This window comes from Macrotis lagotis, chromosome X (assembly GCF_037893015.1).
Source record: "Macrotis lagotis isolate mMagLag1 chromosome X, bilby.v1.9.chrom.fasta, whole genome shotgun sequence".
Classification (NCBI taxonomy): Eukaryota; Metazoa; Chordata; class Mammalia; order Peramelemorphia; family Peramelidae; genus Macrotis; species Macrotis lagotis.
The window spans coordinates 328020040-328092128 of record NC_133666.1 but is presented as its reverse complement, the minus strand read 5'-3'; the positions used below and the strand labels follow the sequence as shown (position 1 = coordinate 328092128).

Below are 72089 nucleotides of genomic sequence, written 5' to 3'. Positions count from 1 at the left end.
CACTACACCACCTAGCTGCCCCCTAGCTTAAAAGCTTCTAATGCCATTCCCATACTCAATGATTTCTCAAAGGTTTCTAACAATGATTCTATACTATTATGAGGGATACTTATTCCCTGTGTTAAAATTCTCATTACATTTTTTTGATAAAAGGGGGGAACAAGTTGTTCTTGAAAAGCAAAGCTATCAAACAAGGATAAGAGTTAAAGAATTTGACCCTTCTTTTCCCTAGTTCTGCCACAGTTGGTGGCTCAGATATGAAGAACAATGAAGGTCCAGAGATATTTAAGGCGCAAATGAAATTTTTAAACAAAGAGACAAAAAAACTAGCATTAATAGAAGACTGCCTGTCATCAATGAGAGGAGGCGGTGGGGTTGTCTTGACCACAGAAATGAGTATATTCTTTGATTTCCCTAATGAGAAATGAGGGGCATTGAGCCAGGAAATTTAACTCTATCTATGCCCCAGCATAAAGGCACCTGGGAGTTAGGAGTGGGAAAAGAAATCTTGGCTCCAGATCAATTAAGCCTTAGCATCCTGGAACCTACAGCCAAACAAGTCAAACAATTTCATTGACTTGTAGCATTTTTTAAAAATTATTGCCCCCTATTCATTGGTGCACAGGCATCTGAGACCATAAGTAGAGTTCCTGAACTCTCCCAAGTTTTCCATTAAGTGGCAGACTTCTCTGTCACTGTCATTCTTTCTGGGATGCTCCATGTGTGCCATAGAATCCAGTTTTACAGTTTCAGCTGGGCAGCCCTTCACACCTCCTTCCTCCAACTCAAATTTTCAGGTTAAAACCCTCATGAGAAGGCAACTAGTCTCTGGCCCAGCAAATACTTTATGTCTATTAGATATCTTAAGCTCAAGTCCAGAAAGCCACACCCTGATCTTTGACACTAGAGGATCTTTTACACAAGATTTGGCAAGCAGGAGGAGTTGTCCTAGCATTTGATAAATCTGGGCAGACTCTGAATCACATGTTAGGAGACTTGTTCCTGGAATACAGCATACTTCCCCATCAGCAGCTTCCGGCTGCTTTGCTACCCCGCAACAGGAAATCACCAACCATTTCTGTCCCTCTTTCAACAACCTAAGTGGGTCTGTCACAGGTCAGTTGGCTCTGGCTCTTTTGTGAGCCCTTGTAAGGAATCAGCAGGCTCTTTATTGGACTGCTCATGCAAAATGAGACTGAAGCTGGCAGGCTTAAGTTTCTCTAGTTGAATGGTTCCTAATAGTTTCAAATATAAAGATCTCTTTCACATCAAAAACAATTCAGAGATAACCATATCATAATGCTTCAGCATGTATAGATTTTCAGATTTCCTTCCAATAAATTGGTTGTCTCTCCCTCCTTCTCTCTCTCTCTCTCTCTCTCTCTCTCTCTCTCTCTCTCTCTCTCTCTCTCCATTACACACACACACATACACACACACACACACACACACACACACACACACACACACACACACACACACATGATTACAAGATTATTTGCTTAAAAGTCAACAAAAGGCAAGAGACCTCCTAGCCACAAAGACAAAAAATTATGGAGAGCTCTGCTACATAAACCCTTAAAACCTAGGACCTAACATTGTTCTTTAGAATTTTCAGACTCTTAAACTAAAAATTCACTACCTGTTGGACTTTGCACATTTCATTTAACTTCTCTGGGTCTCAGTTTCCTTATCAGTAAAATGAAGGTGTTATAGACTAGATGACTTTTTTTAAACTTTTTTTTTTCTGGTCACCTAAGCTTATTTAGGATTTACTGAAAGTGTTGCTAAATCATAAAGTGAAATATTAAACCAAGTGTCTAAAACAGAATGGAGTTTATCAAATTCAGGCAATAGACCTGGGAGATATAAGTGGAACACAGACCTGAAAGAAACAAAATATTTGACTTTTCTTCTATTTTTCTTCAGAGGGATCTGGTTGTGAAGATACCTCCATCTTTTGTTGATAACATAACCTCCTTGTTAATCTAGTATGGAACAAGTCAACTAGATGATTATGGTCAGACTCAGAAACAAGTAAAGGGCAGCATATTGACTTACAAAACCACATTAACATTATCTATATTGTATAATTTTATAGGTCAGCCCAGGTCAGACTTTGATTACTCTAGACAAACTGACTTTCAAGGTCTCCTAAATTCTATGATCATCACAGAGCAGGTGAATAACTATATATCCAGTCATCCTTTTGCCTTCTCTTTTTTATGGTGCTTAATATAATATGAATCTAAATAATAATTATAATAGAAATTAGAGTATTTTCTTTTTCTATCAGCTTCAAATAATCCCTTTCAATCTCAATTTCTCCATCAGTAAAATGAGGATAACAATTGTACTTTCCTCACAAAGTTGGGAATATCAAATGAGATAACAAATATAACCTTAAGCTCTATGCTAACTCCTATTTCTATTTCACTGTTTACCATAATTTGTTGAGCATTTTCCTCTCAATGGGTATCTAGTTTGTTGACAATTCTTTGCTACTACAAAAAAGGCTGCTGCACATTTTGTGGTATATATGGATCCTTTTACTGTCACAGTAAAAGGACCACATATAATTTGAATAAAGGTCAGACAGAGAAGCTTTATGATTTATTACAAGCCATGGCAAAGACACATCAATTACTTGATAGCATTTTTATGTCAAACAAGTGACCTCTGAATAAAAACAATTTCCTACCAATATCTAAAGTGAAGTATGCCGAAAAAATGGAGACCATTTTGTCTGTGTTTGTAGCTGAACTTGGAAGAGGTACAGAAGTTTATCTGTTGTTGACTCCAGGAAACAGGGAAAATTACTTTTGTTCTAAGGCTAACATAGCAAGTAAACTGAGGAAGGGTAAAATAAAAATAACACAACAAGGTAGCTGCAACTGCTCATTTTACATTAAAATGGAATTAAATTGCATATGAACTCAATTATTCTGGGAGAAAGAAGATGATATAGGACTTCTCACTTTACCTCACAATACCTTTGAAATATGTGGATTATTTCTGGATAAAAGTTCATAGACATTTTAGTCATTTTCTTAGTATAATTCCAGACTTCTAGAATGGTGATCAGTTTACAATTCCAGCAACAGTTTATAAGTGTGCCTGTTTTCCATAGACCTCTAATTTTGACAATTCCACTCTTTTTTTTCATCCTTGCTAGAAGTGAGATTGAAAACTCAGGGTTTTTTTTTTATTTACATTCCTCTTATTATTAGTAACTTGAAAAGATATTTCATATGGATGCTAAGGGGGTGGCTAGATGGCGCAGTGGACAAGAGCACCAGCCCTGGAGTCAGGAGTACCTGAGTTCAAATCCAACCTCAAACACATCATAACTACCTAGCTGTGTGGCCTTAGGCAAGCCACTTAACCCCATTGCCTTGAAAAAGAACTAAAAAAAAAAGATTAAAATGTAATTGATAAATATTTAATACAGTCAGCAAGAAATACATTAAAAAACATATGGATGTTAAGAAGTTTTCAATTCTTTCATATCTTTGCATTCATCCTTTGGAGAATGGCATCACTTTGTTTTCTTTTGTTTTTTTGGCATAGTATTAAAGTTTATAATCACAACTGGGCCTTCAAGAAAATTAGAAACAACTTTAATTGAACTTCCAAGATGGAAGACTAGGCAACTTCTCCAAAATAGGAACCATACATGAGATTCACAATTTCAGTTGCTTCTAGGGTATAAGAAATTCAGAAACAAAAACATAATAACCTGATAAAATAAATGGAAAGCAGCTTGATCATTAACCACTAATGTGCTCAATTATCACTAATCACTACTGCATGTAGCTAACCCTAGGCCCTAGGTCTTTTAACATAACATAGCTCTACCATTCTCACCTCTCAGCTCCAAGGAAGAGTAAAAGGCAGAAACTTGCTCTGCATTCCAGGGATTTATGTCACAAGGAAACAGAGAAAATTATTTTGCTCTAAGGTTAACATAGCAGATAAACTGAGGAAGAACAAAAGGGAAAAGTGCAGCTAGGTGGATGTGACTGCTCATTTTACATTGAAATGGAATTAGATTATATATGAAGTCATTTATTCCAGGAGAAGGAATATGAAACTGAAGGGCAGAAATAAGTGTGTGGCCATTAAGCCTGAGGGAAAAGGCCCAGAATTCATTGGGGAAGAGTTCAGTTCCCCACCACCAGAGACTGAGGCCAGTGAAGTGATGAACTATAAGAGGAGACTGAGACATTTTTGGGTCCAGGCTCCAGAGAACTGGGAATCAAAGGGGAAAGTGTCAAAAAGTGAGCAATAGGAGAAAATAGCAAGGAAATGGCTACAATTAACAAGGATTTCAAGAGGTTGAAAACTCAATTAAATACCTTAAGTGTAAATAGATAAACCAACAGGAATGATGTGGATTGAAGAAGAGGATATGGCTTCCAAATCAGATAAATGACCATGGACATCAATGAATAAATGTAAAGAAAAAGAAAAGAATAATAAAAGCTATCACATGTTTATGACGATGGTTTCCAAAGTAGAGCCCAAGAGAGGCCCTAGAATGTCTCCAAAGGGAGCATGACTAATCTCCAAAGATTTATGAATTAGTTCTGAGACTGGATTTGAACTCAGGTCCTCCTGACTCCAGGGCTGGTGCTCTATCCAATGGCCACCTAGCTGCCCCTCAAAGTCTTTTCTTAATCATTACCTTTTTTTGACTTCTCTTAAGCATCTGACACTGTCAATCAAAAGTAGTCAATAAATATTTATTAAGTATCTACTATGTATCTGGCACTGTACTAAGAGCTGATGATGCAAATATGAAAAAAACAAAACAAAGAAAGGCATTTCCTGCCCTCAAAGAACTTACAAGGTAATGGAGCATGTATCTAATAAGGGGTCACAGTGGAAAAGACAATCAGAGAAATCTCAAAGTAGAACAGCCAGATGGGAAATGAGACGTCTGAGCTGAGCTCTTTTCTTAAATTGAGGTTTGATTTTCAAACAATTTTCATACAAGAATACAAAAGCTAGAGATATCTTTCAGAATGATAAGGCTGGGGGGCAGCTAAGTGTCACAGTGAATAGAGCACCAGCCCTGGAGTCAGGAGTACCTGAGTTTGATCAAATCTGACCTCAGACACTTAATAATTACCTAACTGTGTGACCTTGGGCAAGTCACTTAACCTCATTGCCTTGCAAAAACAAAAACAAAACAAAACAAAACAAAACAAAAAAGAATGATGAGGCTATCCCAGTAATGAGTTTCTGGGGCATGGAGGTAAAATCAGCCAGAAAGTAGAATAAAACTGAATAACCAGTGAGAATGATCACATTCTTTTCCTATTCTCTCTCTCTCTCTCTCTCTCTCTCTCTCTCTCTCTCTCTCTCTCTCTCTCTCTCTCTCTCTCTCTCCCCCATATGTGTGTATAGACATAAATAATGTAAATAATGATATCTCTCTATAGCTCTGTATAGATATAGAGAACATTTTCAATACAATTTCCTTTGCTAATAGTGCTTACTACCTTACCCAAGTGTATTTATTAAATATATTCTCTTTGTCTTCCTTTATAAATAAACCTTAGTAAATATGCTCAATGTCTAGAAAATTTGGAGCTGAAAGATAGGGAGGAAAAGAGGCGCTAGATTTCAGATACAGTCCTCAGATATGAGGACTGCAGCAGGTCAAGGTGGTAAAGGTCACTGGGGACTGGGTACAGCAGATCCTTAAGCCCTAGGAAGCAAGTAGTCTAAGAGAACAAGAAGACCTTGAGGCTCAATGCCCCAAGGGAGTTTTAGAAAGTAGTAAAAATTAAAGTGTCAACGGAAAGGCCCCCCTTCATCAGCTCAGAAGAAAAGGTAATGTCCCTGAGAAGTTAACAAAAAGTCAGCAAAAATCTAAGACTCAAGGCTATATCTTTCACAACAGGGAAGTGAGCAAACCAGCTTTCTCGCTGCCAATAATGATGGCTTCCTTGCCAGGAAGCCCATCACAGGCAATTTGTAAGAGTAAGATAATGAGCCTGAGATATCATGAGGTTGGCAGGTTATCTACTTGAGACCAAGAATTATGAAGCCCAAGGGAAGTGAGTGTTCCTATGATAAGGAGGGGGCATTAGTGAAAATTATAGTGTTGTGGAATAAATTGAGCATAGAGAGTTTGCAGAGGACAACTAGGTGACACAGTGGATAAAGTGTCAGACCTGGAATCAGGAAGGTTCATCTTCCTACATTCAAATCTTGCCTTAGACACTTACAAGCTGTCTGACCTTGACCAATTCACATAATCCTGTTTACCTCAGTTTCCTTATCTGTAAAATGAACTAGAGAAGGAAGTGGCAAAGCAGTCCAGTATCATTGCCAAGAAAACCCCAAATGGGGTCAAAAAGAGTGGAGCACAACTGAAACATGACTCAACAACAAAGTTTATAAATATGTATCTCATAAAACTAAAAACAGATATGGTATTTATAAGGAAGAGGTGTCTAAAGGTGGTGTTGGCTACTTACTAAGTGCTTTTATAACCGGCAGTTGTATAGTATTTGAAGGCTTGTAAAGTGCTTTACATAAACTATCTTATTTGATCTTACCAACAACCCTATGAGATGGGTCCTATTGGTAATAGTATCTTAGTTTTAACAGTTTAGGAAACTGAGGCTTAATTGACTTTCCTATAGTGACACAGCTAATATGCAAGAATCAAACTTAGTTTTTGAAACCAAGGGCTGCAGTCTTTTTCTTCTATGCACGGTATAGCTAAAGCATCAAGGTTTTCAACAGACAGTGCCATAATTGGAGCAGAAGAATCAGGACTTTGCAGACATTCAGAGGCATATTTCCTATCCTCAGGGATGCTCTGGTCAGTTCCAGGGCTTCCATCCCCAGGTTCCCATTGCCATGTAAACCCTACACCTGAATCTGGAGACTGCTTGGTGTTGAGGGGGTCTATTGAAGGAAACATGGATCTGACTATTTGAGGTTCAGGGTTCTTTATCTTCCACTGAGCTTATACCTTTCACAAAGGATACCTGGGATCATTAGTAATGTTGGAGTATGTTGTTTGGAGTAGGATCCCAATTGAGTTTTGGCTGGACTAGCTCTGCCTTAGTGTTTCTAGTTATGATGTCTTGGTATCTTCGATAGTCATTTTGGGGTTGCTGCCTTCCTGCCAGCCTTGTGCCTTGAGTTTTGTCCTTGAAGCCCCCCATCCCCAGCTCCCCCTACCTAAAATACACACAGAATGTTTAGGGATCTGGTTAACTTATCTGACCTGATTTAAATGCATCTATCATAGTTCAGATAAAGAAAATGATTTTCAGAGTCTAGTTCAGTTCTAATTTTCTCAATTAGAGAGAAGTTTAGTGAAATATTTAGGTTGCAACAACTCAGAAAGCCAAGTGAGGCCTATCTTATGTCTGTCCTTTGACTTTTTCAACTCAATTACTTGGGTATAAGTGAAGAGATAAGAGGCTCCAGCAATGTTATTGATAGAGCGGACCTGGAGTCCTGGGGAGACTTTGGACCAACTACCTTGATTACTGGGTTATTACCCCATGTGGCAATGAATTTGAAAATGAAAGTCCTGCAGATGTGAAAAAAAAAAGGAAAACAAGGTCTCCCAAGGTCAGGAAATCAAAATCCTGGATTTCTTTAAGATCAGTGCTACTTGGTTTCTGGAGAGATCAAACTGACCTCAAACCTCCACTCTGGGAGCAACAGAGAAACAGTAGTAAACACTCAACAATTTTGGAGAACTGATCTTCAATTGCCTTTCTCAGGGCAGTAAAAGCCCCAGATGATATAGCTTCTATGAATAGAGCTGGCATGGTCTGAGCAGCATCATCAAATAATGTCAATTACCTTTTCAGATAAAAACAGTCAATAAATATTAAGTGCTTACTATGGACTAAGGAAAATACAGTTCTTGTCCTCAAAGAACTCAAAATCTAATGGGAGAGACAATAAGCAAACAAATATGTACAAACTATATACATGATAAATAGGAAATAAGAGAGGGAAGACCCTGGAATGAAAAGGGGTTGGCAAAGGCACTTCCTGTAGAATAGTGCTATTAAATTCAAACAGAAATGAGGGGCCACTAAATTGTATATAAGGAGACCTGTGGGACACATGACTTAGAAAACCACATAACAATATCTAATCCTATTGAATTTTTATTTTGTTAAATATTTTCTAATTGCATTTTAATCTGATTCTGATGCATTGGGGATTATTGTATTTAACACACAGGTCATGATCTGGAGAAGTGTCCGGCCCAGGAAATTGAGGAGCAGTGAGAACAGGGAGAACCAGGAAAGTTAAGCAAGATTTAGACTTGATACATGTGAGAGGAAACATTCTAATAGTGTGAATTCTACAAAACTGAAGACTGATGTGGGAGATATATGGTTTTCCCCCTCACTAAAGATCTTGAATTAATTTCAGTAAATAAGAGCAAGAATAATAGGATCCAGTGGGGCAGCTAGGTGGAGTAGTGGATAAAGCACCGGCCCTGGAGTCAGAAGTACCTGTCCAGTCTCAGACACTTAATAATGACTTAGCTGTGTGGCCTTGGGCAAGTCACTTAACCCCATTTGCCTCGCAAAAAAAACCCCCTAAAAAACAAAAACAACAACAACAAAAAAAGAAATATAGGATCCAAATATTTTGCTTTTCTCACCTTTTTTGCTTTTTAATGAAGATGAATAGGTTATAAGCCTTTTCCACCAGCTAGAAGAAAAATTGGTAGTAAGGAGAGTGGTAAATACTGCCATAAACTCTGCCATCCTAACATAGGGAATAAAAACTTAATGTCTTTGGAAGATCATATATGACCATTTTCTTTCACCTGGGTATTAAAATAAGATATTGGGGCATATAGCCCCAGGCTAGTTGTCTTAGGATAAATTTCTGAAAGAGGACCTGTTGTCTATATCTTCCAATATTATTTCTCACCCAGAATGACTGACTTTCTTTTTGCATATTTTGTTTCAATTCCCTGCTGAGATCCATGATGACATATCACAAGAAGGGAAGTATCTATTGTTTCCTGAATAGGAAAAACTACTGGAGTATTTGGCCACTTGGGAGAATGTAGAGCATTGTAAAGTCATAAACATGACCTAAAGGCTTGGAATATATGTTCCTAGCCAGAGTAATCCATTCGCTTAGAAACTTGATTTGTGTCTTTAAAAAAAAATGTTGCAGAAAAAAAGGAGAATCAAAGGAGAGAACTCCGCAAGGGGTGGATGAAATGATAATGAACAATAGAAGACATGGATTTTTATTTGACCTTTTTTTTAAGAGGGATGATCTTTGGACTGGAAAGGACAGAAAAAAACAAAATCTTCCATACAAGGAAGATGAAGAGGCTAAAGCAGTTAATGGTGTAGGTGTATTCAAGGAAATGAGAATCAAGAAAACTCAGTAGTGAGAGATGATGATCATAGTGGCTTCTCAGGACAAAGTGAAACTGCCCTTTTTTTTGTGGTGTAGGTGGGGAATGATTTAGTGAATAACATATCAGCTAGCTTTGTTTAAAGGCTGACTTTAAACTCTCCAAGACTAAACAATAGACAATTTGTCACTTGGTTCCAATCAACTCCCATACTGGTCCTTCAGGTCCAATGGATGAGACAAAGCACAGTATGTATTACACAAGCCCAAAGGCTCTTTTAAAGGGGAAGTCATTCTGCAAGACAAAGTTAATAGTAGGGACAGCTAAACAGACAGATTTCTCTCCTTTTTGGGTACAAGGACTACAAAAAAAAAGGGTTTTTGTTGTAGTTTTGTTACTTTATAGTATTGGGAGGAAAAAAAAGATCAAAGAAGTGACAGGATCTTGGCATGGGATGGATAGGGCAATCATCCAATTCTGTTTTCTCTGCAAGGGATAATGACCTTTACATGGGAAAAAAAATGACTAATAGGGTTTGAAACTCAAGATAAGGAGTTAGTACAGGAACACTTAGATGCCCTTGAGGAGTTGAAGGTATGTGCCTCACATGAGCTATACCAGTGGGCCCTGGAAGGAACTGGCAGACATCACAGTCAGATATCAGATATCTGAAAGGTCATGGAAAATGGAAGGGGTACCACAAGATTGGAGAAGGGCAAATAATGTCCCAAAATAAAAAAAAAGGGCAAGATAACTGTCTACAAACTTTAGGACAGTGACCTTATTTGGGTTCCTCATTAAATCCTGGAAGAGATCCTAAAAGAGATAATTGGCAAACATCCAGAAAAGAAACGAAGATTACAAAGTGCTGGCATGGGATTATCCTCATTTACATTTTTGACAGAATTACTAAACAAGTGAGGAGAATTCTAGGAATATTGTTTACCTAGATTTTAGTGAAACTTTTCATAAAGGAGTTCATATTCTGGTGGAAGAAATGGGAGATATCTGGTTTAGATGAACATATAATGAGATGGTTTTAGAACTGGTTGTACGAAATGGAGTAGTTGTAGTTAATAGTTCAGTGTCAATATGGCAGACGGTCAATAGTGGAGCATGTAGGGGATTTGTGATTGGTTCCCTTTAACATTTGGGGGGGGGGGGGTTGCAAGGCAATGGGATTAAGCAACTTGCCTGAGGTTGCAAAGCTAAGTAAGTATTTAGTATCTGAGGCTGGATTCAAATTCAAGTCCTGACTCTATCCACTGTGTCACCTAGCAGTTCCCTCTTTTAACATCTTAAATAATAACTTAAATAACTAAAATATGAATGCTGTGTTCATCAAATTTGCAGATGATACAAAATTGAAAGTAATAACTAAAATACTGAATTCAAAAGGATCTTAATTTAGAGCACTGGAATGAATATAAGGCAAAATTCAATAGGGATAAAGTCTTGCACTTGTATGTAAAAAATCAACTTCATTAGATGAAGACATGAATGGACAGTTCTGAAAAGATCTAAGAGTTTTAATAGATTGAAAGCTCAATATGTCATCAACGTGACATGGCAGTCAAAAATGCTAATGTGATCTTGTGGGGCACTGCTTCTAGGAACAGGAAGGTGATAGTCCTGCTGCACTCCATCTTCATCAGACTTCAACTGAAGCACGATGTTCAGTTCTAGGTACTATGATTCAAGATGTGACAAATTGGAGAGTGAAGGCAACACAAGACAGTTGAAGACTTTGAATCCATGATTTATAATAGGTTGAACATCCTGGATATATATAACCTGAAGGAAAGAAAAAGGATGTGGGGCAAGATAATTGTCTTTAAGTACTTGGAGGACTTTTATGTAGAAAAAGGATTAGACTTTTTCTTTTAGGCCTCAGAGAACAGAACCAGAAGTAATGGGTATAATAATAATTAGGACTCACTGTAGGAAAAAAAACTAAAAATTCAAGGTGTCCAAAAGTGAAATGGGTTGCCTTCAAGCAGGGACTGAATAATGACTTGCTGGATATATTTTAATAGAGTCTTCTTTTCATATAGTTGTTGTGTACCCGATGGTTACTGAATCTCATCAAACTTTCAAATGCTGTGAATTGACTCTAAGAGAATGTTCCAGTAGTAAAAAAACAGTCTAAGTTTGGATGTGCAATTATAAGAGAGTAAGAATAGAAGAAAAAAATGGGGATATGCTGCAGATCCTTAATTGCTGAAAGATAAGAAGTTGTCCCAATATCTACCATTTTTACTTTTTCCTTTAAAGAACCTCAAGCATTAAATCTCTTTCTTGCTTATGAAGGGAAATTGAGGCTTTTTCTTTTGGTGGGTCACCACAATGTATAGTATCCTGGCCTTAAGTCCCAAACCTACCCTAAAGCTTCATCATTCCACTAAAGGTAGATCTTATTCAATGGTCTCATCTCAACTTCAAAGAAAGACTGAGCTCATTTGACCAGTTTGGCAACTACCCATCAGCATAGAAATGTGAGCAGAAGCCAAGACAACAGATGAACCCTCCCAAAGGAAAGCACCTTGGAGAGAAAAAAGATCAAAGATGTAAAGTCCAAGCTTCTCTATTTTCTTAATGAGTTCTAATCCCTTTAGACCAGGCATTTTTTTTTTGTCTCACAGTCACTTTTGAAAGGTGATGCATATGGACTTCTCAGAATAATATTTGAAAATTCATAAAATACATAGAATTACAAAGGAAACCTGTTATATTGAAATACCAACTAAATTTTAAAAGTTTTTTTTTTTTTTTTAGGATTTTGCAAGGCAAATGGGGTTAAGTGGCTTACCCAAGGACACACAGCTAGGTAATTATTAAGTGTCTGAGACCAGATTTGAACCCAGGTACTCCTGACTCCAGGGCTGGTGCTCTATCCACTGCGCCACCTAGCCACCCCAAAAGTTTTTTTTTTTTAATTGAAGTTCACAGACTTCAGGTTGCTATTAAACTTTTGCTTTGGGCATTTCTTTTGTTCCTAGTTTTTAGTTTCTACTAAAAGGTTTTACTCTAGACCAGAGGGGTGAAACTCAAATGGAAATGGTCCTGATAAGATTCACTATGGGCTGCCTATGGTCTTAGGTTTTAAAACATGTTATCTATATTTTATTGTTAAATATTTCTCAATTACATCTTAATCTGATTCAGGCTGCAGTTGGGAGTGTTGTGGGCAGTGGTTGGTAGAATGACATCTCTGTTGTAGACCATGTAAAGGAACAGGAACATAGTATCCTTAAGAGAACGTAGTATTCTCCTTTCTCTGAAGGGAGCATCCAAATATAATGAAGTGTTCAGTGCCCAGAACAATGAAAACCTTTTGGTTTCTTCATGATACATTTAAAACTTAAAATATCATTCAAGGGAAGTCAAGCTCTGAGCAAGTATAAACCAATAATATTTCAGGAGAACTGATGTGAAACATGTCTTCCTCATCGTGGTGGAGGTGGGAGCCTGTGAAGATAGAATATCATCTCCATTGTCAGTTGTGATCATTGGCAGCTAGGTGATGCATTGGACAGAGCACTGGCCTTGGAGTCAGGATGATCTGAGTTTGAATCCAGACTCAGATATTTGACCTTGGGCAAGTCACTTAACCCTGATTGCCTCCCAGCCAGGGTCATCTCCAGTTGTCTTGATTCGTATCTGACCACTGGACCTAGATGGCTCTGGAGAAGAAAGTGAAACTGGTGACTTAGCACAGCCTCCCCTCATTCAAATCAAATTCACATGTATATCTTGGCATCACCTCCCTGATGTCATGATCTTCTTCAACAACAAAGGGTAAGCATTAATTTTATTATTGTGACCACTTTGTGTGTGCACTGTTTTTGCTTATCAGGTTTTCTTTGTTAAAATAAAGGTTTCAACTGGTGAAGGGGGGGGTGGGGAGAGGGAAGCAATATGGAAAAATGTCTGTAATAAAAAAAGCATTAATAATAATACTTATTTTTACTTGTATGGGGGGCAGAGATTCAAAAGAAATGCTTGGGCTGAACCAGCTACTGAAATAAATAAAAAGTGATGTTTTATTGCATTTTCCTTGTCAAATACTTGGGGCAAACCCAAAATGTGCTAGTATTTAATTTAGCTGAAAATGTCAAACTTCTAAAAAAGTAAATAAAGAAAAATCTTAAATTATATTAAAACCAAACATTCTTTCCAAGGCACAATACTGGCATTTTCAGATTGACAACAATATGAATGTTTCCTGGAAACAAAATCTTGAGTCCAAAGTCTGCCTCTGAAAAAGTTCCATGCTTCCTCTCAGAAATTTCACCAGGCTTAGGGAACTATACTTGTGGCCTTTCTCAGGGCCAGGTAGCCTGTAACTACATCTGAAGGGAGCATCCGAATATAAGCAAATTCTTCAATCGTGCTGAATCTTAACTTGCTCTGAGGATCTGTATAGTTTGCCTGGAAGAGAAACATAAATGATGACTATAAATCAAAGAAATATCTATGCAAAAAAGTTAAAAGTGCAAATTATCTTTAAAATATAAATTATTTTAAAAGTTAAATGTATATACATGAATGTTTTATATTGCTACTGAGAAAGAACTAAAGTGTTCACTTAGGTAGAGATTCATTAATCCACCCAAGTCTAGTTAAATCATTTAGGGCTTTGAAAGAGACAAACTACCAACAGGCTTCCAGCAGTGTTTCTCATTAGCAGAATAAGAAGTCATTAAGACTAAGATCTTTATTCCTCAGTCATATACATCATGTCCCTCCTCTCATTCTGCTTTTGCTTCACTAACTACAAGACTGAGATAATATCCATTTCCTATCTAGTTCATAGGAAACGTCTCCTGAAGACTGCAATATAAAACTCATTTCAGGAAAAAAAATTACAGAAGGCTTTAAAATTTAGTTTGCTAACTTCCAATTCCCCATGCATGGAATAATTGCTCCAATGTAGACTACCTCTGCAAGACCATAGGATAAATGATTTAATTGACAAAGAAACTATTGAGCTGAAATCAATAAGGATCTAGAGAATTTCCCTTAAGCTGCATAAATTACATGGTTTCTCTATATCATTATGCCCTATCTGGAAAATGGGACAGCAAAAAAAACAAAACAAAACAGCCCCACCATATTTTTGCCAAATAAAAACTGCTCTATAAATGCTTCACATGATAAAAATATTGGTTTAAAATTTTGTTGAGTCCAGTTTCTCCTTTCACTATATTCTAATTATTCTTTAATGAAATGGGTATTAAGCAGAGTTTAATTGGAGAAATATTAACTACTCTCTATTGAAGGTAAAAACTTGGTCTGTTATAGCTTCACCAGTTAATTTAGTAGAATTTATTTTTCCCAAAATGTTAGGACCCAAGATGTAGACACAGACTTTCGTATCTGACAACTATAGTTTGTATGCACTCTTAACTCTTGGCTCCAGACACACTGCTGTTTTACTTGTGATAGTTTATCAGATTTGGACAGTTATATTATCATGCAATAATTAAGACAAAGACTGATGATACAAGAGTTGAATTAATAAGACAGTATTATTCACTAGAATATGGGACAACTCCACCTGCCAATTTCTCTCCATATGTCAAAGTACCTCTTCCATTGTTTTCTAAATTTTGCCTTTTTTTTGAACTAACAGACATTTCATCTATTTTATAATGCGTTTTCATATCTTTTGTATTATAATGATTATAATAATTGGTATATAGATATAATAATTGGCATATATATGTATGTATACCAGATCAAAAACTTCAAGAAGACAGGAATTTGTCATTATTTGTCATTCCCCTTTGAACTTCCCCCAAGTGCTTAGAAATAAGTATTCACTGAAATGTACATAGATCCTTCGCTTAAATGTTAATGAGAAAGATTTCATACCATTTCATTAAGATAAACTGAGAGTCAATATTTAGCCAAAAAGGACTCCCTTCTGAGTCTGCTCTACACTGGGTTGGAAAACTCTAATGTAAATTAAGTCCTGATCCAAACTTAACAAGTTGTCACTTTTAAATACGTAAGACATTTTTGTAAAATATTCTGCTTTCTGGGGGGGGGGGTAACTATAAGAATAACAACAATAATAAGTAATTTGTTCTAAAGTTCTAACAAACATTTTATGATCGAAATCGGTGTCACAGATATATTATCACTTATGTGTATATTTTGATCAGTTCCTATGGAAACAGGACTCTTAATATTTTGATGCGAGACAAAATTTAAAAAGCTTATGAATAATTTTTATCCATACAACAAATTGGATTATTTCATTTTCCTTGTTAATAGTAAAGGACTGAAAAGCCAAATTTCAAAAAGATCTGAAAAAAATTGAAATAATCTAGGCTAATCTCCTCCTTTTACAGATGAGGACACTAAGACCCATAAAGATTATATGACTTGTCTGAAGGCACAAACTAATTAGTGGCAGATACAGGATTAAAACCTGGGTTTCCTGCCAACCCAACCAGTGTTCTTCTCTCTACAATTTATATGTCATCTCCATTAGAGAACTTGAGTATCTAAAACAAATCTAAAAACAAATATTCAAAAGGTAATGGCTTTTTAAAAACTTCTAAAAGTAACAAGCATCATTTCAAAAATAACTGGTCCAATTCTTTTTTCTACATTTATCTTCAACTTCAATGACTGAAAATGCTGATTTAAATAAAAAGGATTTAATATCTCTTAAAACAAGCTAGATAATGTCCTGAATAAGCAATGCCAATGCAATAATGCACTTGCTTTCCTACTAAAAAAAAAAAGATCTAAAAAAGTCAATAAATATGTAGCCAAAATAGTTTTACAAAAGTTAGATAAAACCCAATAGACAACACTGTTGCTAAAATTAAACCTTAATTCTTTTCTGTTAACAGAGTAATCTGCAAAAGCAGAAAGTGAAAGGTACTCCAGGAGAGGAGAAATCTAAGGGCAGCAAGGATAAGTGATTTTCCTGAGGTTCCTGGTCCCCACAGCTACAATGTCTTCTCCTCTAAGTTAATCTTTTTCATCTGATCTCTATGCCTCTGGTATAGAGTTACTTATGTACCTATTCAGTTATATCCAATAGAATGCAAGCCCCTGGAGGACAGGCACTGTTGGTTTTTTAAATTTTTTTTTGTAATCCCAGGGATATGTACAACATCTGGCACAAGTCAAGTCCTTAATAAATGCTTACTGATTAAAAAACAATAAGATTTAATTAATGCTTTCAAACTTAGTAATTCAATTTGTGCAGCATTTGCATGGTTGTTGTGTCAAAATAAAATATATCAATAAAGCAAAAACCAACGGAAGTCATCTGACTAAATGTCAGGGCAGGGAAGTCTGATGATGTTCTGCTGTGGCTACACTCTCTACAAACAGTCACTCCTCTGGATAACAACCTCTAGCATTATCAGTCTTAGAGTGGAAAGGCACCTTAAAAGACAATCTGGTTCAGGTATTTGTTTTCATGTATATAATTCTTATTCCTATATTACAGCTGAAGCAATGGATATCACACAGAAAATGAATGAAGGGTTGGGCCAAAGGCTCAGATCTCCTAGGATAAAAGATTTAAAGCTAGATCATTTAACCCCCCCACATACACATTTTACAGGAGAGGAAACTGAGACTTGGATTAAGTGCCTTTTCCAAGTTCCCCAGCTACTGCCTGTCTAATATAGAAGACCTTGGTCTTCTGACTACAAGCCCTGTGCTTCATCTGCTCCACTGCCCTGCCCCAGTTCATCACACTGACTTGTCCAAGGGTGCCTAGTTGGTTGGTAAGTGAAGAGGGTGCTAATAACAGGTTTCCTATCTCTCAGGGCACTGCTCTTTCCAATCTATTGGGCTGCCTTTCACAAGTTAAGACAATCAGATAAACAGTTTGTCACCAAAAAAGCCTTACATGTGAATGAGTTGGTTTTTCATCCATCTTTAATGTTTAGGGGATCTGTTTATTCAATTATGTGACTACACCCTCCAAAGATGCAAAAAATAATGAGCTTGTGCCTGAGTAGGCTGTTTCAAGAATTGCTGTGGCTAAAAGAAAAAATTCATCACCTAATTAGTGGTCAGTGTTCTTGGTGACCAGTCTCTCTAAATTTAGTTTGACTGGTTCTCATCATGAAGACTGCACTCAAAGTCATGCCAATCTCTGCTTCTAGGGGGATAATCTTCAAAAGCTCAGCCTTGCCCCAATCCATGGAAAGACACCAGAGCAGAACATAACTACCAGAAAAACTTCTCAAAGGAAATGTCCTCCTGGCAAAGTCAACAATGTCATTTTTACACATGAAGGATGAATTGTCTAAGCTTTCTTAACAGGGAATTTTAACAATTGTAGATAAAGACATCAGTTAATACTTACAACAAGTCCTGAAATATCAGAATACTTCCTAGCTGGTTTAAAGGAAGGGGGAGCATCTATATTGAAGTCTAAAGGGAAAAAAAATATGTCAGCTTTTCAAATTATTAACAAGACTCATAAAATTTAGTTAAATTATTACATGATTATAGGACTCTCTAGGGACTAAGAAAAATGTGAAGGAAGCATACAAGCTAGGATAGCCATAAAGTTTCCTCAGTTATTATACACTGATTCACTAAGAGTTATATCCCAGACTAGTTCTGCTTTTTCACATAACACTTTCATGATATTTGTCCTTCTGAAGAAGATCATGACATCAGGGAGATGATGCCATGATGAGCACATGAATTGGATCTGAGTAAGAGGGTGCTATGCTAAGTCATCAGCTTCATTTTCTCCTCCAGAGCCATCTGAGCCCACTGGCCAGACAGAAATAAGAATGATTGGAGATGGCCCTGGATGCAAGGAACTCAGGGTTAAATAACTTGCTGAAGGTATACAGCTAGTACATGTACTCCTATATTCCTACAAAACTAGTATAATCAGGAGATGAGAAGGACCTTACTACTCTAATCTCTTCTCCCATTCTCTCCAGTTAACTACAACCTCAGTTAGATTTTTTTTAAATAAAGTTCTATCCATCTTTAAGTTCTTTTTAAGAATGATTGATAGCACAAATCAACATTCAATGACTTAGATGTTGTGATTTTTCATTCAGATATTTTTTTGTCTAACAGGCAGCTTCAATATATTTTGTGGAAGAAATACCCTAGTAAAGACAGCCAGAGATAAGAGTGAAGCATAATAAGTGTACTATCTATGCTGTATTTTCAAAAGTGGTACAAGAGTGTCTCATAATACAGCTTAAATCATGTCTCCAAGACAAATCCATTGCATACAATCTATGCCTGGTTAGTTATTCAACAGGGTGGGTCAATCTATACTTTAAAATATCCATTAAAGTAGTGCTATTTTTGGAACAAAATGGAAGAGCAAAACATATCTTTAAAATAAGTTCATGTAATAAAGAGCCACATTGTGTCAGCCTATACTAGCCTAGCCATAATGAAATGTTAAGACTGACCAAAAAACCAAACAAACACAAAGTCAGAAGAGACCTTCTATTTATCTATTTAACCCTCACTAAGAGAATGAATCTCCAACAAGTGATTCTTCCTCTTAGAGACTTCTAGTGAAAGAGATAAAGATCAGGTAGTGAGTAACCTCTGTAATCAGTTATTTGGGATCAAAAACAACTTATGTATAAATGTAGGTATATGTTTAGCTGACACAAATAAAAGTGTTTTATGTTTTACTAAACATTTTACATACATTAGAGTGCCACGTGAATATACACATTCTTTTATAGGCCACTACTATAAAATACTAAAGAGATACGCTTGCCAGTTGCACTGTTTTAAAACTGGAACATATTCGTCAGTGATGGTACAGACACACAAAAATAATTTAGGTTTGTTTTAAGACAGTTACTTATGAGTATATTATTTATAAACACATGTAAAATATCTAACCCACATACAGCTAGGATCGTTGAGTTGCCATGGCAATGCTCTTTCAGAAGTAAGAATTTGTTTTAGGTTCTTCCAGGTCCTGTTCTTCTTGCCTGCCATTGCTCCCCCAATGCCTGAGTGCTGGAATGACAAACAGGTGTTAGAAGGGTCACATTTTCAAAGTGCTATCTTTGTTGGTTTTTCTTCAAATTGAATAGACATTGGGAAGCATTCATCAGTTCATCAACCATCAGCTGTTACCCGAGTTAATTTAAGAAACAGTGCATCGTATGCTTTATCTTAGTTACAAGAACTAAACGTCTGGACTATCAAAACTGGTTTGGTGGAGATTCTGAGGAAATAAAAGTGCACTTTTCAGATGCAAACAAAAAGACAAGAAGACAATGCTTAGACCAATCCTGCTAAAATTCCACACCACAGGAATTTCCCCCATCACATTAAAATGATTTGCTACAGAGCTGGAGCTAAAAGAGAAAATAAACCCTCTAGGTGTAAATATCTCACTTGCAAATTATTATAAATACTGAAGATAAATATGAGCCTGCAAAATGTCACTGATGGGACTTTTGTGAATTAGACAAAAATTAGAAAAGGAGCAATTGAACACAACACTAGCAAAAAAAAGGCCATTTTGCATTTTCTAAGTTTTTGAAGGATGACAATCTGGTATCAACAATAAATCCAATGTGAATAATTGAATATGACTGTTATGGATACATTTATATCATTCAAGAATCACAGCAAGAAATTCTATTTAATGAACCATAATCTCAATCAATTGAAAAATGGCCGAACAAACTAAGGCATAGGAATAGAATTGTAATATTAGTCAGAGGACCTGGACTCAGATCCTACTTCTGATGCTTCCCACTTATGTGAGCTGGGCTACGGCCTGACCTCGGGTCCCTAGTATCAGCATCTGTAAAATGAGGCAGATGATCTTTGAAACTTCTTCCAGATTTGGAGCTATGATCTTACAACCTATAAGAGTTTGCAAATATGAAAAATTCAGAAACATATGGGAGGACTAGTATCAACTGATGCAGAATAAAAAGAGGAGAGGCAAAGGAACAACACATACAAAGACTGCAACAATGTAACTCAAATCTACACATAAAAGACAATTTAGTTCAGTTCACATACAATAGACAATATAGTATAGTATATGGACATTTCTAGAGTTTTTAAGTTTACAAAACATACAATATCATCTCAAGTTATCTTGCAGTAACCTGTTTAAAACAACAACAATGCTGCAAGGTAAGCCCTGTTAAAAACAAAAACGAACACAAACCATCAAAAAACGCTCCTTATTTTAAAGATAAGGAAACTGAGTTTGAGAGCTTAAATGATTTGACTGTGGTCACACAGCTAATAAATATCACAGGCAGAATATGAACCCAGGTCTTTCTGACTCCAAGTCCATCAATCTATCCATTCCTACACATTGCCTCCAACTATCAAAGTTAAAGCAAAGTTTTTTTTTCGTTTCTTTTAACAATCCATGAAAAGTGACACAAACCATTGAATATACATAATCACCCTATTAGGCAGTTTGGCTGAACCATTTCCAGAGGATTTGTTTTAGTGTTTAGTGGGATGTGTCTACAGGGTCATAACAAAATAGAAGCAATAAATATTTTTTAAAACTCATCCAAAAAAATTATTTTTCTAATTTACTCTTTCAAGGAAACCAAGGCAGTGATAATGAATGAAGAGGATCTTCATCTAAAATTCTCTACTAACTGGTGCAGTAGAATCTTATTCTTCCACATATTGAGGTAATGAGTAATGGTTATTTAAAATTCTGGTTAACTGAGCTTGTAGCTGATTTGTTCAAGTGGCCATGATTTAACAAGGACTTCTCACTTGAAAGGTCAGTGTGAGGAAAGGAAAGTCTTATGGCTCAGAGTATCTCTGGTTCACTCAGTCCCTAGTGTTGCTCTGAAGCTTCCTATTTCCACTGTTTCTTTTCCTTCTCTGCTCTTCCTGCACATTTCTTGTCTTGCTCCTCTGCTGCAGTGACACCCCCACCCTCCCCTGCCACCTTCCCCTCCCTGTTGTGGGGAGGAGCACATCTCTTGGTTGCCTGAGTGATGAGTCCTCCTGGGGAGGGTGTCTGAGATGCCACTTTCTTCAGCTTTTCCTTTATCAGTCAGCTGGATAATGGGGCCTTGACTGTACTATATAATTGCAGACAAAGATACGCTTAAACAGTATGAAACATTTTTTTCCTTTTTAACACTGACTGTCCAAACTATGAAATAAATGAAACCCTCACTAGCATGGGTAATATTCTTCTTAATTAAGGAATGATTAAGAGGCACAGCTTTCTCACACTTAGATTTTTCAACCACACATATTTCCTTTCTTCAACTCAGGCCTCACAAGGTTTTGTAAAAGATCATCCATTTTCTCTAGATGCCACTATCCTAAATCTGCTTTTCCAGGAACAGAAATGAGAAGCTTCTGTTTGACTTTTAAAATTCACTACTTAGCCACACAGAGTGAACCACTTTTCTTAGGAGAAATGCATAATCAACCTAAAATGGCTATTCCTGGACCTTTAAGGTCCTCTAACTAAAACCAGTTATGTGTTCCTGACAAAAAGTCAACACAAATAGCAGCAGCAATGGGCAATTTCTAAGGAAAAAGTTGAGATGACAAAATTAATTCTCAGTCATTGTTTCAGGCTAAACCAATGAAACTGAAGCAAAATTTAGCTAAGTCAAGGCACATAAGCTAAGACCAAACAGGCTTGAGCCAGAAGGGAAGGAGATGGGTCAGTCAGCATCCAGATTTCCTGCCAAGACTGTGTGTGTGGCAGAGGAGGAAGTAAAATTTGATTCTACAGGTGGGGTCAGGGTGCGGGCTAAAAGTTTGGCCTAAAGAAATAGGTGGAAAGTAAGGGGGAACTGGGAAAGAAATTGGAAGAGCCTCTTGGGGTCTAGTAGGGGTAAGTGGGTCATGAACAACAGTTGAACCATCTGTAATTGGTGATCCTAAAAAAGAGGCTGTTCATCCATTCCCTGACTCCAAAGTTCTTGTCACTGTTAAACAGACACAAGCTGATAGGGTCTATGCTACTTCCAGAACAAGGTGCATGTTATGAGGAGCTGAAGCACTGACAAAAGGTTAGGTCCTCAGGGGAAGTCTTCCCGTGCCTGTCACAATGCTCTGCACATTAGAAGCTTTAAAGTTTGTTGATGCTGTTGATGCTATTGTTGTTATTGTCTTCCTAATTTGATTGAGTTTTATCAAAATTCTCCCTTAATGGGAAGGTCTCTGACTTCCACCAGGTTGCAGCACCTGACCTGATCAATGCAATGTATAGATAGGTAAAGTTGTTTCTCCATTAGTGGGAGGTGAGCTTGTACTGAGCCTATTTAATAGTCTCTTGCCTGGTCCCTGTTTTGACCATAAGCACAGATGCCTGACTGCCTAGTCTCAGTCAATGCAACAGAGCCAAACCTCCTGCCACCTATGAGAAACAAACATCATGGTCACCAGCCCCGCAACTAACCAACTCAATGAATGCAGAGCTTCACCTTCAAGGAAATCATGTACATGATTTCCAGCTACACGTAAAATCCTTTTTCAAGGAACATCACTGTAACCTCCAATGCTATAAAAATGAACCTGCTCCAAATGCCCTAGCCCACGCAGCTTTACTGATGAGGATATATAGAATTCTATTAAATGAAAAACCCTGAATAATACATTCTCAAATTTCTGTCTATATATTTTACAAAAATGTTCCACTTTTACCCCATATCACCCAGTTTATGACATGTGGGTGGACAGGCATACTCGATGAGTCCAATAGCACCCATATATCATGGACAAACATGACACTTGAACAATGAGCTGAGCCTAGATTTGAAAAGGAGTAGAAAAGCGAGGTGCAATGAATCAGGGAACCTGCACAACCCTTTCAATGATCCCAAGTTGCTCCCTGCCTACAAAAGCCTATATTTTTAAACACTGACAATCTGCTCATGATGCTGTAAAGCACAGAAACAATCTGATCACAAATATTCATCAAGCACTAGGAGGCATTGTGCCTGAGATGAGAGACAGAAAAACAAAAATGACAGTTTCTACCTTCACAGTGCTTACATCCTACTGGGATATCATAGCCTCAGAAGAAATGATGTTACTGGTGACTTCTTCAGTTACCAAGGCATAAAAAGCAAAGCCAAGTTTCAAACCCTGGTCTTTTGACTTCAACTTCATTTTTCTATCTTTGTGATCCAAATGGTATTTAGGAACTGTTTTTAGAAGGGCATAAATACTACCTAGATGAGCAGTGTAGACAAAGGGGTAAGATAAGGCTTCCAGAAGGAAGATGCAGAAAACCAATAGGACCTAGACAAAATGCAGGCCAGGGACCACCAACAGACTGAGGATGGAACATGGCAGGATGCCATTCTGAAGCAGAGGCAAAGACCTCCACAATGGTGAGGCAAAATAACAATGATGCAGGGTTTACATAGAGTATGTTCCCATAATAAAGTGTTAAGTCTGGACTCTAGAGTGAGAAAGAAGAGGAGAGATTGTTCCAGCCTACTGGAGAGCCCAACAGAAACCAGGCATTTCTTTCTCTCCCACAGCTTTTCATCAGGATAACTCTTTAAACCTGACACTTCTGGTTTTTCTACCCTGAACTATCAAAGATCCTCCACCTAAGATAATGAGACACTGCCTCAACAGCAAAATGGCCTGCCTGGGATCCTGCCCTGCCACCTCATTCTACTCTGCCCTAACTAGGGATCTGGCCTCAGAACAAGAATTTTGATGTCTCAATGACTCCAAAAGCTCAACATATTTTCCAATACCTTTAAATTGTTATTAAGAATATGTTATGGGGGCAGCTAGGTGGCTCAGTGGATAAAGCACCAGTCCTAGAGTCACAAGTACCTGGGTTCAAATTCGATCTCAGACACTTAATAATTACCTAGCTGTGTGGCCTTGGGCAAGCCATTTAACCCCATTTGCCTTGCAAAAACCTAAAAAAAAAAAAAGAATACATTATATACGGGGCAGCTAGGTAGTACAGTGGATGGAGCACCAGCCCCGGAGTCAGGAGTACCTGAGTTCAAATATGACCTCAGATACTTAATAATTACCTAGCTGTGTGGCCCTGGGCAAGCCACTTAACACCATTTGCCTTGCAAAAATCTAAATTTTATATATATCATCCTCAAGTGTAGTAACAAAAGAAGGGACAAATACAAGAATAAATACAAACTACTTTGCTCAGGCACTAGCAAAAACTCTTGCTCTGCCCATTCAAATTACTCTCATTATTTGCAAATTTGTACACTAAGCATTTTCTTTTCTTTTCTTTGGAAAGGCAATGGGAATTAAGTAACTTGCCCAAGGTCACAATGTTAAGTAAGTGTAAAGTTTGGGAGGCCAAATTTGAACTCCTAACTCCAAATCTGGTGCTCTATTCACTGCCATCTAGCTGCCCCTAAACATTTTCCTAATGTAAAAGAATAAACTATGATTTATTCTTTTTAACAAGTCTTTCCATACAAGTTAGCAGAATATTTCTTTGGTATAAAACTTAAATATAGAGTATACTGAGTCTAAAGCATCATCAAGGTCATTTTATCTGCATTTTATGGTCTCTTATACAGTTCAAATTCCACAAAATGTCTGGTTATTCTTCCTGTGATATCTGTGGAAAATATTCTATATTTTAATAGAAATAAATAAAGACCCTCCTATAGGCCAGTGCCTTCTCCTAGATTACCTCCTAGATTACCTCCTAGATTTTTGGCATTTACTTTCAGGTATAAAATATTATCTCCACATTTAGAACATAAGCTCCTTAAAGGCAGGGAATTTTTTCCTCCTATATCTATTGTCTGGCAATAAATGCTTGATTAATCATTCAACATATGATTAATAGGCCAAGGATTATCATAAGATTAAAAACCAAAACAGCAACATTGAGCATGCCATTAAAAGTGATATGCCTTCCTAAGCCTCTCTTTTGAAAAGATGCACAAATGTGCCACATTGCATATATTTTTCAGACTTTTTCTACATTGAATTGATCAGTTTCGTTGTTTTTCTCTACTTCGTCTTTTTTTCCCTTTAAAATTTTATTAGTTATATAGGATGGCTCCTGTGGTTTGGAGATGAGGTAAATGGAGAGAATTGAGCAAACAAAAAAATGTTTAAAGTGACTTAAAAAAAATTATAATTTCAGATTCAACCCTAAATGAAATCACTTCAAATTATCCTCTAGTGAATATTAATTTTTGGCACAGGAAGGGGGTTTTATGACAATTTTCCCCAAGATACTCACAATCTTCTTGCCAAATTAACATTTAATTTCCACTGTAATAACTTTGGATCATTGTGTAAAATAGAAAATACTTTCTTCTTTTGCAAGGCAATGGGGTTAAGTGGCTTGCCCAAAACCACACACCTAGCTACATTATTAAGTGTCTGAGGCCAGATTTGAACTCAGGTACTCCCGACTCTAGGGCTGGTGCTCTATCCACTGTGCCACCTAGCTACCCCGAAAATACTTTTTTCTTTTATCTACTACTAAAATACATAATGCATGCTTATTATATATTAGTATTTATTATTATAAATCAGCATTCTACTTAAATAGTCATTTCAATGAATCTCTAAGGTATAAAAATTTAACAATTAAACACTTACCACAAAGTTGGGATCCTTAAATGGCAAAGGCTTAGGGGTGGCTTCCACAGGTCCTGTGCTAAAGTCAGGGGTCATAACCTTACTTTCACTTGCAGTCTCCATGCTGACACCCTAGAAACAGAACATTAACAAATGCATTTTGAATAAGTGTCTTTTAAGTGAGACCTCCAAACTTAACCCACTAAAATGGAAGAAAGGGAGGGCCAAAAATCCCTGGTGGTGTTGGGCAGAACAGTCCTAAGGTAAAAAAGAATCACAGGTCTGGAGCTAGAAGGGATCTCAGAAACTCCATCAACCCCCTCATTTTATAGATGAGTAAAAGGACATTAAGTGAACTTCCTCAGGCCATATTGGTAGCAAAATGAATGGCAAGACTTGAATACAGCTCCTCTGACACCTGTTCAATTGTCTCCATAGTGAAAGGTGTTTGCCAGTGAGCACTGGGGAAAAACAAAATGCTTGATGATTCCAAATGCTTACTAAGTGTAAAAAGAAAAAAGATGAATCTCTTTCAAAGCTGTCAGCATGTGAATTCGGGCTAGGGGCAGAGAGGTGAAGAGGAGGATGGGAAATGCAAATTAGATCTTGCTGAGGCAGGAGGGAAAGAGGCAGTTGAGGAAATAACCTAGAGCAGCAGCTGGTTGCTGTGGCAACTGAGTGGTGTCACCCAGCATATAATGAACAGCTAGTAAACAAGCTGCCCTTGGTGATTAGGCATTTTTAATCTGCACCTATGCTTAGGATGCAGGCAAAAATACTCCTGAGAAGGCATCCTGCTGACATTTTTGGTAATAAAGGCTGGATGACTGATGGTTCTGCTTTCTAATTTAATGCCTCTTCTCTGCAGATGACCCTGCTCTCTTGGATATTACCAGATACTCAATGAATAGCCAAAGTTTTTTTTTTTACATTTCTTTTAACTATGGCACAAAAAATGCATACTTGACATATCTCATTCAAATATTAATTTAATGAAAACACTCTGTCTTTTCCTTGGGAGTATGGGTGGGGTGAGGGTGGAGATATAGAAATGAAGGTAGCTCAGGAACTCACCTCATACCCTTCCACAATGGCTATTGTCCAAGACTAAAGTCTCTGCCAAACCCACTACCCTGGAAAAAATTATATACTCAATAGTGAAGTGCAGGGCTAATTAAGCTGGTAATTGCATGGTGAATACTACAATTATTCTTCATCTCTCCACAACCAGTCAGGCCACTGGTCTACACTAACCCTTGCCTTGACCATCAGGTATGACCAGGAAATAATGACCCAAGCATAGCAGAGATCTTGACATATAGTAAGTCTTTAATAAATACTTGCTGATTGAATAATTACCCACTCCACTCCCTTCTATTGCTTGCTCGGAGATTAAAAATCAAATCCACATTATAAATACTAAGGCAGATGTGTCCCTTCCAGGTCACCACTTTTTTTCATGTCTCTCTTCCACTTTATATCTCCATCATGGCCTCTGAAACCTATAGTATTTAGAAACTGCCCATAATATTAGATGTGTGCTTTGCACCACCACAACCCCCTGAAAATGAGTTTGTATCCATGTGGTATTTAATTTCATATGAACATGTTGTCTCACCACAATCCCCCCCCCATAAAAAATAAACCAGTTGAAAGTAGTGCTTTCATTTTTGTCTTTATATCTCCAGTTCCTGATACATAGTAGATACATAATACATGATTGTTAACTTTAAGACTTTTTTCTTCTAGGCAGGAAAGGTTTCTAATATGGAACCAGTAACTTATGTTTGGACCTGTCTAACAAAGTGATAGGAGATTTTTCATCAGGTTGGCCTCAGAATAATGATTTTTTTAATCCACAAAAGTTATATGAGACCTACTAATAGATAGAAAAAGGACTTTGGGTTGAATAAATAAACCAAAAAATCATTTAAGCTACATGCTAAGTACTAAGCTAAGCTTAGAGATATAAAGAGAGGAAAAAACTAAACCTTGATCTCAAGCTCAAAATCTAATTAGGACAGATAACATAAATAAAAGCACTTAGCATGAGGATGGATGGAAAAGTCCAGAAACCTGAAGGCTACAATGGCAGGGTAAAGGGCAAGGCCTTGGGGGTCTAGATTTGTGCCAGGGATAGGGATCTGGAAGGCATAGCAGCAGCAGCACAGATGGTGAGATAGAGGACTTTGGGAAGCTGTAGGGGGTCTGATAAGAGCTTGTGGTGGTCCTCTCTCTATTATAATCGATGACTCCCAGCTCAATCAACCAGTATGAAGTCCCACAGTCACTCAACCAGATGGGGAAGGCTATCTGAGAGTCTTCAGGATGATAATGTTTGTCCTTTATTCTTGAAGAAGACTATGATATCAGGGAGGAGATGTCATGACAACCATGTGAACTAGATTTGGGGAGAGGGGAAGACTGTGCTAAGTCACCAACCTCACTTTCTCACTTTCTCCTCCGGAACCATTGGGCAGATATGAATCAGAATGACTGGAGATAGCCTGGATGTGAGGCAACTAGGGTTAAATGACTTGCACAAGGTCACCCAAGGTCTCACACAGTAGGTTAAGTACCTGAGGCTGGATTCAAACTCCTGTCCTCCTGACTCTAAGGCCAGTGCTCTATTCACTGCAGCACCTGGCTGCCCTGAGTCTTCAGGGGAGGGAAGAGGGAAGAGTAGCCTTGGGAAGAGCTGCCTTCCTCACTTTGCTCCCCTGACAGTGCTTCCTACCCAGCTAGCCTAGATGGGGCTACCAAAGTGGAAAGGATACACAGACCATTGAAATCATATGTCCTTAACATATTAATAAAAATTCTATCATTTAGATATTTTTCCTCTTAGAATTAATGATATAAGTTTTAACAAACTATTCACCTTAAAACAAATTTGTTGTTTGAATATATTATTTTAATCTGAAAGGGGACACTTATTCAAAAGCTGTTTTTATAATATGATCAGAAACTCAAATAAGAGAACTGCAGTTGTGTACCTTACTAAAACCCACAAAATGCTTGGCAAACATTAAATCACTGAATAAATGTTAGTGTTCTTAAGGACCAGACTATTTCTAGTTCCTAAATGACAAATGATTCCAGAGTTGATCCCTGAATGACCTGCCTATGTATTGTGAAGTTTCCATAACTGGAATTGTCAGCTTCATTTAGACAAAGAATTAAATGTTCTCCTGATCATAATCAGTATAACAAACTTCATCTAATCCATGTATGAAATGTTATCAAATCATCCTAATCACAATGTTCTTGTGAGTAAGGGAGAAGATTGGGGGCTATAGTCTAGACCACCTGATGACTGACTACATCTGAGGTTGGTTCCTATGAAGCTGTCCAACAACTGCAACCAGAGGGAAGGGCAGAGCCTTATGCTCTCAACACCATGCAAGAGCCATGTACTACCAAGGCTTGTCCATGGTGAAGGGATGGGAGCCACATTCTTTCATGCCTGTAATATACTTCTTGACTTGTGATTCTTTGAGAATCTATATTCCTTCTTGATACCTCACCCATAATTTTCACATGGTTCTTGTTGCTGTTGGTGTTATTATTATTACTTAGTCTGTTGATTGATGAATCCATACAAGGACAAGTATAGAAAGAATATATATAGAATATATAGAAATATACTGGAATGAAAAGTGAAAAACATCAGTAAGAGGCAAAGAAAGGGAAGCAACTAGAGTCATGTAGGTGAGACTGGGTTTCCAGAGCAAATGCTTCACCTCCCTTTAAAGGCAGTTGTTAATAAAAATCATCAGGACAAATAGTTGCTGAATAAAAATATTACTGTAACTGGACTAAACAAAGAATAACATGATTCGCAACTTATGCCTCATCGTTCAGTTGTGAATTGGCATATGCCCCTACAGGACCCACCCTTTCAGGTCCTTGTGTTCCTACAATGAAGAAAGGGACTCTTTTGCCTTTGGGCAATCAGTAGGGACCTAGGTCAGTCAGCTTATGAGGGCTACTGAAGATAGAACTGAATGCTAGGCTAGGCCAGCTTGGTTTCTGACTCAGAAGTTCCAAGCCTCTTTAGGTGACAGGCAGCATGGTACAGAGGATTGAGGGTAAGACTAGTAATTAGAAAGAATCGTCACTTCAGACAATGCCTACTTGGGTGAACCTGTGTTAGCCTTGTGTTAACCTCTCTCAGCCTCAGTTTCCTCATTTGTAAAAGGGGGATAATAATAGATCCTATCAGGGTTTTGGGGAAGTTCAAATGAATATATTTAAAGTGCTTTTTAAATTTTAAAGCACTCAATAAATGTGAGATGTTATCGTGTACAATACTGCTGAGGGTAGATGGAGTGTACCTCACTGGTTCCTTATATCTTCCATGTCTATTGTCTTTTAATATATATCTCTGTCGCCACTTCTCTATGCCTCCCTTGCCAAATGCAAGGTCTAAGAATGGTAAACAAAGTACTTTATTCATAAAAACTTTCCTATGAACCAGAATGATCTCTGAGGTGCCACCATCTAACAGCTTCTTCCAGAAGGAAGGTTAGCCTATGCTTCTCAGAGTGCCCCACACCAACCAGTAATAGAGCTCATGAGAAAACATTCAACCCCTGATTAAAAGAAAGGTTCAATACATAAAAACAGAAGAAAGGAAAAGAAATGCAATAAGACTGGGCACACCTAGGTGCCAGTACTTCTCTACCTGTCTTGAGTTAGTTGACTTTTGGCAACGTGGGGCTCAGTGAAACAACCCTGAACTAAGAGGCATGCTCATTCTGAAAAATTACTCTGCAATCTCTCACAAGTCACTTAACCTCTCAAAACTTACCTTCCTCATCAGTGAAGTGAGGATTGTACCTTGTGTTATTACTTCACAAGGGTGAGAATCAAAAATATAATGTATGTACTTGGAAGCTATAAAGCCAAATTCAAATGTAACATATTATTTCAACATTTATAATTTTTGTTATTATTGCTATTACTAATACAATCATGGTAGGCTTGGAAATTATGAGAAAAGGAGAGTCTCCTCCTTGTAGCTCATGAATACAATTCCTGAAATTGCCTTGTAGGCCAGCACCACTATACTGCTTGGTGCTGGTGGTACCACTCCTCTGCTGTAAGCCAGGGAGGTGACTGTGCATTCTCTCCAAGTCACTCCCTCCAGGAAAGTACGCCAAAGAGTGGGGTGGTTGGATGGGCGGTCACTGTCTATGAGCCTTGGAGGAAAATAGCTCTGTCTGTGAGTCAGGGGCCTCATCAAGGATTCCAAGAAAATTTTGGCAAATTCAGAAGTCAACAGCCCTACTGTCATTGGCAAGGAGGAATCATTTGGAAAATGGAAAAATGACTATAGAAAGATAAGTAAAACATTGTGTGATACACTAAAAGGAAAGTTCCCTGACCAGGATAAAAACCTAAAAACCACCTTCCATGGGTCCAACATGGTGCTGGACTCTGAAATGGATTCTGTCTCCCAGGAAGTTAGAATCTTGTTAGTGAGATAAGACTAAGAAATATAAAAGCAGTAAATGATAAGTCAATTGTCATAATTAAATCATAAAATGGGTCCAAAAGTGTAACAGCAGTTGAAAGTGAAAATTGACCTCCTCTCAATATATAGAATATGAGTTTTTTCATTCAATAAACATTTACGAAGTTCCTATTAGGTACCAGGCAGGCACTGTGCTAGGCACTGGGAATACAAGGAAGCAAAAGTCTCTTGCCCTCAAGGAACTTACAATCAATCGAATGCTCACAAGGAAAAAGGTGGTTTTTGCTTCTTTCTTTGTAGCCCAGGTATCTGCCACAGACCCTATCACAGACCCTCCCACATCCTAAATTCTTAACAAATGCTTGTTAGCTGAAATCTCCCATGAGGAAAAGGAAAGGTAGGGGGTTAAATGACTTGTCTAAGGTGACCTGAGTACCATATGGCTATAGCTGAGATTCAAATCCAGGGTTATTTCCACTACAGCAAATACAAAAGTTTAGATTCAGGCCACCTTTCCCAAAACTAAGAATAAAAAAGGTCTAATGAGGAGAAAGCCCAGAAGCAAGCCTCTGACCTGACCTAAATACTCTTGAGCATTTATATACCCTCAGATGAGCTCAAAGGATGGAGAGAGTCCATCAGACACAGGAAGGGCACTTATGCTATCTTGGGGGAGCTAAAGAAACAGGACAAGGCCAAATTGGTGGGGCTTCTGCATAAGAAGGAGCATAAGCCCTTATGCAACTAGTAGAGCAACAGTTTTTCAAAGGAACAACTTTCCTGGCTGCTATGTTACACAAAAGACTTACAAAAACTGCAAGATTCCCTTCTGCTCTTGATTCTACTCTGTGAATTGCCTTGGATTACTGTCCTAGTCTCACGACCTGGTTTCATCATGATTGAGTGACATGGATCAACTGACTCTATGATTGCTTCAGCCCTCAGGGCTCAAACTACAGAACCTAAGACTGATTATTATTTCCAGATGATCATTCTAGACAGAAAAAAAAAGAAATTAAATATTGAAGAAAGGCTAACTAGATAGCATGAGACTAAATTGCAGAGTCTTGGATATCAAACAAGAATCTGGACTCTGTGCTGCAGGCAAAAGGGAGCTAGAGATTTCTGAGCAGAGGAAAGACAAAAGCTGGCTTTCTAAAATTAGTCTGACAATTACATTTAGAATCTACTGAAGGGAGGGAACACTGTCAGGGAGATCAGTTAACAGGTTATTGCAAAACCCTAGATGTGAAGTAACAAGGGCCTGGACTAAGAGAATGGCGGTGGGAATGAATAAAAAAGGGATAATTGTGAGAACCATTTAGAAGGAACAATTGTCAGCACTTATTGGTTAAATAGATCCAAAGCAAGGGCACTTATGAGATCTATAGATAGATCTTGGGGGAACCATGAAACTGGATGGAAAAAATACATTTCTGCTTTTATTAACTTAACTGAAATTTAGTAATAATTTAAAAACTTTATTAGAACTGCCACAAAGGTCCATGACATACAAAAGAAGGCTAAGAAGTCCTGATCTAGAGAATTAATGGGAAGAATGAGTAAAAGATGGTTACAGTAATGAACCTATTGTCTGTAAGAATGGTGGTACAGAGCAGCTAGGTGGCATAGTTGATAAAGCACCAGCCCTGGAATCAGGAGTACCTGGGTTCAAATCCAGTCTCAGACACTTAATAATCACCTAGCTGTGTGGCCTTGGACAAACCACTTAACCCCATTTGCCTTGCAAAAAAACTTTAAAAAAAAAAGGTAGTACACTGATGGAAATAGTGAATTTTGGAGAGGTCATTTCTAGGAGTGGTCAGAACATGCTAAAATGTTGAATTTAAAGTGATGGAAGAGGTCATATAAGCAATTAGAGATGTAAGACAAAGCTGAAAAAATAGTTACCTGTGTTTCAGAATGATTAGGACAGAGGTGATAGTTATGTGGTAAAACTGGCTTAGTTCATTATAGGAGGGAATACAGAGAAAATCACAGGGTGTGATTTTGGGGAAAATTTACAGCAAGGAGAGAGAGAAGGAAAGGAATTGTTAACAAAGATAAAAAAAACAGTAGTTTCAGGGGAAAGAGAAGCAAAAAATGTGTCACAAAAAAGTAAAAGAAGAGAATTTGAAAAAAAAAGGCACACCACAGAGTCAAAAACTGCTAGGAAGTCAAGGAAAATGAAGCCTTAGAAAAGACCATTAGATTTAGCAAAAAAAAAAACTCTATCAGTACAGGAATTCTTAACTTGGAATCTGTGAATGTGTTTTTAAAAATATGTTGATGACTAGATTTCTTTTTTGGGGGGGTGTAGGTTTTTGCCTCTTTCAGACTTTGAGTTATTATTTATATTTTATTTTCCCCAATACATGTAAGAACAATCTTAACAGGTTTTTTTCAAGTTTTAAGTTCCAAATTCTATTCCTCCCTCTCTCTCTTCCCTCCCTCTTTCCTGAGCCAGTAAGCAATCTGATATAGATTATACATGTGCAATCATGTAAAATATATTTTCATATTAGTCATTTTATGGAAGAAAACTCAAACTAAAAAAAAAGTGAAAAATATTATGCTTTGGGCTGTATTCAGACACCATCAGTTATTTTCTCTGAAGCTGGATAGCATTTTTATCCTGAGTCTTTTGGGACTGTCTTGGATCACTGTGTTGCTGAGAATAGCTAAATCATTCTTAGTTGTTCATTGTACAATGTTGAATCAAACAATATTCTCCTGGTTCTGCTCACTTCATTCTGCATCAGTTCATATAAGTCTTTCCAGGTTTTTCTGAAATCATCCTGCTCCTTATTTCTTTTATCACAATAGTATTCCATTATAAACCTTTACTACAATTTGTTCAGCCATTCCCCAACTGAAGGGCTTTCTTCTAATTGACAATTCTTAGTCACTACAAAAAAAAAGTTATTATAAATATTTTTGTACAAATAGATCCTTTTCCCTTTTTTATGATCTCTTTGGAATACAGACCTAGTGGTATTGCTGGGTATGCATAGTATACCTTTGAGAATAGTTCCAAATTGCTCTCCAGGATGGATCAGATCACAATTCTACCAAAAGTGCATTAGTGTCTCAGTTTTCCTATATCCCCTCCAACATTTATCATTTTCCTTTTCTGTCATATTAGCTATTCTGACAGATATGAGGTGGTACCTTAGAGTTGCTTTAATCTGCTCTAATCAATATTGATTGAGGACATTTTTTTCATATTACTATAAATAGCTTTGATTTATTTGCCTGAAAACTGTTCATATCTGGGGCGGCTAGGTGACATAGTGGATAAAGCACCGGCCTTGGAGTCAGGAGTACCTGAGTTCAAATCCGGTCTCAGACACTTAATAATTACCTAGCTGTGTGGCCTTGGGCAAGCCACTTAACCCCATTTGCCTTGCAAAAAAAACTGTTCATATCCTTTGATCATTTATCAATTGGGGAATGACTTGTAATCATATAAATTTGACTCAGTTCTCTATATATTTGAGAAATGAGGCCTTTATCAGAAACACAATGTAAAAAAATTTCCCCCTAGCTTTCTGTTTTCCTTTCTAATTTTGGTTGCATTGATTTGTTTGGGTAAAACTTCTTTAATGTAATATAATCAAAATTATGCATTTTATATTTCATAATACTCTCTATATATCTTGTTTGATTCTAAATTCTTCCCTTATCCATAGAACTGACAGGATATGATCCAATGCCTCCCCAATTTGTTTATAGTATCACCTTTTATGTATAAATCATGTACCTATTTTGACCTTATCTTGATATACAAGTGAGATGTTGGTCTATACATAGTTTCTACCATACCATTTTCCAGTTTCTTCCATCTGTTTTTGTCAAATAATGAGTTTCTATCCCAAAAGCTTGGATCTTTAGGTTTATTAAACACTAAATTACTATGGTCATTTACTACAACGTATTCTGTACCTAATCTATTCCACCAATCTGCCACTCTGTTTTGATGACTTTATTTTAATAGTTTCTTTTCTAATTATACATATTTTATATTATATATTTAAATGATTCATAGGTTTCATCAGACTGACTATGATGGGGACACAAAAAAATTTTAGAACCTCTACATTAATGAAATCTTTAAGAGCAGTTTCAAAAGGAGAATCAAAAATTAATAGGAAAACAGAGACAATAGATAGAGAATAAATAAATGTCCAGGAAGTCTATCTGGCAGTAAGAGCAGAAAGAAACAGAAGAGTTATATCAAGAGAAGATTTCTCAACATGAAGGAAGCTTGAGTATATCTGTAAGCAGAGATGAAGAGACAAAGTGAAGATGCTAGTAAAGTAGCATGGTAGCATGGGATAAATACAGAAGCAAGAAATTGATAAGGTATAAGTAGAGGTGTTGAGTCCCCTTCTGGACTCCTTCAATCTTCCCCAAGCAAGCGAGGGAGGGAAGCATAGGCTCCAATGGCTCCATTTATTGAATCAAATACCAGTGCTTAAATATCTTCCCAGTACCTAATCCACTCCCACTCCTGTGGCACTTAGTAAAATAAGACTCTGGTGCTCAAGGACACCAGGTAAAGATAGTTTATAGTGCTCCCACACACAACAATCCCTAACAGAGGGGTTAACAATTTAGGAGAGAAGAGAGAATTATTTCTGAGATGAGAAAGAAAAATAAAATTGTTACAGAGACAGAAATATGTCGAAGTGAAGAAGAGATGAGGGAGCTCACACCAGACAAACTCTTATTAGTAGTAGTCAGAAAATAAGTGGCAAAGTGTAGTTAAAGACCACCTCTTACCTTGATGAAGTTCCCTAATTTTCTGAATTGATGCATATTAATGATACAGTTAAAAATGTAAGAAAAAAGCTTTTGAAAGGATTCTAAAGGAAACCACATAGGCAACCCAAAATCAGGATGAAGATTCAATTCTCCACTTGTAAATCAATAGAGGAAGAACCATAGGAGGAGAAAATAATCAGTTCATAAGTGTGAAGCAGAGAACAAAGGAAACTGCTTGGGAATTGGAATTGGGAAGGGAGTTTTAGATTGGGACAGTCACTTCTATCAGCTGATAACAAAAAGAGACAAAGATTGGGTGGCTGAAGCAAAACTGTACCTAAATCTGGGGATTATTTTTATAAATGAGCCTACATATTGAATAACAAGTGAGGGGGAAAAAAGCCTGACACCATTTAAGATCCAACAACCTTTAAAACTAAAAATAGGCATAATTAATACTGGCCATTTGATAAAAAACAAAAACAACTAACTTGAATCCCAAAAAGACTTAGACAGAAGATCAGGCGATCTGGGTTGTGGTCCTGGTTCTATCACTAACTTACTATGTGACCCTAAATGCATTAAGATATGCAAAGCATATAAATCATTTGATCTTCACTATGATGATATTTGTCCTTCATTCCCTAACATCAGGAAGGTGATGCCATAATAAGCAAGTGAATTAGATTTGAGCAAGGGGACCTGTGTTAAGTCACCAGCCTCACTTTCTCCCCCAGTCATTTGAGTTCAATAGGCAGATATGAATCAGGTTGACTGGAGATGGCTCTAGGTGTGAAACAATCAGAGTTAAGTGACTTACCCAATGTGAGACCGAATTACACTCAGATCCTCCAGATTCCAGGGTCAGTGTTCTATCCACTGAGTCACCTACATCTTCACAACAGTATATTGAAATAAGTGCTAGATGCAGATGAAGAAACTGAGGCTGAGAGAAGTGAAATGATTTGTTTAAGGTCAGATTTCTAGACAAGTTACTTAGTCTTTTCTTGGCTTCAGTTTTTCACTTGATGAGATGACCAGATCTGAATGGATGATTTCTCAAGTCCCATCCAGCTCAAGGATTTTAGAGTTCTATGTATATTTTCAGGGAGATGTAGGAACTAAAAAAGTTCCAAACCCCCCAAAAAACAGATCCTAAATAAAATTAAACATGGCTCAAGTAGAATAAGAGACATGGATGAACTGTTCTCTATTCAAGTAGAGTGCTGGCAAGAGTCAAAAGAGGTGTTTGGGGGGAAGCAAAGAGTTTTTTTCCATGGATATATGGAAAGTTCAGAAACTAGGGTCAGTCATATTTCATATAATCAGAGATTGGAGAAATCCAAAGAGGACCAAATTTTTTACTAAAACTTTTATTAAAACAAGAGCAGAAAAAGGCCAATAGTCTACACTCCTTGCCTCTCTACTGCTTACAAACATGTTCATACCCTGCCTTTCTTTAAAAAAAAAATTCACTGCATCCATGCATCCCTGCTAGCCATCATTCTACATCTCTTCTTGAGAAGTCTATCTGCCATTGATGACCCCACTTCCTTCATTTTTGCTCTTAACTATCTTTGATCTAGCTTCTAATTTCATCCATTACCTGGAACTGCTCTCTCCAAAATTATAATGATCACTTAATCATCAAAATCTAACGGTCTTTTCTCAAGCCTCAACTTTCTTGCCCTCTCTGCAACCTCTGACACTGCCACTCTGAATACTCTCCTCTCTCTAGGTTTCTTTTCTGGTTCTCCTCCTACCTATCAGACTCCTTCTCAATCTCTTTTGCTGGATCTTCATTCAAGTCAAACCCCATTACTGTGGGTGTCTCCCAAGGCTCTGATTTGAGCTTTCTTTTCTCCCTCCATTCTCCACTTAATGGTCTCATCAGCTTCCATGGTTTCAGTTATTATCAATAAGCAGATGATCTCAGATTTGATCTGCCTTAACCTCTCTTCTGACCTCCAGCCTCACATTTCCAAATATCCATTCAACATCTTGAACTGGATACTTCATAACTGTATTAAACTCCATATTCAAAATTGAACTCATCTTTCCTCTAAACTCTCCCACTTTCCAACTTTCCAAATCTCTAGACATCCAGGCTCACAACCTTAGTGTCCTTAGTGTCATCATCCTTGACCTCTCTCTCTCTCTCTCTCTCTCTCTCTCTCTCTCTCTCTCTCTCTCTCTCTCTCTCTCTCTCCTCCCCTTCCCCCATCCAAGTTGCCAAGTCTCGACATTTCTACTTTCACAGTTTCTTTGGAACACATTCCCTTGTCCCTTCTTATCCTGGCACTACTCAGGTCTAGATCCTTATTCATGCCTGAACTACTACAATAGCTTTATTGGTTGGTCTTCCTAGCTCAAGTCTCTTCTTACTCTAACAGCCTATCCTCCACTCAGCTATCAAACTGAAAATTGCTGAAGGACAAGTTTGACCAAATCAATCCCATCTCTCCCATCCTACCACCACCAGGCCCCTTTCAATCAACTCTAGTGGCTCTCCATTGTCTCCAGGATCAAAACAGAAACTCTACAGTTTACCCTTTAATGCATTCCATAACCTGGTCCTTTCCTACCCTTCCAAATCTTCATTCTTCTGACTTTGAATTCTGATCCAGAGTCACACTAAAGGGTAATGTTCTTTACACTAGAAGCTCCATCTCCTGATTCTAGGCATTTCCATCCCTAGAACTCTCTTGCTCCTCACCTCTATCTCCTGGATTTCTTCAAATCTGTTAAAATGCTATTTTCTACAGGAAATCTTTCCCAATCCTCTTAATGCCAGTGTCTCCCTTGCTGATTATCTCCAATTTATTCTCCCTGTATCTTGTTTGTACACTTCCCTCCCATTAGACTGTAGTCTTGAAAAGAGGAATAGTCTTACTTTTTCCTTGTATTCTAACCACTTAGCATAGTGCCTGAAACATAAAGTAAGTCCTTAATAAATTATGGGTGAGAAACTGACTTTTTTTGTCTCTGGAAATATGCCCAGAGGGCTGTTTTTACTTGTTTCTTTGTATCTTCTTAGTCTGACACATAGTAGGCACTTAATAAATACTAGTTGAACTGAACTTAAATCCTTAAAGAACTCCCAGGGTATGCTCACAATAAAGTACAGAAATCACCTTGGAGACCATCATCCTGGGTGGAGAACAACTTCAGTGTTTTCTCTACTACAATAATGTACTTATTTGTTTTTGGTTTTCCCCTTTCTCTCATTTGCTAGTGCTCACCCCACCCCAGTTCGGGTTGTACCAAATCTTTTTTTTTTTTTTTAGGTTTTTGCAAGGCAAATGGGGTTAAGTGGCTTGCCCAAGGCCACACAGCTAGGTAATTATTAAGTGTCTGAGACTGGATTTGAACCCAGGTACTCCTGACTCCAAGCCTGGTGCTTTATCCACTACGCCACCTAGCCGCCCCTGTACCAAATCTTAAATGAACTACTAACATAACCTTGTAACCTGGTTATCTGCCTCCAGTTTCTCCACTTGCCATTCCATCTTTCATTTAATTTCAAAATGTTCCAAGCCTAACAGCATTAGCACATGATATAACCATAGATTTAGATATGGTAGTAACTTCAAAGGTCATCTATTCTAACTATATCATTTAAAGATGAGGAAGGCACAGAGAGGCATACCAGTGGTGAAAGGATCAAGACATGAACATTCCCAGCTCTTACCATGAAGCTGGGCTACCTCCCATTTGCTTTCTCAAAAGGCGACCCATAAGAAGTCTCTCCAAGGGGAAAAAAATGAGCACAAGACATTTTTAAGTCTGTATAATTAACCTTTTTTTCCATTATTTTCTTCAGTCCAGAAAGCCGACCAAACAATAAATCAAACCCTGATTTGTAGCATTTGCCAGTTTCCAAGGAATAAATGCTCACCCTGAAAATTTAAGTTCTCTCTCCAGAGCATACTGACAGACCACTTCTTTCCATCTTACTTCATTCTACTCCCCTTCACCTTTCCTACTTTAAAGGAAAACCCAATTCCTAGTAATTCCCTGATCTCGTCTCATTTCTGAGGATTCTTAGAGCTCCACCATTTGAATACCTCTTTCTTTAAAGCCCAACTCAGGTGCCTGCTCTTCCAATAAACCTTTCTTGATCCACCTAGTTAAACTCAATCTTCCCCTCCTCAAATTTCCCTAAGGAATACTTTATCACCTTCACTGCTGTACCATACTTGCTTGTATAAATGTCATATACCATCTCTTAGAGTTGAGAAAAGAAACATTTCTAAATTTTGCTATCCAAGACATGGCACTTCAATATTTCCAATCCAATAAGCATTTATTAAATACTTCCTATATACAAAGCACCATACTTGATGCTAGACTTACAAAGATAAAACAAAAATCAATCCCTGCCCTCAGGGAGCTTACCTTAAGGGACCCCTAGATCCTTTGAGGATCCACAAACCAGTTTAATAACCTTATATTAAGAATATATGTAAATGGGCAGCTGGGTGGTACAGTGGATAGAACATAGGCCCTGGAGTTAGGAGGACCTGAGCTCAAATTTGGCCCCAGGCACTTAATACTTACTTAGCTATGTGACCTTGGGCAAATCACTTAATCCCATTTGCCTTGCCAAAAAAAAAAAAGAGAGAGAGAGAGAATATGTAAGGTAGGATAGTAACAATTTAGGAATTTGGGAAATTATTCCCATAGAAGGCAGACAAGAGGCGAAAAGGAAGAGTATCCAAGCATGACAACCTCTGGAAAAGCATCAAACTGGGAGTGAAAATTTGGGGAAAAGTTTTAGCTGGAGAGTAGAATGGGTATAGGGAACTAAGATCAAATAAGTTTGGATAGGTATGTTGGAACCAGATTCTGAAGAACTTCTACTTTATCCCAGAACAATAGGGGAACTGCTAAGAACTAAATAATAGAGGAATGATAAGTTCAGACATGCTTGAGGAGGATGACTGTGGCAGTGGTCTACAGAATAGACTACAGAATGACCAGGAGTCAGGAATCCCATTAAGGTTTGGTGCAATAGTTTTAAGTGAGAGAAGATAAAGGTGTACGTTCACATACTACATAACAATAATGTTTATTGAAAATATTAATTAAGGGGTGGCTAGGTGGAGCAGTGGATAGAGCACCTGAGTTGGAGTCAGGAGTACCTGAGTTCAAATCTGGCCTCATACACTTAATAATTACCTAGAAGTGTGGCCTTGGGCAAGCCACTTAACCCCATTTGCCTTGCAAAAAAAAAAAAAACCCTATAATAAAAAAAGAAAATATTAATTAAAATTTAAATATTTCATGTTTTACATGATTTCACATGTATAATCAATGTATTTCTTGCCTTCTCAAATGGTAGAGAAGGGCCAAGAGGGAAGGAGAGAATTTGAAACCCCAAATTTTTAAAGATGAATGTTAAAAATATAATTGGGAAATATTTAACTAAGTAAATAAAAATGTTGTTTGAAAAGTTAAAAAGATGTGTTTGCATACTGTGGAGACAAGTGACAAAGCATTTTTAAGTGACAGCCAAACTTTAGGACCATTGCAAAATCAGGAAAAAAAAGAAGTGTCAGATGGCAGTAGCTTTTTCAGATAAATCTTCCCTGCTAAAAGAGACTGGTTATAGCAGCAAACCAGACCTGCCTCCAAGAAGAGCCTCTGCCCTGGGGTGAGGAGGAGGGTCAAAGTGAGGGCCTGAGGTAAGTGGCAAAACTATAGTGTAGAGTAAGTTGGTAAGTCACCAAGAGGGGAAAGATTGCTGTTTCTCTCTCCCTCCCTCATTCTCAATCTCACATAAAGCTATTGAGAATTCCGTTCTCATACTCACAGAACTAATATTTACCTTGCCCATCCCCTGGTCCCCACACCACACCCAGCATCCCAAAGCCCCAACTGCTAAAGGTCAAACTGGTGACTGTTCTTTAGAACAGTTGTTCTTTCACTCACCTTCTTTCCCATCTACCACCAAAAAAAATTAAAAAGAAAAAGCAATATTTTTGCTTTACTTTCCCAACACCACCATCCTCACTGAAAACCAGCAGAGAGGTGAAAGCCTCAAACCTTGTTGTTTTTTCTCCCCCACCCCCCTTTCACCGCACGCCTCAGTGTTTCCCTTCCCTCTTGCTGAGGCCCCAAAGGGGATGACCACATTTATTAATTACTCAGCAAAAGGAACTCCCCTTTGGCCACTGGACTCTCAAATGTTCAAGACTTAGATGCAATAAAAAGGATTTATGGCTTTCATTTCTTATTTTTACACAATCGCTAAAGCTACTGAGATGCCCAAGAGGCAATGACTTGCAACCGGACACAGAAGGGGGGAAAGATTGCCTAACATTACATTTCTCTTGGATAAAGATATTTTGGCTCAGGCTAGGTCTCATGGTGGGAGAGGAAGGAGAAATGGACAGGAATGTATCATGTAGAAACATAAAGACAAAAATATGTCTCCCTTTAACTGGGATGAAAGCAAACCCTGAGAGGGACCTCAATGGTAGTTATCTCTGGTGACAAAACTGGGACCTGAGAAAGGTCAGGGAAGCAGTAGCCAAGAGAACAACATGGAGCATATTAATAGTTTTTCATAAATCCGCATATTCTAACCTCCCCTAAAGTCCTAATCCAATGCCTTATAACATCAAAGTGACTTTTGGTTTTCAAAGGCCATGTCAGTCAAGCTCCAACTCTCAGAGGACCTACCAAGCTGGAGGCTTCAAGAAGAAATCCATTGTGGGCCTGTCCCCTGAACCTGTCAATAGCTGGCAACCGCTGTCCGAAGACCAGCTTCAATAAGTTAAAGGAGGCACATCATCAGATGACTGGCTACCAGCAGGTGATTTCTTTTTGGTCCCAGAAATTCATGCAGAATATCAGAGTGCAATTATGATCTCTTTCCAAAAATGGAATCCTCAAATTTCTGAAACTATAGATCCTAAAATTATTTAAGTACATATTTTTTTAAATGTATTTTATTTTTTATATATATGGAATAAAACAAGTATTTCTATAACATGGTATAATAAAAAGATGATTGCATATGAAAAATGCAAATATATTATGTATAAAGTACTATTCCTTTTTTTCTTAATTTTTATTTATTTAAGGCAATGAAGTTAAGAGTGACTTGCCCAAGGTCACACAGCTAGGTAATTATTAAGCATTTGAAACTGAATTTGAACTCAGGTCCTCCTGATTCCAGGGCCACTATTCTATCCACTGTGCCCTAGCTGCCCCCTATTCCTTTTAAATATATAACAAGTTATCATATTTCTTTTTTCTTTTTTCCTTTCTTCCATAAAAGAAAATACTTATGTCAGTACAAGAAGCAACATGTTACAAGCACAATTTCTGAAACTGAACAACCTGACTTTGGATCCCACCGGATGCTGATTGTCTTGGGCTGTTCATATAAATTTATCAGTTTTCTGATCTATAACATGAGGCAGTTAAATGATATGGTCTATGACATCTCTTCTAGTTCACATATATCAGCTTGATTTTATGATTAGTTAAATTGCATGTCTTATAATGGAGACCCTAAATTTTCAATGACCCAAAAAATACAGAGGATGTAATTTTTAAATGCAAGGAAAAGCACTTTCCCAAACCTGACCTAGAGTAAACAAGTTACCATGTACTAGGTTCTACTGGAAGGAGCTGAAGTCAAATAGAAAGTCATGATTCCTGAAGAATATTTGAATCTCTCACTGTTTATAAAGGAAAAGAAGCTACTAGAGGAAAATGAGATGTTGGATGCAGCGAGGGGCCTGTCATAGAATTGAGGACCTCCATCCGGGAGTAGGAAGCTATAATCCTGATTAGTCACATATTAGAGACTGGAGCAAGGAGTTCAGTGGCATAGGAAGCTACAAGATGAGGAAATTCCTTTTACTAAGGCAAATAGGTATCTTCTCTGAAGTCTTAAGAGACATACTGGGACACTGAGGCAATCCCTTGTCCCAGAAACAGTGAAAGGATCTACAAGAGGCAGGTCTTCCCAAGTCCAATGCCAGTTCCTTATCCACCATGCCATCTCCAATTAAAGAGCACCCTGGACTAGAAGTTAAGATATCTTTAAGTCCTAACTATGCCATTGGTGAACAGTCAGAAAAGAGTCACTTTCTTGTCCACATTTCAGTTTCCCCATTCACAAAATGCTCTCTAATGTTTCTTCTTAGCTCCAGCATGTTCTTCTATCAGGTCCATCTTTAGCAAAATCCTTACTTGTAATGAACCTTGTTGGATGTGGCAGAAAACTCATTTTTTTTTCCTTACAAAGAAAGTAAATTCAAAGCCAGGTACTAACTATCCCATTGTATTTTATATGAAAACAACTTTATTTTAAAAATCCTTCTAAGGAAATGTGAATTCCATCTCCCCTTGCTACTTGTCTGCTTGGACAAGTCACCTAGAAGTCTCCCTAAGCACAAGTCTCTCCAGGTCTCAGTTTTCACTTCTGATAGATGGCAACTGAGGTGCCTTTTAACTCCATCCCTATGAATTCTATGGCACAGGAAAAGATCTAGCTCGAGTACTAATTCTGCTGACAACTAACTGCCTATGTGACTTTGGACATGTCAGTTAATCTTGCTGGGTCTTGTTTCTTCATCTATGAAATGAAGGGACTGACTCAGATCTCTTTCAGTCCTACCATTCTGGAGTCTAAATAAAGTTGTTACAGTCTTCCAGCTGCCTCCTATTACTATAATGTCTCGCTGCGTCATCTGTCCTCCTAATTATCCTTTTAAAGAAAAGCATCTGCTGCCTTTCTTTTTACTCCGTTGTTTTGTTGATTACTTATAACCCATCACAAATTAGTTTAATAAGATAATTATTAGTCTATAAAAATTAATACAACCTAGGTGCTAAAAGCAGTGAAAAGTCAAAGCCACAGAAGAGATGGGAAGTTGTGAGTGATGTTAGAATATTCAAGCAAATGATCTTTGAGCTTGTTAATTTTGATCTGGCTTCTGTATTAAGTGATACACAGACTAGTGCCAATTATTTATGGATGAGACCTGAAAAAATAGGTAGGCATACACCAGAATAAAGCTGGCTCACAACCCCTGGCCTAGGAGCCTCTGGATTCCCTACAAAGGGATGCTGCTTAATCTGACTCAGGCAGAGCTTTACCTGGATGCCCTTGGAGCTCTGGCTACAGGCCTTGACACCTGGCATGTTCTCCCTCCTTACTTCTGCCTCCTGGCTTCAAGATTCAGCTCAAAGCCCACTTTCTTCGGATCATACTGCTCCCCCACTGTTCATGCTCTCCCTCTGAGATTCCCTTTCATTTGCACTGCATATATCTTGTATATACATAGATCTCAGTGGATATAGCACTGGTCTTGGAGTCAGGAGGATGGAAATTCAAATCTGGTCTCAGATACTTGACCCAAACTAGCTGTGTGACCTCAGGCAATTCACCTAAACCTGATTGCCCCTCATCCAGGGTCATCTCCAGGAGACCTGATTCAGATCTAGACACTAAGCCCAGATGGCTCTGGAAGAGAAAGTGATACTGGTAACTTAGCACAGCATCCTCCTCATTCAAATCCAGTTCATGTGCTTGTCATGGCATCACCTCCCTGGTGTCATAGTCTTCTTTGAGAATGAAGGACAAGGGGCAGCTAGGTGGTGAAGTGGATAGAACATTGACCCTGGAGTCAGGAGGACCTAAGTTCAACTCTGGCCTCAGACATTTACAGACACTTAAGAACTGCCTAGCTGTGTGACCCTAGGTAAGTCATTTAACCTCATTACCTTAAATAAATTTAAAAAAAATTTTTTAAGAGAATGAAGGATAAATATCACATAGATCCTATAGGCCTAGACGTTTACACACCATCCTTCCCATCAGAATGCGAACCCTTAAAAGCAGGGACTATTTTTGTCTTTCCTTATATCCCTAGAGTCCAGGACAAAGTAAACATTACATAAATGTTTGTGGAGACACTGATCCCACCTAGCCTGGAGTTCTTCATAGGCTTCAACTATAGACAGCTCCCTGGTATAGCTAGCTTTCAATATTGGAAAAAACTGACTGTATAGTGGTTGCCAGGACAAGACATCAAAAGGGCTTGCTGTGACAACTGCTCAGGTTATCAGGGGTAATCAAAAAAGATGCTTGACTTTTTCGAGGAGCTAAGTCCTTCCATATTGGGTTCCTCGACTCCTCTTTTGTTTCTTTCCTTCTTTCTCAGTGGAAGTCTTCCCAAGCACTAAGGCACTGGACAGGTGGCAAACATACTACACAGACTCAATTTAATATGGGATAACCCACCCTGCCCCTGCCCCTCCCCCGCCTCCACTTCCATGACATCCAAGATACTGGGCCAGAAAAGGCAAAGTGGAGGAACAGGGTGGAGGAAAAAAGCAGTAGTTTGTAATCACAGACCTGAGATGCTTATCTCTGCTAACAATCCCTCCTCCTATGAATCAGAGGCAGGTACACCTGAAGCTGCTTATGTGATCCAGCTGCTTGCTGCTTTTTTGGTGGGGCAGGTTATGATTGCACAAAAATACTGTTGTGCTCCACAGCTGGAAAACTTGTAAGATCATGTGAGATGGGGCCCTCTTTATCTGCAATGATACTGCATATACTGTTCAGTGTGTAAATTAGTATCTCTCCCTTATTTACCTATTCAGGACTGGCTCCAAGAAGCAAAGGAGCCACTTGGAGAGAGTTCTGTTGATCTAGGTCTATCTGTGAACAGTAGGATGAAACTAAGAGGCAGGCCTGGACCAGCAGAACTATAAGCAATATCCTGGACTGAAGAAACTTGACTGCAAGAGGTCAGATGCCTCGCATTTGAGGATATAGTTATGAGGCATTGCTTATCTCTAGCCCTGACATACCTAGCATACCCTCATACATGACCCAGCTCATTCTACCAGCTGGACCCTGACTTGCTGGAATCCAGTCTTGGCTTCTCAGTGTAATGACCTCTCTTCTTCAGCCTGGCTCAACCTGTGAGAAAGAACACAGCTTTTTCCTTATTGTACTCCTAAAAAAAAAAAACCCAAAAAATAGCACACAACCCTTCACTTAGGTGTTTTTTAGGGCTTTTATTACCCAGAACTAAAATTAAAACTTTATTTACTCCCTTTTCTCATCACTCTGTGGATTCTCCCTCCTCCTCCTGAAAAACCACCTTCCTACCCTGGAAAAACCTCATTCCCTAAAAAAAACCCCTCCCCATTCTCCTAAATGTCTACCCAAACCAATATTTTGGAAAGGAACCCAGACATGTTTCATCTCCCTCATGGTTCAACCTACTCTCCACACTTTCCCTCCAAAAAGCCACCTTGCACATAGTAATTGCTCAATAAATGCTTTATCTGTGTACCTAAAACTAAACATAGACAATTGAACTAATAAAGAGAAAAATATAAACATTTACAGAGGTCTCAGGAATTAATTCTTGTTCATGGTGCAAAATATGCAAACAAGGAGACTTTAAATTAAATCTTAGTTCTATCTCCTCCAGCTTGAGCCTCCTGGCATTCTTCTCCCATCCCCCAACCCCTCTTACCTGACTAAGGTCTTTTTTCTGCTCTTTTCCTTGGAGTCAGTCAGCCTGAGACTGTCTGAACTTGACAGTGTCTGACTTTATACTTCTAGCCAAAAGATGTGCTTTGGAAAAGCTATTAGGTATCTTACAGTCTTCCCAAAAATCTGTTTTCCCTAACTCCTAGTCCTTGGTGGAAAAGCTTGAGCCTCTACTGCCACCTCCCTCACTTTCCTATGACCTTCTCATACAATCTAGGGGTAGGTCTCCCTCCCAGACTCTCAGAAGATCTCCTAAGGCCTTTGCAAATGTTGCCCTAACAAAGATGTTGCCCAATGAAGTTCCCTCCTTTTAAGAAGTCTTGTAGTCCCATCTTCTGGGTTTCTCCCCTCCTTTAAGCTTGGCATTCTGACTGGCTTTTCCCCCCTGGTTTCCTATGACCCTTTACCTCATGCAAGGCTTTTCCTGGCTTCAAGTTCAATGACAGAGCAGAGCTGACACAAACACCTTATGGTAAATGAACACTAGACATCTGTGCCTGGTTGAAACCACCAGACTAGTCTCAGAGCATTCAACCATACCTGAAGACTCCTCTCTCCTACTGTGATGATTTACTAGATTCCAGGTTCACAGTTACAGAAATTTCTTAAAGCTACAGTAAATAATAACAGAATTCCCAAAATGAATATCAGTCAGACATGGCACCACAGCCTTATGCTGGTGGATTTAAAATTCATCTGAATAAAATGCTGAGTTAAGAAAACAGAATTACCCAAAGGGCAATAAAAATATGCATACCCTTTGATCCAGCAATACCACTACTGGGTCTATACCCTGAAGAGATGATGAAAAAGGGTAAAAACATCACTTGTACAAGTGTACATAAGCAGCCCTGTTTGTGGTGGCAAAGAATTGGAAATCAAGTAGATGTTCTTCAATTGGGGAATGGCTTAGCAAACTGTGGTATATGTATGTCATGGAACACTATTGTTCTATTAGAAACCAGGAGGGATGGGAATTCAGGGAAGCCTGGAAGGATTTGCATGAACTGATGCTGAGTGAGAGAAGCAGAACCAGAAGAACACTGTACACCCTAACAGCAACATGGGGGTGATGATCAACCTTAATGGAATTGCTCATTTTATCAGTGCAACAATCAAGGACAATTTTAGGGTATCTGCAATGGAAAATACCATCTGTATCCAAAGAAAGAATTGTAGAGTTTAAACAAAGATCAACAAAGACTATTACCTTTAATTTAAATTTTTTTAAAAGGTACCTTATGTAATTTTGCTATCTCATATATTTTTTTTTCTTAAGAATATGTTCTCTCTCTCTCTCTCAGACTATTCAATTTTGATCAATGTATAGCATGAAAACAATGTAAAGACTATCAGACTACCTTGGTGGGTGGGGGGGGAGAGAATCGAGATTGAGGGGAAAAAATGTTGTCATTTATGTTGTCCGTGAGCTGTTAGAGCAGAAAAAAAATTATCATACAGTGTAACCTTCTGGGGATGAAGCTTTCTTTTTTAAAAAAAAGTTTTACTCCTTGGAAAAATGGTTCTATTTTCTTCTGGTTCCCAAGGCTCTCTAAATGCAAAGCCCAACTCTCATTTAATTAAAACTAAGAATTTGGGGTGGGGGTGGGGGGCCTGGAGGGGAGAGGAGAAATTGTCTTAATGAAATAAAGTTAAACTTTCAAAAAGATTCTAGGGGGCAGCTAGGTGAAGTAGATAGAGCACTGGCCCTGGAGTCAGAGTTCAAATGTGACCTCAGATACTCAAAAATTACCTAGCTGTTTGACCTTGGGCAACTCACTTAACTCCATTGCCAAGCAAAAAAAAAACAACAACTCTACTTTGTAACCACCCAATTATAAACAAGATAACCAAAATAATGATGATATTAAAGTATATTAATATACAATCTGCTTTTAAGGGGGGGGATAAAAGAAATTATTTAAGAAGGAAAAATAAATTAAAGACAATCATGATATTGCCAACATATCTGAATAAAATAAAACCCCTTAAAAATGAAACTTCTCTCTAATCAAATATAAGACAGTAGAATATACTCAATACATTCTTATCTCCCTACTTACATTCTCCCCCTCCTAGTCCCACCTGTCTGAGTCTCACTTCTACCTGTCATATTACCAGATGTCAGCATAGTCTCCTAGTTCCTAAGGCTTCCAATCTAGGAGTCAACCTGGACTCCTCACTATTGGGGGGATTTCCCCAAATTCAAGTTGTGGCCAAGGTCTGTCAATTTTATCTTTGCAACATCTCACCAATATGCCCTCTTCCCTCCTCTGACACTGCACCATTCTGGATACCATTCTGAATACAACAGCCTACTGGTGGGTCTGCCTGTCTCAGGTCATCCCTCCTCTCCCACACCCCCACCCCAATCCATCCTCCATTTAGCCATCAAATGGATGTTCCTAAAGTGCTTGGTCTAACCATGTCATCCCACTACTCCATTAAGTGCAGTGGCTCCAAATCATAACCAGGAGCAGATAAAACTGTTCTGTTTGACATTTAAAGCCTGTCATAACCCAGCCTTCTCTTACTGCCCACCACATACTCTTCAGTCCAGTGAGTCTGGACTCCTTGATTGTTCACAAATAAGGCATTCCATCACTCAATTCTGAGCATTTTCTCTGGCTGTCCTCTTCCATCTCATCACATTTACTGACGTTCAGGTCTTTCTAAGCCCCTCTTAATCCTAGTACCCTTCCACCTGGGACAATTAGTTATATAAACTTGTACAAGTCACTTAACTTTTCTGGGGCTTGGTTTCCTTATCTGTAAAATGAGGGAGATTAGACTAGATTGCCTTGAGATTCTTCCAACTCTAGATCTATGATCCTAAAATCTAATATAATCTAACTATATTTCCTTCTATTGTATCCTTCTCTGATGATTACAGGTATGATATTCAAATCTCCCCATCCTTAAAAAAACCCTTACTTGACCCGTAACCCAAAAATTTAGGTAAACTAATATATTCACCTCTGCCCTCTCCATACTTTCCTTTTTTCCCAACTTACTTTTCTCTGTCCCCCTCTTTTTTCTTTTACTTTCACACACACACACACACACACACACACACACACACACACACACTTCTATTTTTTCCATTGCACTATCTTTATACGCCATAATCATGAAGTGACACACTTTGCAAATTACATATCGTAGTCACTGAATTAAAGTATCATGTTCCCATTTCTGAATTTTAAAAGTTGGTGAGTTTCTATTTTTCTCTTTAAAAAAAAAAAACACCTGAAATAAATTGTCTTTTATTTGGATGCACGCTGTTTTGTTGTCCTTGAAAAAAAAAGGAAAAAGAAAAGTGGTCATTACTGGGGAAAAGGGAAGGAATGAGAAACAATGGCCTAGAAAGGTGACAAGGCATCATAGGGCTTATTTGTTTCTAGAGCAGAGGAGACCAGCACAAAGGCTTGCTAGGAAAATTAACACTAAATCACAAATTAAAAATAAATCATTCTGTTCTAAAGGGTTTAGATGAGAATAAAAAGTTCTCCCTCCTGGGAAAAGGTAGCCTCATGAAAGCACAATTTGTTCTCCAAGGGCCCCTGAAAAATGTCCCCAACAACTACCAAAATCATCAAGGTCTTTAAATGCTAAACTGAGAAACTTGTATTTTGTTATGGGGTAATACAGAGCCCCTGAAACTTCTTGAGCAGGGAAATGACATATCTGCAATGTAAAGATAAATTAGAGAGATCTGAGAGCAGGGAGACCTATTAGGAAGCTGCTGCAGTAGGTCTAGGTCAGTAGTGTCAACTCAAATTGAAATGGGAGCTATTAAATAAGGATCCCTATGGGTCACATAATGACTTAGTTTTAAGTTTTAATATTGTCTATATTTACTAAATTTTTATTTATTTTGTTAAATATTCCCCAATTTATTTTTGTATTTTAATCTGGTTAGGATCGAAGTTATTGGTTGAGTGTTTGACATTTCTGGTTTGGGTGAAAAGTCATAAAGAACTGAACAAGGATGGTAGCCACCTGAGTGCCCATTTCTAATCAAGACTGAAATAAACCATTTAGATTTTTACACCTCAGAGACTTGGCACAGATCCTTCAGATCTCATATAGGAAGACTGGAGAAGCTCATTTTAATGTCAGTGTTGGAATAGTGCCACCTGGTTTTTGGGTGACAGATGTGATTCCTAAGACCAGAAGGAAGGTGAGAGATGTTAAAAAGGTAGAAATGGCAAGTGGCAAGTGATTGGTTATATGGAGTGAGAGTGAAAAGTCAAGAATGACACAAAGGCTGCAAATCTAGGTGACTGAAATAATCAAAGCACTCAAGAGATAGCAATGGTAAGAAGGGATAGCTACACATTATTTCTTCTCATGTTCTCTACACTTTGTTCAAATTAGTCTCTGGGCTGTTTTCCTTCAGTAAATTCCAAGCTATCTAATGTCTGCAATGCCCCCCCCCCGAAAAAAAGACCTAGTTCTCTTTAAGGATATTTAATAAGATTTACTCTGTGCCAGGCATGCTGCTAAGCACATTGCAAACAGCTCTTAGATGTATTATCTCCATTTTACATTTGTGGAAACTGAAGCAGACAGGTTAAAAGACTTATCTATACAATTAGTCTGACACTGAAGTCAAATTTGAACTCTGGTCTTCCTGATACCACCACACTATCCATGGTGCTGTTCAGTCTGGTCCAACTCTTCCTGGGCCATAGATCATATGGTCCACAAGGTTTTCATGGCAACTGGAATGGTTTGCCATTTCCTTCTCCAGTGAACTCCAATCCAGCTAGTAAGTGACTGAGGCTGGATCTGAACTCATGTCTTCATGACTCCAGGCCCAAGGTTGTATTCACTGAGCTATCTAACTACCCTTAAAAGGCCTTCAAAAGGACTTTTTGGATCTCTCAAATTGTTAGTATCCACCCTGCAAAGTCATTTTGGATTTATTTTAAATATATTCTATGTCCAAGGATAGCTAGATGGCACAGTGGATAAAGAAAGCACTGGCCTTGGAGTCAGAAGGATAGGAGGTTCTAATGTGGCCTCAGACACTTGATTCTTACTAATTGTATGACCTTGGGCAAGTCACTTAACCTTGACTGCCTTTCATTCAGGGCCATCTCCAGGCATCCTGATTCACATCTAGACACTGGACCCAGATGGCTCTGGAGAAGAGGTGAGGTTAATGACTTAGCACAGCACCCCCCACTCAAATCAAATTCATGTTCTTATCATGGCATCATCTGCCTGATGTTGCTGTCTTCTTTGAAAATGAAGGACATAGGGGCGGCCAGGTGGCACAGTAGATAGAGTATTGGCCTTGGAGTCAGGAGTACCTGAGTTCAAATCTGGCCTCAGATACTTACTAATTACCTAGCCATGTGGCCTTGGGCAAGCCACTTAATCCCATTGCCTTAGAAAATCTAAAAAAAAAAAAAAAATGAAGGACAAACATTATTATTATTCTATGTACAAAAGTGAATGGTTACTCCCTAACCACCAGAAGAATATAAGCTCCTTGAGGGCATGTATTGATTATCTAGACCACTTTTATATTTGCAATCATAGCTGAAAATCTGGCAAATAAATGTTTAAAAAGTGTTTTCTGATTAACTGTTCTATAATAGTTTTTAACTCAAATCCTCCATCTGCTTACATTTATAGCTCTCTGCTCTGACTTTGGATTAGCTGGTCCCTTGATCCTCAAACCCCAAGATACTTTCTATTCTATCCCAGAATAGTCTCTGAGAAAACAACTACAAGAAAAAGGTAGGGTGTGGGGGTAGAGGCAGAGAGCATAAGAGAGAGAAGTTGGCAGCCCAAACAAGAATGCAAGAGAGGAAAAACTGAACGCCTTTCTTACCATACTGGCTTCCCCTTAAGGAGTCACACATATTCAAAAATAATCCACATTTATTCATAGACAGTCATTGTTGCTTTGCCTAAACTATAAAGTGTTAGTCACTTCAAAACATTCTGACTGTTAGACAACCATGTCTGCAGTAAGAAACAGTTTTACAGAAGATGCCAGGGCCTTCCTGACTTCCAGAAGTAAATAAATAAAAAGGCAGGATATTTGGGGGAGTTATAAATGAGGCCAGGGTACAAGGGGGCTCATTTTCTGAAGCAGCTTTTTTTTTTCTCTTTCCCTCACTGAGGCTTTTCAGGGTTGCTCTCCCCATCTGCTCAAGAAGCTGCTTGCCCATTTCTAATCAAGATTCATCCAGGATTTCCAGATTCTAAAACATTCTGAACAAACCATTTAGATGTTTACATCTCAGAGTCCTGGCACAGAGCCCTCAGGCCTCATGTACCTCTTCCTTGTGCAACCTTCTAATAATGAATATTGGACTAGTGACATGGGGGTCTTTGGGTAGCAGATGTGCTTCCTGAGTCTAGATGAGTCTGAGGACCACTAGTTTACACTAGTGTCAACTGAAACATTGAGCTTGTTTTATTTTAACTATTAGCTAACACCTAAGGACTTGTTCTCAACAACTTAGGTTCTCTGGGAAAACAAAATGTATAACCTGTTTTTAGTCATTTTGCTCTTTTTGTTCATATCCTCAGGCAAAAATGTGAAATCTACCCACTCCTCTACCCTGGCACATCCTCCTGCTCTATTCTCTATCATGCTTGGACAGTTTCTTTGTGCTATCCCTGAATGAGATCAGGTACTCTCTGTGCTGTTCTCCTCCCAGGTCTTGGTCCTTGGCCCTTGGCCCACATTTCAATCTTCAACAAAATCTTCTAATAGCAGTCCATCAACTCAGAGTACTGATGACACTAAAACTTTTTAACACAAAACAATTTGATAGTCTTTCATATAAACCATATATTGGAACATTTTGTCAAGAGCAGGCTCATTTAGTGGTCAGTTTTCCTGTAATAATTATGTTCCATTTCAGAGGAATTTACATGGAAACCACATTCCTTCTTTATGATTTATTAAGAGAAAAGAAGTTAAAGAAAAACTATTACATTATGAGAGAAATGATTATTTCTCTCCTTTATTAACCAATTACTGAATTAAGACTAAGTCCCCCCCCCCCCTTTCCTCATTTACTACTAGGCCAAATGGGTCTCTGAAGAATAGGGCTGATATGAGTTAGTATTTTACATTCTCCTCAATCTCATTCAGACCCCCCACCCAACTGGAGAAGCCCATTGTGTTCCACACAGGCTTTGGCTGGGGATGGGTTGTAAATCCTTAGTCTAGATTGCCCCAAGCTATTAGAGGAGGTTTTTTTTTTTCTCTCCCCCTCATAATAGTCATTCTTCTCATTAATTGCTAACCAATCACAATTGGTGTCTTCTGTTAGGAACACCCACTCTTCCAGGAACAAATAAGTGTCAATAGGCCACCATGATTAGTCTCTGGTTTGAGAATTAGCCAAATGATCATTCTTTTATTAATTATTCTCATCATAATAACATGACTAAGTATCCAGAAATCATGTCTCTGGAACTTTTTATACATCACACATAGTAAATGTAATTTCTAAACTTTATTACTAGAGATGGAGACATATAAGGAAAGACTAGAGAAGGTTAAAATTGGGAGAGGTTGCCTTAAGGAAGCTGAGAGTTTCCTCTCATAGAAGGCAATAGAACAAAGGGTGAATGGATATTTGTAGGAAATATTACAGACAAAATGATCTCTGACATCTCTTCCAACTCTGAGAATCTGGAATTCCATGAAACATGTTACAGTGTAAAATCTTAGCAGTTTAGAACTTTTAAGGAATGAATTTCTTAGATGGCTGAGGGTTAACACTAGGTGTTATTAGATATTTGTTATTTTAAAAATTATGAAATTCTTCCTAAAATGTATTATATGTTTTCTAGCTTTCTCAAGTACAGTATTCTAAACAAAACTGATCATTTTAAAATTTCTTATCCTTAATGTGACCAAAAAAAGAAACTGCTTAATAAATATGAGAAATGTTTCTCAACTAAATATGACAAAGGAAATTCCCTATCACTTTCCCTTTCACCTTTGCCCAAAGAGCAATAAAACTAATCATATCCTTTGACCCAGCAATTCCAATACTTGACATATATCCAGAAGAAACCAAGAAAAATGGGGAAAAGTCCCACATATTCAAAAAAAACCTTCAGAATCTGAATGAATACTACATTCACTTTTTTAAAAATTTCTCATGTATTTCTTTCCTATCTCATGATTTTCTTTCTTTTCCCTTAATCCGAATTTCTCATATCAAAAATGACTAATTTGTCACAATGTGTATGTACAATATTCACCTGACTGATGCTGGGAGGGGCAGGAAGGGAGGGTGAAAGGAAATTATGTAACTTAAAAATATGCATAGGCATATTGATGAATGTTGAAAAACTTTCATAACATGTAACTGGAAAAAATAAAATATCAATAAAAAAAGAAAGTGTGGTTCACAAAGAAACTGGATGACCATTAGTCATAGACATGGATTTCTGCATGAATTCAGGATTAAACTGGATGATTCAAGCTAAACTTCCAACTATAAGATTCTATAATCTTATGACTATAGGGCCCAGAGAAACCTGTGAGATTTCCAGCCAACATTTCCTGAATGTGTGGTGCGGTGGAACTATAATGGGATTTGGAGCCTGAAGACCTGGGTTCAAATCCTAATTCTACTACTTATTTTACTTGTGTGATCTCAGGCAAATCACTTAATCTCTGTGGGTTTCAATTTCCTCAGATGAAAAATAAAGTTAAACCAGATAATCTCCAAAGTCCTTTTCAGCTATAAATCTATAATCCTATGATCTCTCCCTAATGCACATGTTCATAGGCTCCTATTTGTACCTACATGTCTATTCGGGCTCTCTCTCAAACAAGATCCTACATTTCCCTTCCTATACCATATCCTTGCCTCTAATATAAGAACTCAGGATTTACAGATGGAAGTAACCTGAGACAAGATCTCCTGTAACCTCTCATTTTATAGATCAGGAAACCAGAGGCCCAGTGAAGTACAGTAATTTAATTGGCAAGCCAAAATATCACACAGGCAATAGTAGTAACTGTATCAGGAGAACAAGGGACCTTACAGGTCATCTAGTCAAACTCCTCTACTTAATTTGACAGAAGAAGAAACTGAGGCACAAGAAGCTAAGAGGTTCAATGGCTTGCCCAATGTCATGCAGGTAGAAAGCATCTATAGAAGAATATGAACCAGTTCTTCAGACTCCAAACTTGATGCACTACACTATGTAATGTTGACTCTATTCTGTTTTTCAATTCACTGTCATCCTTTAATTTTAATATGGCTACAATCCCCTATACAAATCCTTTATATTTCTCTAATTACCCCTTCCACTAAAGACAAACGTTTATTACTAAACTTGCTTACCAACTTCCCTTGACACATATTTGCTTTAATAGAAAACTGACTCTCATCAGAGGACACCCTGTTCTATAGCAGCTCACAATCACTTCTTAACCAACTCACCAAACAGCAAACATTATTAAGTCCTACAATGTACAAAGCAATTTGATGGACACCAAGAGTACAAAAACTAAAAATGACATGGTCCTTTCCCTCAAAGAACTTGCTGTCTACTGATTATCTCTGGATAATCAAGATAATCAAATGATGACAGAACATGATTAAGTAGATGGGAAAGTGGCAGCATGTACAATATCCCTCACATCCACCCTTTCCACTGAAGGAGGCTCCCAGAGAAGTCAGAAGATCCCTAATATCTAGCAACTATGAGATGACTTACTAGTTATCAATTGATTTTTCTAAAGGCCTAACCATCATATTAGACTCCTTTCCCCAACAACTCCAGGGGCTCCCTACTTCCTAAAGATTCAAGTAAAAAAACTTGTATTAAACATTTAGATCACACACACACACACACACACACACCCCTCTCCTGCCTCGAGCCTTTTCACTGGCTGACACCAATGCCTGGAACACATGCAGGTCCTCCTTCTCTCTGCTTCTAGGAATCCCTGGTTTCCTTCCATACCCAAGAATCTGCTCAAGTATCACTTCTCCCATCACCAAGTCTTTCCTGCTCCTCTCAGCAGCTAGTGCCCTCCTACCCCACACTAACTTATGCATTAATATTGTTTATGTACATATATGTGTGTGTGTGTGTGTATGTAGGTGTGTGTCTGTATGCATGTGCATATGCTGTCTTCTCCATTGGAACAGAAGTTCCTTGAGGGCAAGGACTTTACTTTGTCTTTGTTTCCCTAACAACTAGGGCAGTATCTGGCACATAATGAAGACTTAATGCTTGATAGTCAAGCCATTTAGCCTCTTTGAGCTTTGGGCTCCTCTGTAAAATGAAGTTAATAACAAGTTAACTTCATTCACAAGGTTTAGGTGAAAAAGCTCCAACACTTTAAAGTGTCCAAAGCACTACTTAAATATGAGTTATAAGTATTACTAGTCCACACCCAATGCCCTAGCCCAGGCTCTCATTACCAACTCCCCAACAGTCTCCTAACAGTTCATACACCTTTGCTTCAACATTCATATTTTACCAACATCCTAATACCTGGGGTTCTCAATCCTTTTACATCCCTCTCCTTTTATTTACATGACCCTCCCCCAATATAGATGACTTTATCATCTATATTAACTGTTCAATCTAAAAGATGTCAAAATTAGAAAACTCATCTCTAACTACAATATCCTATTATTCTATTTTTCTAGATTCTAGTAACTTCTGAATACCAATAGATGCAAATACATAAAAGAGAAGGAGGAGTAATTATTAACGAGGAAAGTGGGAATGGTAGCATTTGAGTTGGGCTTGAGAGGATGTATGAGGAGTACATAGATGATCATAGGATGATGACAAAACATAAATACTAAAGTCAATGATGAGAAGAAACAGGAAAAATGGGAAAACAATGAATCAAGTGATTAAGTTCTTGCAAAAGATTGGTGTCCTACAGCAGTAGAGCTTCCTATTTTTTGAGGACTCTTTTTATAATTAAAAGAAATTGTTGAATTGCAAATGATAGTATTAATATCCAAAAATTGGGGGAAAAACACTTTGTAGGAGGAATATATGTAAGTAGCTACATGATCCTTTAATGTTTCTTAAAATTCTTTTTGTCCTGAGGTCCATCTTGCAACTCCAATTTGTGACAGTTTTAATTTAGTGTGGGATTTTACTAGCCAGCTTGCTAAAATAAAATACCCCATGCCTGGGACTCCCTTGACTACCATCTTTTGGCATAAAACCATCACTGGCAAGATGGTCTGAAGTTAGAACATTATGGATCCATAATCTGCCTTGCATTTAAAGAAAAGACCTATTACTGCTCAAATATTCAGGAGGAAATGCCCTCTCCTCGGTCATAATGAAGAAAGAATGCCTGATGAGAAATTCTGATCAGATGGTCAGGGAAACACCACAGAAAATCCCTATAAAAACTCCACTCAAATCCCTAGTAAATGGAGTAATCACTGACAACCTCAGGACCACTCCTGGTCTGGATATACACTCCTCTATCCCAAAGGAATTACTTAACCCATGGTACAGGATTGCCCTGGGCTCTGTCCCACTCTCCTTCTCTATTTAGATATCAGTGTAAGTACTTATAACTGACAATTTGGTAAACACTGATAATAAAGCTTCCTATAAGCTCCTAAAAGTCATCTCTTCCAGACAGAATCCAGGGCAGCTACGCAGTGCAGTGAATTCAATGAGTTCAAATCCAACCTAAGGCACTTAATAATTATCTAGCTGTGTGACTTTAGGCAAATCACTTAACCCCTAGCAAAAAAAAAAAATGCAGATAGAATTCAATTGCACAAGCTAAGCCTGAGCCATAGGTATCTTCTTTTAGTTCATGAACTGCTAACCAGAGTTGAGATTAGGTATCCTGGCAGGTCACTAAACCTCATTGCTTCATCAATAGAGGGAATCCCTTGGGAAGCCTAGAAGGATTTGCATGAACTGATGCTAAGCGAAATAAGCAGAACCAGAAGAACATTATAAACCCTAACAGCAACATGGAGATGATGACCAACCTTGATGGACTTGATCATTTCATCAGTGCAACAATCAAGGGCAAGTTTGGGCTGTCTGTGATGGAGAATACCATCTGCTGTATCCAGAGAAAGAATTGTGGAGTTTGAACAAATACCAAAAACTATTACCTTTAATTTAGGGGGAAAAAAACTTATCTTATTATGTCATTTTGCTATCTCTTATACTTTATTTTTCTCCCTTAAGGATATGATTTCTCTTTTATTACATTCAACTTAGATCAATGTATACCATGGAAACAATGCAAAGACTGAAAAATTGCCTTCTGTGGGGGGGGGGTGTGGGGAGGGAAGCAAGAGTAGGGGGAAAAAACTTTAAAACTCAAAATAAACAAAATCTTTCTTTAAAAAGAAATAGAGGGAATCCCTTACCCATAATCCTCTCTTAGCTCACAAACCATTGTCCAAACCCGGGGCAACTCAGCTGGTCAAATCTCTGATAGGCAGTCACATAGACATCCTGATAAGCATGACCTGTGAGCGAGGGAACTGGGATCAACAGGAAGGTCTCCTCTCTCTCCAGGATGACCAAGGTTGAGTCTAGTATCATCTATAACCATACTGATATCCCAATGACCATGACACTGTGAATTCAAGATCCTAATTCCAGACCCGAGGGTCCTAATCCTGTGTCTCAGAGACAAGAAGCTTATTCCCTCCCTTTTAGAATCCTGACTAACTAAGGCTGTGACAACTCCCCCTCTAAATGTACCTGCTTCGATTCATAAGCCACTGACTAGTGGCTTTGACTCAGCTGTGCCTCCAGAGAAGAGAATATCCAATTGCTGTAAAGGAGAGACTAGAGAAACATACCTCATTACAAAAAGCTGCAATGAATTCAGGAACATTTTAAATAGATTTGTCTGAGACTGATGAGGAAACAGGTTTGACACCTTTTGAAATCCAACAATAAACAACTCAGATGACCTATTCCAGAAAGAGCAGCAATAAAGGTCATATTTTGTTCTAAAAGGCCAGGGGAAAAAAAATGTTTCCTTCTTGATATAAATAAATGAAACAAAACTATTATCATGTTGTAAATTTTGTTGATGCTAAAGATCAAAACTTGGTGAGCCTAGAGATCAGTTCAAATTACTCTGTTCTCTTGAAGGGTCCATAGACCAGAGGTTGGGAATCACTGTGATATTAGAAGTCAGTTGATGGCAGCCACAAGGATTAGAAATGAATATTACATGAAAATAGCGTAAACTTTAAAAGAAAAGAACCACCACTCTACTTTCCTTCCCTTCATTTGAAATCTATGTTGTCTATTTATACCACCAACCCCAAATAATGAATGTTACTGTCTATCACTCCTTCTGGACTTTTTTTAAGAGAGTATGGTAAAAACCCTGTTCCTGAAGTCTTATAACAAGCTCTAATTTTGCTTAGTGATCTCATCAGCTCTCATAGATTCAATGATCATTTCCAGACCAGTGATTGTCAGATATATTTGTCCAGCCCAGATGTCTTTCCTGACTGCCATCTGTAACTGTCTAGAGAACATCTTAAACTGTGTGTCTCTTAGACATCTTAAACTCAACATGTCCAAAACTGAACTCATTATCTTTCCCTCCTAACTCTCCCATCTTCCTAACTCCCTTATTACTGTCAAGGGTAACACCATCTTCCCTGTCACTCGGGCTTACAATCTAGGTGGCATCCTCATCATTTGCCAAGCCCTATCATTTCTATCTTTATAATAATGCCTTAGCTATGTCACATTTACCTGACACTGCCACCACCCTGGCTCAGGCCCTCATCACCTCACCCTGGACATCTGACAGGAGCATTCTGGTTGGTCTCTCTCCACTCCATACATCCTCCTCTCAGCTGTCAAAATGAGATTTGTAAAAGCACAGCTCTGACCATGTCAGTCGCTGATTCAATAAATTCCAGTGGCTCTTTAATACCACCAGGATCAAATATAAGAGCTTCTGTTTAGCTCTCAAACGTCTTGACAACTGGTCTTTTTCTACTCTTCCAGTCTTCTTAACACCTTGCTGCCTCTGTGACCCGGTGACACTGTCCTCCTTGCAGTTCTCCTGGGCATCTTCACTGGCTGTTTCCCATCACAGGGACTCCTCTTTCTGCCCTCAGTTCCTCCTGACTTCCTTCAAGTCTCAACTAAAATCCCACCTTCCTCAAGTCTTTCCCGGACCCCTTTTCCTTTTGAGATTATCTCCAATTTATCCTGGATATATCTTGTCTGTTGTTTGTCTCTCTCATTAGACTGTGAGCTCCTAGAGAGTATCCTTTCTATCCTCAGCCTTTAGGTCAATACTTAATGAATGCTAGCTAACTTGACTCTGACACTAGTTCTATGGCCATGAGCAGAGTCTCAGCTTCATCATCTGGAAAATGGGGATTAAGAATACTTCCACTCCCCACAGAGCTCTTGTAAAGAAAATGCTTTATAATTCTTCTATGCACCATGTAAATGCATTTTTTCCCCAATTCTTAGCATATGGTTCATTTTTCCTTTCTTTCCCTCAAACTCTTCACTTTCCTGAATTCTACTAACCTGTTTCCATCTGATATCAAGCCTAAACCTCCATTTCCCTGAACTAATTTCCAACCTCTTAAAATTCCCAACTTCCCATTTTCTGATTTCTCCCCTTCTCCACTTCCCTGTGGTTTATCTTTTAGACTATTTGATTACATGAACCTCATAGATGACTCTTCATGTCTTCTGGGCTCAAAAGAGAACCATGAGAACTGTTTGTTTCAACAGAACTGAAATGGAATAATAAAGACTGAGAGAAAGAGAAAGGAATGGAGAAAGTTAGGTTAGAAAGGGTCACATCAAGGACCTCCTCAGCTACTTTCCAGGGCAGCATTTACCAGACATTTGCAGATATTCCAAAACAGGAAGCTATTGTGGACTGCTACTTGAACCAGAAGAAAAAGTTTTAACAGACAAACTTTTCCTAATATGAGAGTAAAGTTTCTTTTTCTCCCAGAGACACTAGAGAGGAAATTTTATTACACCTCCAAATCCCATCACAGGTTATTTTTTTTTATTTGTTCATTTCAGATGGGAAAAGAAAGTACAGATAGTTGTTCATTCATCTGGCCAATCCTTCTCCCTACTGCCTGTACCTGTCCTAAACATTTCACTTAAGTATAAGATAGCTATGCTCTTCACTGATCTTTCTAAGCTTCATGAAATTGTGATTTCTAACAGTATTTCTAACAAAGTCCTTCAGCACAGCGAAGGAATATGCTATATTTGTTATAATGGGATTTGGTCCATGTTATCTTTAAATCAAAACTATGAATCATTCATTCACTCAACCAATATTTATGAACCTATATGCTTAGCACTCTGGCAGGCACACTAGATGGTAAATAAGAAGCAGCAACCATAGACAGACAGCACTCAGAGTAAGCCCCAAACTTGGTCCTGTGGGGTGGTTCAGTTCAGTTACAGTACAGTACAGAACAACTAGACAAACATAAATCCTTATAATGTGCTTATATCTTTTATACATAATTCAGTTGTAATCCAAAGCAAAACTTTAAGCATAGAAAGGGCAAAAAGAATAAGGGGAAGTTACTGAAATTGGGTCTGGTGAAATTACTGGAGTTTAAGTATAAAAAGATTTCAATATTCAAATGGAGGTGTATTCTTGTTTTATGCTTGATGTCAAATGGAAACAGGTTAGTAGAATTCAGCAAAGTAAAGAGTTTTGAGGGATAGAAAGGAAAAATGAACCTTATGCTGAGACTGAACTTTTTCAGTCTTATTTCTCATTACTTTTCTTTTGCCTGCTTCTGGAGGCCTGGAAATCCTTTCTTCTACCATCTCTGCCCACTAGAATTATACCCTCTTTTCAAGATCTAATTCAAATCTATACATACTTCCCTGGTTTCTTTCAAGTTGCTCCAACCAGAAATGTTATTTCCCACCTAAAAATTCTTACAGAATTTACTACTTGCCCATACTATTCACGTGGCATTTTAATATATACTGTCCAATATTGTAACCATTCTCATAAATACCTTATCTCCTCCCCTACTAGATTGAAGGCTCATGGATGACAATGATCAGAAAGGTCAATTTATTTGTTGAATAAATGAATGACTCAGCATATGATAAACCAATCATTATGAAGTAGAAATGATGTTGGAGTAGATGCAAAAAATAAAGAAAAGAATACCACTATATATACCTTATTATAAAAAATACAAAAACAACAAATTCAGAAAGGGATAGAAAGGTTTTGTAACTACCATTTTAAATGAAATATATTTTTTAAAAAGCCCCAAACTATAAAACCAAAATTCACTATTCTCTTTACATTGAAATGTTTATGTTTCCTGATGATTACTATTAAGTTCATAATAATGAATTTTAATTAAAAAAAAAAAGAACATTAGGTCTGGGATCTGGAAAGAAGTGGATTTGGCTCCCAACTGACACTAGCTATACAACAATAAACAAGTCACTTAGTTTCTCTGAGTCTCAGTTTGCTTTTCTTTAAAACAGGAGTAATAACAATAATACCTAAATCAGAGACCTCCTGTGAGGATCAAATGGGATAATTATATAAAGTGCTCTGCAGATCTTAAATTGACAGATTAATTAAATATATGTATCAATTATTAGTAGTAGTATATGTTAAAAAGACAGGGAAAGCAAAAAAATATGCACTAGGCCTTATGAAGTCATGAGGACCTGCCATGCCACATTGTACTGCATTATATGTTAACATTTCATATGGGGGTAGCTAGGTAAGTGGTGCAGTCGACAGACCACTGGCCTTTGAATCAAAAGGACAGACTTTCAAATCCAGCCTCAGACACTTACTAGCTGTGTGACCTTGGGCTAATCACTTAACCCTGATTGTCTCACATCCTGGGCCATTTCCAGTCTTTCTGATTCATATCTGGCCACTGGTCCCAGATGGCTCTGGAGGAGAAAGTGAGGCTGGGGACTTAATACAACACCCCCTCCCTCAAATCCAATTCACATGCTTGTCATGGCATCAACTCCCTGAAGAAGACATGATCTTCTTTGAGAACAAAAGACAAACATCAACATATTATGTAATGGTCCTTTTAGGGCAGTCTGTTGCAGTGGAAAGAGTGATGAATTTGCTATCAAAGGACCTAATATAATCTTCCTGGACCTCCATCCCCCATCTGTAAAATCAGAGTGTATACTAGATGGCTCTCTGATGTTTTTTTTTCTAGTTCTAAATCTTCACTCTGACCTTGGGTAAATCATTTAATCTCTTTGGGCCTGAATTTCATCATGTGTCAAAGAGAGTACTGGACTAGATGACTTCTAAAGATAACTTCCAACTCTAAAACTATAATCAAACATAGTTTAAATAATAAATCCTATTGGAAAGATCCACAAAGAATCTGCCTTCTAAAATTCCATGCAGGAAAACTAATATACTAAAAAACATTGGATGTGTCTACTGCTATATCCATAGCATTATATTAGGCCCTGAGAAACAGACATAGGGAAATTTAAATCATGATCCTGGACTTTTAGGAGTTATAGATCTACTTATGAGCATAACATACAAAAAGTTAGACAGGAAGTAAATGAGCTAATAATTGATAGCATTCAGTTGAGAAATTCCTAGATTTGTGATATAGGAGAGGCATGGAAAAGAAGAAATCAGACATGAATCTTTTGAACAAAAAATGAGCAGAATTTGGTAGACTGGATATGAAATAGATGAGTCAAAGATGATTCCAGTTTAAAAATAAAAAAGACTGGTGGTACTATTAACAATGGAAGGAAATGGGGCAGCTGGGAGGTACAGTGGATAGAGCACTGGCCTGGAATCAGGAGGACTTGAGTTCAAATTCATCCTCAGAGACTTAATAATTACTTAGCTGTGTGACTTTGGGCAAGTCACTTAACCACACTGCCTAGCCAAAAAAAAAACCCAGCAAAAAAACCAACTGGAAGGAAATTAGAAGGAAGAACTAGTTGATGAGGAAGGAAATGAGTAGGAAAGGAGTTCAGTTTTGCATATACTAAGTGTGCAGGACCTTTAAGTGCAAATGCACATTAAACAGTAGTTTCCTGGCATCCAATGGGCATTTTCCAATAACATTCTAGTATAAAATAAAGGTTTCCTAGTTAGGAAAGAACAGTGTGGCCCACTTCATTTATGCTAGAATCGTCAGGACAGTCTTTGACTCCTTAATTTATTTCAAATCCAGGCCAACAAATTCTGTTCAATTTTTTTAAGATTCATATCTGATCTTTTCCATTTCATTGTCTAGATTTTTATCATCTTGACATTTTTATATTATTAGATCACTTATTACTGTAAGGTAAAATAACAATATTTAAATTGCTCATTTAATCTCACCTTCTATAGGAGGCCTTCCCTAACCCCTCTTAAATCCAGTACTGTCTCTTTTATTTATTATTTATCCCTGTATATGGCTTTCTTTGGGTATATATAAATATATTTGCATGTGATCATTTGCATATTGCCTCCCTCATTAGAATGTAAGCCCCATGAGGCCAAGAACTAATCTTTTGCGTCTTTTAAAGTGGATAGAGGGGTGGTAGAGCACCATCCCTGGAGTCAGGAGTACCTGAGTTCAAATTCAGCCTCAGACATTTAATAATTATCAAGCTTGTGGCCTTGGGCAAGTCACTTAACCCCATTTGCTTGAAAAAACTAAAAAAAAAAATAAAGAAAAATAAAATGGATAGAGCACTGGCCCTGGAGTCAGGAGTCCCTGAGCTCAAATCCAGCCTCAGACACTTAATAATGACCCAGCTGTGTGGCCTTGGGCAAGCCACTTAACCCCATTGCCTTGAAAAAGATAATAATAATAATAATAATAATAATAATTGCCTAGCTGTGTGGCCTTGGGCAAGCCACTTAACCCCATTGCCTTGCAAAAACTAAAAATACTAAAAAAAAAGTATCATCAGCCTTAGCCCAGTGCCTTGAATTTAGTAGGAGCTGAAAAAATGTCTATTGAACTGAAATCCTCCTTCCTCACATTTAACCAGGAGAACTCCATTTTACAGTAAAGGAAGCAATTTGAAGTCAGTCTTTTTTTTTTGGATGTCACAAGACCTGACTCCGTCCCCGCCTGTGGGGCCTTAGCTCGTCCCTTGACCTTTGTAGGCCTCAGTTTCCTTTTCTGTAAACTAAGTGGCCTAAGCAGGCCCCAAGGCAGCTCCCCTAGAAGATGGGGTGGGGGGGCGCGTGGTAAAATAACTGAGTCCAAAATTCCCCAAATCAATTTAGCCAGTTGGGGGACGAGGTAAATCGGCCCTTCCCGCGGTGTGCGGCCGCACCGCCCGGCCCAGGTAACGCAGTTTGGTTGGGGCTCCGGCGATGGAGCCGGATGGCAAGGCGCCACGTTTCCAGGTAAGCGGACGCCCAGCCCCCCTTTCGCAGGAGGGCGCGCTGCGCGGGCGCATGCGCGGGGCGCCGCTCCAGGGACAACTTCCCGCCCTCCTCTCGCCCGCCCCCCCCCCCCGCGCACGCATGCGCAGAGCCGGTACCTGCGAGAAGCCGGCCGCCCCCACCTTCTTCTTCTTGCCGCCGCCGTTGTTGGCGGGGCTGGCCGGCCTTTTCTTGCTGTTTCTCGCCGTGGCGGGGGGCGCGGCGGCCGCAGCGGCCACTATGGGGACTTGCGCGGCCATCGCTCCCTTCCCCCGGCCCCTCCCCTCCTCCTCTTCTTCCCACTCGCCCCCTCCCCTGGGTCTCGGGCGGACGAGGCCGCTTCCGCCTCCTCGGGAAAAACCCGGGCCGGATTCGGAACGTGCTTGCGTAGCCCCTTCTGGCCGCAGGGAAAACCCGGAATGCCGGATGAGCCCGGCCCGGGGCCGGCGCTGTATATACTAGGTGCTTAATAATTAACGCGCCACTGCACGCCCCCCTCACTAGAATTTTTTTTTAACAACCAGGAGGAATTTCCAAGTTTGTTTTATTTTTTAAATAAAAACCCAATATTTTTCCCTAAACAAAACGTATAAGCCTATTTCTCCCCCTGCATGCTAACCAATAGCTCATATTGTAGAGGAATGTCCGTAAAAGACCGGTGCTTAGCAACTGAATACGTCATACCTTCTTGGACCCGGGGAAACCTTTGAGGTGGATCAGAAGGTGACCCTTGTCTAATTGCAGCCATCCCCCTGGACTTGAGGATGACACCAAACGGGAATTTTAACCACTGAAAAATAAAACATTTCACACTAACAGGGACCTTCAGGAATGTTGCTTCCCCCACCCCACACCCTTTTTTTTTTCTATGATGAAACAGGAGAAAAACTCCAGGAAAGTCACATGGAAGTGGAAGACAGGCGCCTTACATTGACTCCTCACAAGGATGGTCAGCATCCATCCCAGACTAAGCCACTTTCTCCCCCGCCCCCCAAAAAAGTTCTTCTACCATTGACTACGACCAGGAGATAACAAGTCACTACTATTTATAGCTCCAACCTCTAGGAGCTCTTCAAATCAGAGGTGACGCTACTGAGTCTATACTCTGAACAGATGATGAAAAAGGGTAAAAACATCACTTATACATTGGAAATCAAGTGAATGTCCTTCAACTGGGGAATGGCTTAGCAAACTGGTGTATGTCATGTATTGTTCTATTAGAAACCAGGAGGGATGGGAATTCAGGGAAGCCTGGAGGGATTTGCATGAACTGATGCTGAGTGAGATGAGCAGAGCCAGAAAAACACTGTACACCTAACAGCAACATGGGGGCGATGATCAACCTTGATGGACTTGCTCATTTCATCAGTGCAACAATTTTGGGGCAGTTTGCAATGGAGAATACCATCTGTATCCAGAGAAAGAACTGTAGAGTTTGAACAAAGACCAAGGACTATTACCTTAAATTTAGGGGGAAAAAAACCTGCTATCTTATTGTCTGACCTTGTTATCTCTTATACTTTATGTTTCTTCTTTAAGGATATGATTTTTCTCTCTCATCATACTCGATTTGGATCAAAGTACAACATGGAAACAATGTGAAGACTGACAAATTGCTTTCTGTGGCAGGGTGGGGGGAGGGAAGTAAGATTGGGGGGAAATTGTAAAACTCAAAATAAATAAAAATCTTTTAAAAAAGAGGTGAAGGATTTATTTTTTATTATAAATTCTCTCACTCATAGAAAAAAAATAACTTTTTTGTAGTATGCTTTTCCAAAAACAAACGTGATTTTTTCAAAGAGTGAGTGACTAAAATGTCCATGTCCTTTGACTCAGGAACACCCACTGCTTGGCATACAACCCTCCCCAAGGACAATTAAGAAAAAATGTTAAAATATTCCCTGTATATCAAAATATTTATGCCATTTTTTGTAGTAGCAAAGAATTTAGATGTTTCCTGTCACTTTTCTTTGGGACAGGCTCTAGTGTCTTTCTGAAGGACATAGTCCTTGTAGTTTGATACAGCTAATCCTCTTTAGTGGTTATGTAGCCTGAAGGTCCACTGAAGCAGGAAGAATCATCTATTCTCTGTGCTGTTCAAGGATCTGAGTCTTTTTTGACTACATGCTTTTTCTGCTTTGGACTTTTATCAAGGAGAGAAAATGGGAATTCCTCTCCCATTCTTCTTTCCTGCAGCAATGGTGACAGTAAACAGGACAGCAAGAATTTGTATTTATCTTACTGAACCTTCTTTTGTCTCTTTGTGTTTCTAACCGTAGCAGGAAAGTCTTTTTCTGCTTTACTGATAATTGTGAATTGACAGTTCCAGAATCTGACTCTTTGAACACTCAGCTATGGTGATCAAAATTGTCCCACCTACAATAAAAAGAGACTAAGGCAGAACTCTGAGTCAATGACACTTTATTAAAGGGTCCATGGTCTCCTCTAATGAAGTGGACCTCAGATCTTCCTTATGTATGATCTGAGATGCCCTCTTCTTCTGGGACCTTGTTTTTATAGGATTTAATACCCAAATATGCAAAAGAGCCATAGTGAAATACAAAATCTCATTGGTTGATATTACTTTGCTCTTGAGGGCAAAAATGATATATGGGGGTCATAGACTGAATGAAGCAGGGGTATCTCCATTGATTAAATGGTCATAAGATGGATAGGCTACTTTTTAGGTTAGGCAGGTAGAAATGGCACAGGCCATACATCCTGACTAGGTCATAGGATGGTCATTGGTTTGATCTGAAGGTATAAAAATAAATTTGGATTTTCCATGCAGTGGATGGCTTCCTATGGTTGCCCAAGTGATCTTATCATCTACAATGCATAACTCTGGAACCCAGTAGACAGACAACATTTAGACTCATATCAAATTGATTTAAACTGATTAGAATTTAAGTAGAGTTCATCATTCATTAAATTAACTTTCTCATAATCCAGCTACCCATTGATGGTAATTTACTCAGAGTTTTCAGAGAAAAATCATGACCTCTAGATCAGTCATTCTGTAGCTGATCAACTAAATAGAAACCAAGTATGTTGTGGCTGGCCAAGAGACCTGGACCTTGTGAGATGCACACACAGAGCAGGTCTTAAGTGAGTGCAAAATATCCCAAATATTTTTTAACATACTCACTGGGTGATTTTTACCTCCTGAGAGAGTCTAATGACCATAAAGTGGTTATTTGAGTTCTTTTGTGTCTCAAGCATTATTTATGGTGGAAGAAATAAACTGCCATCTTCTACTTGATATTTATATTAATTCATAGAGTACATTGAATACCTTTTTCCTAGGAAAGACCCTGTTACCACATTTTGGGCAGACAGAAGCCATACCTAAGTTCTGTTTTAAACTTTTTCCTGGGGTTGGCTAGGTGGCCCAGTGGATAGAGCACCAGTCCTAGAATCAGGAATAACTGAGTTCAAATCCAGCCTCAGACGTGTAATAATTACCTAGCTGTGTGGCCTTGGGCAAGCCACTTATCCTATTTGCCTTGCAAAAAAACAAACTTTTTCCTAGAGTTATTCTATGGTGGGGGCACCATTTACCTTGCAAAAACCTAAAAAAAAACCCAAAACAAACAACCTTTTTCCTAGAGTTATTCTACGGTGGGGGCAGAGCCAGAGAGGAAAAACCTGCCCCCACATTCTTTAGATCACAAAAGTAATATATAAAGCATGAGATAATGATTTTAAAAGCACCATTTGAATGGCTACAAGAAAAAAGACTTAAAGTGGACTTTAACATGCAACAACAATAATAATTTTTATTTTATTGCATTTATACAATAAAAACAAATATCTTTATAGATATTTTAAAAAAGAATAATTGTTTTAATTTCTTTTTAAAACTAGAAAATCATGTAATGTAGAGTAGTTGAAAATTAAACTGCAATGCCAGGTGTATGTAAAGACATCAAGTTACTAATGTATACACACACACACACACACACACAAACACAAATAGGCATCAAGATTTGAACACTTTTTATCTTCATCAATTATGCTGCTTTAAATGAATAACAAAGATTGTATCTGTCCTTGGTCTTTTCTTCATTCTTTTCTTTAGCAATTTCATTCACTGCTTCATCTGCCATCTTTATGCAAATGATTCACAAATAACCACCTTTCATCTTGACCTTTTATGAACTTCAGACTCCAATCTTCAACTGTTAGAAAACATCACCTGCATGCCCTTCCAGTTCCTCAAACTTAGTGTATCCAAAACATAGTTTTTTATGTTTTACCTTAAACATACTAGTCCTTCTGCCTTTGATATTTTATACATGGCTCTACCATTCACTCTTTCTCCCTCTTTCAAATGCTTTGAGGTTATCTATAATGCTTTCTTCTTCCTAGATTTTCTTATTCAATCAATTAGCAAGTCCTGTCTTTCCATTCTGATATCTCTTTGGTCTTTGCTCCCACTCCCATCATCTTAAGTGGTGATAAGGCCTTCTTCACCTTATCACTCTTCCCACTCAAATCCATTTCATTGTCAGGATATTTCTCATGTTTATATCTGACTAATGGCTGCTCTGCTTTAAAAAAAATGCTAATTTCTCTCTGTTGGTCTTTGAGCAAAGTTCAAACTCCTTGGCCTGGCATTCCACAATCTGGTACTCCTTATCTTACAAGTTTCATTTCATATTATATCCTCTGAATATTGTATGCTACAGTCAAAGCTGATTACTTCAGGCCTCCTAAATTTAAACCCTGTATTCTTGAGGTACTGACATTTGTTTACAGTTTTATCCAGGATTGAAATGAACTCCCTCCCCTACCTGAGCCCAGTTAAGTAACCACTGACAGGTTAAAAGATCAACAATTCTGTTCCTATAATTCAAAGCAGATTTGAAAACTTTTTCATATTTATCTGGTTAAAAGGAATTACCAGTAGCAAACCTGAAGTTTTAATTGAGAAACTCTTCTGTCATATTTATAAAATGACATTTTGTGTTTACAAGGTAAAAAC

General features: G+C 38.2%; 1 protein-coding gene across 1 annotated transcript; it reads right to left on the bottom strand.

Moving 5' to 3' along the window:
* Nucleotides 1-13399: 13399 nt before the first annotated feature.
* INO80C (INO80 complex subunit C) lies at nucleotides 13400-67410 on the bottom strand. Its single transcript, XM_074207289.1, has 5 exons — nucleotides 67222-67410; nucleotides 25946-26056; nucleotides 19267-19378; nucleotides 17727-17794; nucleotides 13400-13810 (listed from the first exon to the last, which is right to left on the bottom strand). Exons 1-5 carry the CDS (start codon nucleotides 67360-67362, stop codon nucleotides 13679-13681), a joined length of 564 nt encoding a protein of 187 aa, XP_074063390.1. The 5' UTR covers nucleotides 67363-67410; the 3' UTR covers nucleotides 13400-13678.
* Nucleotides 67411-72089: the final 4679 nt, after the last annotated feature.

Coding starts and splice junctions, on each gene's coding strand:
- INO80C (XM_074207289.1), bottom strand. CDS start 67,362: ATGGCCGCGCAAGTCCCCATAGTGGCCGCTGCGGCCGCCGCGCCCCCC. Junction 26,057..67,221: donor GGGCGGCCGGCTTCTCGCAG/GTACCGGCTCTG, acceptor TTCTGTTTCTAG/GGTGTCAGCATGGAGACTGC. Junction 17,795..19,266: donor GCAACTCAACGATCCTAGCT/GTATGTGGGTTA, acceptor TTTTCCCTTTAG/ACTTCAATATAGATGCTCCC.